This window comes from Mesoplodon mirus (assembly GCF_964341445.2).
Source record: "Mesoplodon mirus genome assembly, chromosome: 2".
Taxonomy (NCBI): domain Eukaryota; kingdom Metazoa; phylum Chordata; class Mammalia; order Artiodactyla; family Ziphiidae; genus Mesoplodon; species Mesoplodon mirus.
In genome coordinates, this window is record NC_138977.1 from 123738761 (window position 1) to 123799708 (window position 60948).

The window sequence follows — 60948 nt, forward strand, 5'->3', positions numbered from 1 at the left end:
TTGCGAGAGAACTCAGACTCGGCTCAGTTGCGGATTAGACTGGATCACCCTCCACACAAGTGCCTGGCCAAAGAGGGAGACTGCCCTTCTTTACTGTAAAATACACGTAACATAAACTTTACCATCTTCATCATTTTAAATGTACAGTTCAGTGGTAAGTGGTATTAAATACATTCTCAAAGTTGTGCTACCATGACCACCATCCATCTCCAGAAAGCTTTCATCTAGTAAAAGTGAAACTCTGTCCCATTAAACACTGGCTCCCTATCCCCCTCCCCCAGCCCCTGGCGCCCACCCTTCTACTTTCTGTCTCCATGATTCTGACAGCTCTCGAGACCTCATATAAGTGGAATCATGCAGTATCTGTCTTTTGTGACTGGCTTATTTCACTCAGCAGAATGTCCTCAAGGTTCATCCATGTCGTAGCAGGTGTCAAGATCTCCTTCCTGGTTAGGGCTGAATCATATTCCATTGCACGGATGGACCACATTTTGCTTATCCATTCATTTGTCAGGGGACACTTGGGTTGCTCATGCTTTAGCTGTTGTGGACATGCTGCTGTGAGTACAGGTGTGTAAGTACCTCTCTGAGATCCTGCTTTCAATTCATTTAAGGACATACCCAGAGGTGGGATTGCTGGATCATATGGTAGCTCTATTTTTAATTTTTTGAGGAACCTCCATAGTGTTTTCCATAGTAGCTGCACCAATTTACATTCCCACCAATAGTGCACAGGGTTCTAATTTCCCCACATCCCTGTCAACAAGGTTTTTTGATAGTAGTCATCCTAATGGGGGTGATGTGGTATCTAATGGTGGTTTTGCTTTGTGTTTCTCTAATAATTAGTGATGTATTAGCTATTCTTATATCTTCTTCAGAGAAATGTCTATTCAAGTTTTGCTCATTCTTGAATCAGGTTGTTTGTTTTTTTGTGGTTGAGTTTTAGGAGGACTCTGTATATTCTGGACATTAATCCTTTATCAGGTACATGGTTTGCAAATATTTTCTCCCATTGTGGGTTGCCTTTTTACTCTGTTGATAGTGTCTTTTGATGCACAAATTTAAAAAATTTTGATGAAGTCCAATTTGACTGTTTTTTGTTTTGTTGCCTGTGCCTTCGGTGTCATATCCAAAAAACTATGATGAATGTGTCAGACAATGTAGTAGAAAAGGTGGGTAGGGAATTCCCTGGTGGTTCAGTGGTTAGGATTCCGCGATTCCACTGTAGGGAGCATGGGTTCAATCCCTGGTTGGGGAACTAAGACACTGCGTGCTGCATAGCGCTGCCAAAAAAAAGAAAGAAAGAAAGAAAAGAAAAGGTGGACAGTACAGTACGCATCAACAGATGGGAAATTTCAGCTGAATAAGGACACTCAGGTAAGCGTTCATTCCCAGCTGACCTGCAGCACAGGAAATGCCATAAGGAGCTCTTCAGTGAAAGAAACTCAGTACTTGGAAGGCTGGACTCATATGAAGGGACGAGAGACTGAAAGGCCAAACATGTGGTGAATGTATAGTCATAACATCTTTCTCTACAGGTGGCGAGAGATTATGTCTATCTATCAAGAAAGATTTTTTTTCTCTGACAGCTTAGAGCAAAGGTAACAATGTTCTTTTGGGTTTAGAGTGTAATAAAATGGGGGAAAAAGGATGACAAGCATGAAGGGTGGGAGGGACTAAAGGCAACTTCCTCCATAAATTCTTGTTGTGTTATGTAGCATAAAGTGAGGTGAAAAGTGTGAATACTAAAACCCAAGCCAAACCCACCAGTTCCAGCACCCCCCGCCCCACGTCGTGTTTAATCTCAGGAAGTTTTGAGCTCTCAGTGGTGAGGTCCTGCACGTCTACTGTGATGGCATTTTAAAGTTTTTGGTCCCAGTACCTGTTGCTCAAATATAAGAAATACAGTCGATTTTCAAGTTCTGGCTATACTACAAATGGCCCCCAAACAGAGCACCGTTCTTCAGTTTCTGACACCCTGAGTAGAGAGATGTCAAGGCCAGGCCCAGGGTCGCTGTCCATGGCCAGGGCCCAGGTCCCAGGCAGAGCCTCTTCTTGGGGACGTGGGATAGGAGTTGGGGTCCCTTCCTACCACCCCCGGGTGTCTCAATGGGTCCGGAGCCCCCGTCGCCACACCAGTGGGTGCAGAGAACAGGAGCCACAGCCCAGGCCTCCCCCACTTTCTCCAGGACCCCCTCACCTGGGTGGGTGGAGGAGCCCGCTGTCACCCCTGCTGCCCCCTCTGCACCACCGCCCAGCTGGGCCCGCCCACCGCAGGAACCACCAGGATGGTGGGGAGGGAATTGGGATTCGACGCCGGGGGAGAAGCAGCCTGTTCTGTGGACAGTTTGACCACCAGCACGAGGAAGCCTGTCCCGTGAGCAATGGTCTGTGCATGCCCAGCCGTTTTCCAGGACGTCCTATGGCTAAAGGCACATCACCATGAACTCGGCAGGTAAACAGTTATGTTACTGCTGCAGGAACATCCAGGATCCCTCGTTTATTGTATTACAGAAACAAGGCCAGAAATTCAAACAAAAGAATTTCACTTTCGAATCCACCATCTCTTCTGAGCCAAGAAAGTAGAAGCTGATCTTTCAGAACCTCAGGGCTCAGCTCGTGCAGAATTCAGTCCGCCCTCGAGACGGCACACGCGGAACCCCAGCCAGTGAGCACGGAAACCGAGTTTGCTCAGACAGCCCTGCCTCACCCTTCCACCAGAAGGCAGGCGCTGCTCCCTGGCAGGTCTCCCCACTGGGGGCGCCCCTGCTGGGGGCCAGATGACCCCCTGTGAATTATTCCAGGACTGAAGGCACTTGTCTGCAAAGATGTTTCATTACAATTATTTACACGTTGAAACATGGTGAAGACCCCGTCGTTAACTGGCAGTTCCAGGTGTTTTCCTCTGTATTGCAAGACGCATGTTTCTGTGATGTCCAGGCTAAGATCTGTGCCACGAGGTGACCAAATGCCCGTGCCGGCCGACAACTGTGGCAAATGACATTCCTGGCATCTGTGGTGACGGGTGAGACGATGTACCAAATTAACAAAACAGAGCATACGTTTTTATTGGAGAAAAGTTTTGTGATAAGCAAGTAACGTGCAAGCCTCCAGGCGTAAGATGGAGCTGCCTGCTGAGCAGATCCGCCTTTGTGGTCAACTGCGAAATTGGGCTTTTTCCCCCTGGCGCCCGTGAAGGACCGCAAGGGCGGAGCGTCCCGAGCTTTAGAGCCACCAAGTAGTGGAGACGGCGGCGCGAATGGGATCTGTGGCTTCACCCAAACCCCCGCCTTCTTAGACTCTCTGTGGGCAAGAAGCGATTTTCACTAATGGGTCTGCTGCTCACACTGGAATCTCATCTTTATTATAATTCATATCATAGGGAATTATTACACAACAGTTAAACTCCCATTTTGACTTCCTGAAGATACATTATTGTGAGTTTAAGTACCTTTTTCTGTAGTATATTCAGAATTGGAAACGTTTTAACGTAGAGAATCCATATTTGTGAACCACATGCCGAATGTTTATTCATTTTTGCAGCGTATCCAAATGCACTGCCATTCCGAGCATCTAAGAGAGATTTGAGTGCTAGTCACTCAGGTCAGGACCTGTCCCCGCCGTTGTGCTAATCCAGGAGGCCACGGCCCGTGCCTTCCCTCCCTGGGGGCCTGGCGGCCCCTGGAGGCTGGGAGACACCAGCAACGCTGGGGACAAGACACCTGGGTGGCCGGTCCTTCTGACAGCCCTGGGGGCCCCGGGGAAAGGTGGACGCCAGCCCTCCCTTCCCAGCACAGCCTCAACGGTCCCTCGGGGTCAGAGCCAGCTAGGGATCTGGGTCACACAGGTAGACACGGGCTCCAGCAGGGAGGAGGGAGCCTGAGCCTCGACACCGGACACTGGGCAGGCGTCCCCACAGGCCCGTCCGAGGTGCACTTGCTTTAGAAGCAGCCTCTGCCCTTCCTCAGAGCCGGTCCGCACCTCCACTAGGGATGTGGCCTCGAGAGGAAGCGCTGTCCCCCAGCCCAGCCCCACCCCAGGATCCCTCACCCCGCTGCCCCCCCACCCCCCCGCCTCAAGTTCCCCTGATGGAGCCAGCGGGTCCCGCGGGCGGCCGTGAAACTACCACAGGTGTCACTGAACAGCGTCGCTCCCACCTCTGGGTTGTGTTTGCTGCAGACACGACGCTGTGCAGCCTTGGAGCCTCTCCAGGAGGACAGAGTTGCTGTTCAGGGGAGTCTTGCCAGGGGCGGGGTGCACGCTTGTCCTCTCTGCAGGTGATGTGCTAGCTTTCTGGGGCTGCCAGCAAAATACCACAAACTGGGGGGCTTAAACCCCAGCTCTGAGGGCCAGAAGCCTGCGAGCCAGGCGTCAGTGGGATTGGTTTCCTCTGGGTGCTGCGAGCCAGGAGTTGCTCCAGGCCTCAGATTCCAGGGTTGCCGGCCCTCCTTGGGGCTCCTTGGCTTGTAGGCGCATCACCCCATCCCTGCCTCTGTCTTCACACATGCGGGGCTGTGTCCCAATGTCCCCTTTATGAGGACACCGGCCGTAGTCGATGAGGGCCCACCCTGATGACTGCAACTTAACTGCTCATCAGCAAAGACTGTTTCCAAATCAGGTCATGTTACGAGGTACTTGGTGTTAGGACCCCAACAAGAGAGTTTTGGGAGGACAGAGTCCAACTCACAGCAGATGATGTAGGGCGAGGAAGTGAGGGTAGGGATTGGGAGCCTTGGTAAGAAACACGAGCTTCAGAGCAGAGACAAACTCACGGAGACCAGGGCCACCGTGTTGGAGGGGTCCCGGGGGCCCAGGGGCAAGCGGGGGTGTCCCCTTCAGAGAGAAGGAGTAACGTGCCCCTCATACTTCCCGCCCTGAGACAGGGGTGGCCTCCAGGCTTTGGGGGCAGCACGTCCTCAGACACCGGTCCACCCAGTCACCGAGGGGACCCCTGAGCCAGGCCAGGCCAAGGATAGCAGCCCTGCCCATCCCTCAGCGTCCCAGGCACCTAGAGGAAAATGATCCCGTGTAAAGGGTCTGGCGGCCCCGCGGGACGGTCAGAACTGCCCGCTTGGGCTCGGCCACAGAAGATGACCTGGTCAGCCGTCTGCGCTGCAGGCCTCTGACGGGGGACAGGGACATCGGGGACGTCTGCAGCCAGGCCCCCAGCCCCGAGCTGAGCCCCGCCCCAGCTCTCAGCACAGCCGGGACTGGCTGTGGCTCAGAGATTTGGCCCCATTTTCTGACTTTCTTCATCTCCCCGGGAGGGGTCTGTTGCCAAGTCTGCGTCTTTGTCCGGACTGGAAGGGAAAGTCTTCCCTTTTATTTCCCTTGGGTCGTTTTTCGCAAGAACTGCAGCTTCAGGCAACATCCTTCTTGGACTTGGCATGTCCTGGAGCTGAGTCATTATGAGAAGCACAGGCGGCGGGGAGGCCGTGTCCAGGAGCACTGACACTGTGACAGAGGCGCTGGGTCAGGTCCGTCCTGGCCCCGGGGAAGTAGCATCTTTCCAGCGGCGGCACCACCTCCGCATTACCTGCCGCGACCCCGGCTTTCCAGGGCCGCTGGCGTCTGCGAAGGACAGGACGGCGGGCAGAGGGCAGAGGGCAGAGGGACGGCCTTCTGGAGGGGAGTGGCCGCGAGGCCTGGGCCCGGCTCCCGCGTCCTGCGGGGGACGAGGCTTCCTGGCGTGTCGTCCCTGCCAGATGTCTCCGGGCACCCGCGCCCCGGGCCCACCTGCTTCTGCTGAGGCGGGGAGAAGCCCAGGTCCCCTCGCGAAGGAAGGGGCGCCCCTCCCCCTGCCTCCGGGGACCCCAGGCCACCCGCCACCCTGCCCTTCGCCCCGCTAGCAGTGGACGCCTTCCGGCAGGCTGGGTCTCTGAGCGCCCCTCGCCTGGTCCCACATCCTCCCAGCGGCCACCGCCGTGGTTATTCTCTGCTCTGAGCCCACACGTCATGAAGGGCGTGTCACTTCTGGCACCCCCAAGCCTGGGGTTCCTGCAGCCCGACCTCCCGGGCTCCGGCCACTCGCTTCCACCCTATTTCCAAGCAGGGCCGCGTCCACAGATGTAGGGGGTCCGGGCTGAACGAGTCCTTCTGGGGACCCGTTCAGCCCACTGCGCACACTAGGCAGAATGACAAGCACCTTCCTCCCACCTGCTAATATATTTTGGATAGTTTTTTGTGCCAGCACTTGCGTCTCTACCATGTTTCTCTGCAGGTTCTGACCACCACCCCCCAATTTGGGCACCCCCTTCACACGAGTGGCAGGGTGACTGGCGACCCCGCAGTCGGCGCTCTTGTCCACGTTTCTCTGTGAACCCGTGGGGCACAGCTGCGGAAAGAGCCTGAAAGTGTGTCCATGGGGCAAAGGGTATTGACGCCTACAGGTTCAGCCGTTATCGGTAAAGTAGGAAGGAATAGTTACTGTAGATAATATCCAATAGAGTAACTGCAAAGTGAAAAAGTAAAACTAAAGGCACCAGCCATGAAAGAAAGAATCGATGGTTGGACTTCATTAAAATCACACTTTTTTTTCTTTTGACCATTTTCACCTGCTTCCCCCATCTCCCCCCACCCCAACCTCTGGCATCCACCAATCTGTTCTGTTTCTATGAGTTCAGTGTTTTAGATTCCACACAGAAGTGAGATCACACAGCACTTGTCTTTCCCTGTCTGACTTATTTCCCTTTCGCATAATGCCCTCGAAGTCCATCCATGTTGCTGCAAACGGAAGGATTTCATTTTTCACGGCTGAATGATATTCCAGTGTGTGTGTGTGTGTGTGTGTGTGTGTGTGTGCGCGCGCACCACATGTTCTTTATCCATTTATCTATTGATGGGCATTTAGGTTGTTTCCATGTCTTGGCTATTATAAATAATGCTGCAGTGAACATAAGGATGCATGTGTCTTTTCAAATTATTGTTTTCATTTTCTACAGATAAATACCCAGAAGTAGAATTGCTAGATCATATGATAGTTCTATTTTTAATTTTTTGAGGAATCTCCATACTGTTCTCCATAGTGGCTGCACTAATTTACATTCACACCAATGGGGTACAAGGATTCCAATTTCTCCATATCCTCACCAATCCTTTTTTTTTGGGGGGGGCGTGCTGTGCAGCACATGGGGTCTTAGTTCCCCGACCAGGGATTGAATCCGTGTCCCCTACAGTGGAAGTGCAGAGTCTTAACCGCTGGACCACCAGGGAAGTCCCTCAATGTGGTTTTGATTTGCATTTCCCTGATGATCAGCGATGTTGAGCACCTTTTCATGTAACTGTTGACCATCTGTATATCTTCTTTAGAAAAATGTCTGTTCAGTTCCTCTGCACATTTTTAATCAGATTGCTTTTTTGAAAATTAAACATTTCATTTCTTTGAAAGACACTGTCAAGAGAATGAAAAGACAGGCTACAGACTGGGAGGAAATATTTGCAAATCACACATCTGATAAAGGACTGTTATCCAAAACACAGAAAGAACTCTTAAAACCCAACAATAAGAAACAACCCAATTTAAAAATGGGCCAAAGACCTTAACAGACACCTCACTGAAGAAGACATACAGATGGCAAATAAGCACATGAAAAGATGCTCCACATCATATGTCATCAGAAAAACGCAAATTAACACAAGATCCCACTCCACACCTGTCATGAAGGCCACAATCTAGGATACTGACAGCGCCATGTGCTGGCGAGGATGTAGAGCAGCAGGAACCCTCATCACTGCCAGTGGGAGTGCAGAGTGGTGCAGCCACATTGGAAGACAGGTTGGTGGTTTCTCACAAAAGTAAACATACTCTCACCATACAACCCAACAATCATGCTCCTTGGTAATTGTGCAAAGGAGTTTGAAACTTCTGTCCTGTGCACAGAGATTTAGAGCAACTTTATTCATAATTTCCAGAGCTTGGAAGCAACCAAGGTGTCCCTCAGAAAGTGAATGGATAAATAAACTGTGTACCTCCAGACAATGGAATATTACTCAGTCCTAAAAAGAAATGAGCTATCAAGCCATGAAAATACATGGAAGAACCTTAAATGCATATAACTGAGTGAAAGAGGCCGATTTGAAAAGGCTGCAGGTTGTGTGATTCCAACTACATGACATTCTGGAAAAGGAAAAACTATGGAGACAGAAAAAGATCAGTGGTTGGAGGGTAGGAAGGGATGAATAGGTGGAACACAGAGGATTGTTAGGGCAGCGAAACTACTCTGTGTTGACGCTATAATCAAGGACACGTCATCATACATTCATCCAGACCCACAGAATGTACAGCACCGAGAATGAACCGCAGTATAAACTTGGGGTGATGATGATGTGTCAGTGGAAGCTCATCAGTTGTAACAAACATACCCCCTGGTGCGGGGTATTGATGGTGGGGAAGACAGGGCATAGATGGAAGAGTCTCTTCCTTCCTCTCAATTTTGCTGTGAACCTAAAGCTGCTCTAAAAAAAAAAAAGAAAGTATTTTTTTTAAAGTAAGAGTGATGTTAGGTTGAACTCCCAAAGAAATTATTAATATTTTTCAATTTTTGATCTATAAAAGCAGTAGATTCATATAATTTAGCCGATTAAAATAGAGTTTGGTCTTTAAAAAAAATACACAAACTTCTGGCAAGTCTGTCCATTTTTGTTTGTTTGTCTTAATGAAAAACGCGAACAATAACTATTTGGATTGAGAAGGGCGTTAACAGTAGTTATGGATCGTGAGGGGTTCTGTGAGCACTCGTGTCCGCCTTGTTCTAGTAGCAGATTAAGGGAATGACTGTCTAGGAAAGCAGGCCTCTGGGATGGAGTGTGCCCAAGAGGCTCTGAGTCTCCACCTGGGCTGGGGACAGCAAGGCCACCCACCCCGGGGGAGCAAGATACCAGCAGGCCACGCGAAGGGGCAGGGATGATGTTCTGTGGCCCTGAGACGGACTGACCTGAGGCAGGAGTGGGAGGTCAGGAGATTTCTGGAGACGGATGTGGGACCCGGCCCCTTCCCCCCAACCCCGCCCCCACTGCCAGCCCAGGACACGAACATTGAGGCTATAGCACCCGCAAAACTTTGGAGAGAAATTAAAGAAGACCTGAAAATTGGGAAAGCTATATCATATTCATGGTTTAGAAGACTCGGTATTGTTACGATGTCAATTATCCCCCAAACTGTTCTATAAATTCAATGCAATCTAAATCACAATATGAACCATAAATGAACCATAAAAGAGAAGAAGCTTCCGGAAATGACCTTTTTTTTTTTTAGAAATTGACAAACTGGGGACTTCCCTGGTGGCACAGTGGATAGGACTCCGCACTCCTAATGCAGGGAGCCTGGGGTTCAATTCCTGGTCAGGGAACTAGATCCCACATGCATGCCGCAACTAAGGAGCCGGCGAGCGGCAACTAGGGAGCTCACCTTCTACAACTAAGGCCTGGCGCAACCAAATAAATAAATAAGTATTTAAAAAAAAAAAGAAATTGACAAACTGACTCTAAAATTTAAATGGAAACGAAAAGGATCTAAAATAGCCAAGAAAATCTTAAAGAAAAAAGGAGGAAAGTCGGAGGGCCTACACTCTGTGATTTCAGGACTTATTTATTATAAAGCTACAGAAATTAGGACAGTGTGGTTTGCTGTAGGGAACTCAATCAAGAGTCCAGAAATAGACCAACACAAAAGCAAATCAATTGATTTTACATAAGCTGCCAACGCAATTCAATGGGGAAAGGGAAACATTTTAAACACACAGTGCAGGACCTACCTGGATCTGTATGGAAATGAGCTCTGGCTGCTACCTCACAGTCTGCAAATTAATTCAAGGTGGAACATAGGCCTTGATGCCAAAACTAAAGTTATTGAACTTCCAGAGGGAGAGAGTTTTATCTCCTAGGTAGTCAAAGGTTTCTAAATAAGAAACAAAAACCATGCCCCATAATAGAAAAAAATGGATACATTAGACTTCATTAAAATTAGCATTATCTGCTCATTGAAAGGAAAATTCAGTAAATAAAAAGCTAAGCAAATTGGGAGGAGAATATCACAAACCATGTATCTGGGAAAAGATGTGTATCCAGAATATAGGAAGAGCTCAAAAGAACTTGTGAAATCAACGAGGAAAAGATGAACAGCACAATTTAAACAGAAGCAAACCATTTAAACAGACAATTCACAGAAGTACCTGTATGAATAACCAATCATCACATGGACAGATGCTCAATATCACTAGTCAGGTGAAATGTAAATTGAAACCACAGGCACTAAAACAGCTAAAATTGAAAAGGCAGGATGTTGGGAATGGGAACTGTCTCCAGCTGGTGGGAGTGGACGTCAGGACAGCCACGTTGGAAAGCAGTTTAGCAGTTTCAGATAAAGTTAAACACCCCCTGCCCCAGCCATCACCCAGCAGTTCCATCCTAGACACATTCCCAGAGAGAAGAGGGCTGGGCCACAGCAGTGCTCAGTAGGGATGTCCAACTGGGAACGGCCCAAACACCCGCCCTGCCAGGACGGATGGACAAACCAGGGCATCGGCACGAGCCTCCTGCTCGCAGTGGAAAAGAATGACGTGCTGACTGATAGACGGGGTGGACCGAACTGGCTTGTTTCATGGTAGAAGCTGGGTGAGAAAGTCCACATGTCGTGTGAGTCCATCTAATGGACTGACCAGGTACAAGGCAGGGCTCTGCTCATTTCCGGAAGCTTCTTCTCTTTTATGGTTCCTGCAGCTCCTTTTATTTCTTAACGGTTTTCCTTGTAATTGTAAATTACAATTAGTGGTTGTAATTTCTTACTTTCCATACTTCTGTCATCTTGCTTTTTAAGACAAAAATTGATCAGCTAGTGGGATTATCTATTTTATTTTTTGAACAACCATATTCTGCATTTATATATTTCTTCTACCATTGTAAAATTTTCTAACCTTTTAATTTTTTATTTTTATCTTTATTATTTCTTCTTTCTGCTTCCTTTTACAGTTATCTCTGTAACTTTAAAAAATAGCGTATGTAGGTTATTATTTCTTTCTTCTGTAATTAATGCAACTTTTTTATTGAATGAAAGATCCTTTAAATTCTATAGTACTTCACAATTTTCACAATTTCTCCACACATGATTTCATATAATCCCATAATAACCCTTTTTTCCCCTACCCTTATCTTGCCCCTCCCCCTTCCCTCTCCCCACTGGTAACAGCTAGTTTGTTCTCTATATGTGTGTGTCTGTTTCTGTTTTGTTATATATATTTGCTTGTTCTATTTTGTAGATTCAACATATAAGTGATATCATAGTATTTGTCTTTGTCTGACTTATCAGCATAATGCCCTCCAAGTCCATCCACGTTGCTGTAAACGGCAAAATTTCATTCTTTTTTATGGCTGAGTAATATTCCATTGTGTATATGTACCACATCTTCTTTATGTCTTCATCTGTTAATCAACACTTAGGTTGCTTCCATGCCTTGGCTATTGTGAATAATGCTGCTATGAACATTGGGGTGCACATATCTTTTTGACTTAGTGTGTTTGTTTTTTTCAGATATATACTCAGGAGTGGGATTGCTGGGTCATATGGTAGTTCTATTTTTAGTTTCTTAAGGACCCTCCATACTGTTTTCCACAGTAGCTGCACCAATTTACATTCCTACCAACAGTGCACAAGGGTTCCCTTTTCTCCACATCCTCACCAACGTTTGTGTTCTTTTTCGTAACAGCCATTCTGACAGGTGTGCTGTGATATCTCATTGTGGTTTTGATTTTAATGCAACTTTTTAAAGCTGTGAATTTTACTGCACTCTTCTATTTTTACTGTTCTCTAGAAATTGTGTGCTCTGTACCTAGCTTCTCTTTGGCTCCAGAGAGAGGCTTTGCCATTTCTGGGCGGAAACACTCTTTTCTCCTAGTTTGGGTGCAACGTGATCAAGAAAGTTGCTCGTCCTGTTTCTGCTCTGCAGTGCCGTGCTGTCTCCTTTGCAGCCTGCTGGGTGGGCCATTTTTAGCACCTCTCCTACAAGTGCCTGGATTATCTTCTGGGCTCGGTTGTTGAGAGTTAGGGACAGGGTGGGTCCATTTCACTAACGTGACCCCAAGTAAGAAGAAAACCCTTTACACCGCCTGGGCGGCCTCATGCCACAGACAATCTACTCTCCGCCCCGGTTACCGTCTTCTCCTTCCCAGCACCCATTTCGATAATTAAACCAGGGGGGTAGGGGTGTCTCCAGGCAGATCTCCCAAGACACCGATTGCGTCCTTTCAGGGGGGGCGGCTCACATTGGGGAGGAGGGGCCGTACACACACACACGTGCACACACGTACATGCACACGGGTGCCTGATTTCTTTAGCGAGAGTCACAGGGACACCTGGACCCAGGCGGCCGGCCCCTCTCCCTGTAGCTTCCTCAGCTCTTGAGTCCCTGCAGGGCTGCACCTCTACCAGCGACACACACCAGCTAGGTCTTAACTCTGTCCTGTGTCCCAGCCTTCTTATTTTCAGGCTCATAGCACCTTTCCAAAGGAACGCTTACAATGCTGGGCCCTGACAGGAGCACTCTTGAACACCGAGCACAAGTTTGAGCCCCACTCAGGACCAGGGAGGGCCCACTGCCTGGCCGCTCCCCTGGCCTCCAGCCTCACGGCCCTGGAGGCTGCCGCCTGGAGAGTTTGTTGGCGGGTGTTGTGAAAATGACAGTCATGTAGTCTGGGTGGATTCAATCTCTATGGCTGATCATAGAAACTAACTATAGGTTGTTTTACTAAATGATTTCAGGGGAAAACCAAAAAATGTGATTTTCTTACCAATAAGCCAGCTAACTGCGTGTAAAGTCTTATCTTATCATCCTGTGTGGGGCACGTGTTTTATTCAAGAATCAGTATTTTAAACAGAATTGGCAGGTGTCAGCCGCCTCCTGTGAGATCAAAATCACCGGAGGTCAGTTCTGGTTGGACAGCGGCCTGGGCAGCGTCCCTGAGCCCTGGGGGGTTATTGACGCCCTGGCTGTCCTGTGGGCGGCTGAGATGAAAGAAGGGCCCCCGGGGCCGGACAGGTCCCCATCCTGTACAAACAGCCTCCCACCCTCATCTGCACAGCCCCGCCGGGACGTCCTCCCACGGACCTGTCCGGGAGCCACCAGCTTCTCTTCTCTAGATCCCCCTGACCCACCGGGAAGGGGTCTTGGTACTTGCGCATGAGCCACCCTCTGCCCCCAGCACAGCTGATGAGTTTGGATCCTAAGATGCTGGAAGTTTGAATGGAGACGACCTGGCAGCTGGTGAGCCCTATGTGAGAACAAAACCAGACTTGGCCTTTGCCCCTCAAACTCCCGGGATTTCTTGGGTGATGAGTGTCTTCTGTGATTCATAACCAGCTCCTTCCAAGCACAGCTGAGTTTATGCCAATGAGGCGACGCCACTGGGGCCTGTGAGAGCGTCAGGACAGGGGTCGGTCATTAGAAAAGCCAAGTGACCAGGGTGGGAACCCTCAGCCCCCCACCCCCGGACCTCCGGGGTGGGGACGGGGCTGGAGACAGGGTCAGAGCTCTTGAATGGTGAGACTGGAGAGCACCAGGTTGGTGAACGCGAGGGGACGCTGGGAGGGTCACGGCCGAGAGTGAGTGGAAGGAAGCCCCTCCATCCCTCCCCGGCAACCCCCGCCCCATATTGGGCTCTTCCACTGGTCCTGAGCTGCGTCCTTTATCATTAACAAGTAAGTACATTTTCCTGAGATCTGTGAATCGGTGAACCAGAGGAAGGGTGGGAACCACCGAATTTGTCACTGCCAGGAAGAAGTCCCACGTGGTAGTGGGGGCCCACGTACAGGTGGCACTGGAGGGGGCAGCCCCGCGGGACTCAGCCCTACTGTGGGCGGCGCTGACTCGGGGGGAGGGGCATCCAGATGGTGGAGGACGCGCCGGGCACGTGGCTGGTGGGGTCCCGGAGGGAAGCCCGGCTTCCGGGAGCCCCTGGTCTCCCCCAAGCGATGCTCAGCCTCCACGCCCCGTCTCCACTTCTCTCTGTGTCTCTCTCAGCCTCTTTCCATCTCTATCTCTGTGTCTCTGTGCCTCTCCCTCTCTCCTGTCTCTCCATTTCACAGGGGGCTTGAATTAACTCTTACTCAGGACTAGGGTCCTTTTTACCCCTCTGCTCTGGAGCTCAAGCACATCTTGCTTTGCGGCTTGGTCAGGCCCCAGCCTGCCCCGCCCCCAGAGCCCCCTCCCCGTGCCCGGTCCTGTGCCAGGCCCTGCCGACGGTGCCCTCAGGAGCTGCAGAGTGAGGGGACCGGCAGGCAGCCCCCCACAGGCAGGAGGGACCCTGGGTGCGGCCCTTGGGCCAGCAGCCCGAGGCGTTTCCAGGATGCGAAGGTGTGACTCACCTGAGCCGGAGGACCCGTCCCCCAGCCCCGCCCTCCCACAGCGCGCGGGCATCCGCGGAAAATACTGCTCCGGAGGTTTGTCCTAAATGTGCTTCCAGAACACAGAGGGGGCGGTGGCTTTGCATGGCCCGAAAGGAAGCGTCAGAGAGAAAACTGGGCGTGCGAACGCTGCTCCCACATCAACGAAGGTTAAGTGTACAAACACATAGATTTTAATAAGAGGTGTAAAATACAGAAAGATACACGTCGTGTGAAGACCTCTTCAGCCACACGTGCCCACGGGTTCCCACAGGCTCTGCTCCGAGAGCGTCTAGTGAACACAGATGGGCCAGAGACAAGCCGCCTCCCCCGAGACGGTTCTGTGACCTGTGATCCCGGAGGCCCGAGCACCTCCGCGTGGCTGGGCCCTCGGGTCACTTGACGCCAGGGCCACGCGGGGACCCGGCAGGAGGAGGGGACGGGGTGCAGTGGCGGCCGGGAATCCACTCACCTCTGTGTCCAGGGCCCAGATGCCGAGTCTTGCTGGCTCATAGCATCTGGATTAGCGGAAAAGTGCGGCCTTTCAGCTTGACCTTAATTCTGCCAAGATCAGACACCCTCCTCACTCTGGACCCCAGTGCAACCCCGCAGGGTGAGCCAGGCTCGCCCGCAGACAACGGTCCCCCCCTCACCCAGCCACCGCCTGTGACACAGCCCTTCCCCCACCCCTTTTTTTTTTTTTTTTGCGGTACGTGGGCCTCTCGCTGCTGTGGCCTCTCCCGTTGCGGAGCACAGGCTCCGGACGCGCAGGCTCAGCAGCCATGGCTCACGGGCCCAGCCGAGCGGCATGTGGGATCTTCCCGGGCCGGGGCATGAACCCGTGTTCCCTGCATCGGCAGGCGGACTCTCAACCACTGCGCCACCAGGGAAGCCCCAGACTTTCCCCTTTTATTCTACTTTTGTTGAGGCTAAACCTTCCAGAACCAATTTCCAAAAGCATGGCTGTGCCCCCGAGTCAGGGGAGCCACGGGCGGGACACTGTGGGCTGTGTGCTGTGGGCCCCCCGGGTGCCGGGCACAGCCGGCGTCCCAGAGGGAAGATCTGCCGGGGAAGCTGCATCCGAGGGCAACACAGCGACGCCTGGTCCTGGGGCAAGTACAGAGGAGGCTCCCCCCAGCCCCCCAGCCCTGACGTCTGTGTTACATGAGCACCACACACTCTGCTAAAGCGACAGGGGTAATAACGTCCCTCAAGTCCAGGGCGGTCACAAAACAGACGATAATTGAAAAGCGTTTAAAAGAGGCAGTATCTTGGTTGCCTCAAAGAATGGGGTTGTGCAGCCCTGGGGCCCTCAGAGATGAAGGGGTGGCCATTCCCACGGAGCTGACTGGCCAGAGCACCAGCCACAAGGCCTGGCCAACCATCCACACGGCCACGTGACCAACGTGGTTCCAGAAGTTGGGGTTGGGGCATGATTCATCTTTATGGCAAGGGACACAAAGTAAATAACGTTTTTATACTAATGAAGGTTATTCAGAAAGGACCAAGTAATTCAAATGCAGTTTTATCTTCAAATACGTGGATTCCAAGAATGAATGCCGCAGATGAACTGCGAGGGTTTACGCACTTCTGTGACATGCAAAACTGTGGGCTGAGTGTTTGCATCCCCAAACTCTTATGTTGACATCCTACCTCCTGTATTTGGAGGTAATTGGAAGTGGGGCCCCTGGGAAGGGCTTGGGTGCTGCCGGCAGCACCCCCAAGACCAGACCAGTGCCGTCTCAAGAAGAGGGAGCGAGTTGGGACTTCCCTGGGGGTCCAGTGGCTAAGATGCCGCAGGGGGCCCGGGTTCAATGCCTGGTTGGGGTACTAAGATCCCACAAGCTGAAAAAAAAAAAAGAAAGGAGGGAACGAGCATGGGAGGAAGTCTATTCACATTATCGTGGCAAAATGTAAGGTCAGGTCTGTGCAAGTCCACTTCCATGAAGCTTGAGGAAGCTGATTTATGGGGTGAAGGGTCGGGAGGGCAGCCCTCGGGGGCACAGACGGGGAGGGGCAGGGAGCCAGTACTCCCTGTGTGCCCGGTGTGTGCCCAGTGAGCACTGGGTACTGGTCTGTAGTTTCCTTGTAGTGTCTTTGTGCGGCTTTGGTTTAGGGTAATGCTGGCCTTAAAGAATGAGTTAGGAAGTGTTCCCCCCTCTTAAATTTTTTTGAAAAGTTTGAGAAGGATTTGTATTAGTTCCTCTTTAAATGCTTGGTAGAATTCACCAGTGAAGCCATCAGGTCCAGTTTCTTTGTTGAGAGGTTTATTATTGTTGTTATTACCGATTCAATCTCCTTACTAGTCATATTTCTATTCTTATTTTCTATTTCTTCATGATCCAGTCCTGGCAGGTATTGTATTTCCAGGAATTTGTCCATTTCACCTAAATTATCTAATTTGTTGGTGTACAGTTGTTCATAGTGCTCTCTTACAATCCTTTTTATTTCTGTAGCATTAGTTTTAATGTTTCCACTTTCATTTCTGATTTTAGTAATTTGAGCTATTTTTCTTTGTCCATCTAGATAAATTATGTTGATCTTTCCAAATAACCAACTTTTGGCTTTACTGATTTTCTCTATTGTTTTCCTATTCCTTATTTCATTTATTTCTGCTCTAATCTTTTTTTATATATAAATTTATTTATTTATTTATTTTTGGCTGAGTTGGGTCTTTGTTGCCGGGCATGGCCTTTCTCTAGTTGCGGTGAGTGGGGGCCACTCTTCGTTGCAGTGCGTGGGCTTCTCATTGCGGTGGCTTCTCTTATTGCAGAGCACAGGCTCTGGGTGTCTGGGCTTCAGCAGTTGTGGCTCGCGGGCTCTTGAGCGCAGGCTCAGTAGTTGTGGAGCACGGGCTTAGTTGCTCCACGGCATGTGGGATCTTCCCGGACCAGGGCTCGAACCTATGTCCCCTGCACTGGCAGGCAGATTCTTAACCACTGCACCACCAGGGAAGCCCTAATCTTTTTTCTTCCCTTCTGCTAGCTTTGGTCTAATTTGTTCTTCTTTCTCTAGTTCCTTAAGTTAGCGTGTGGATTTGAGATTTTTCTTGTTTTTTTTTTTTTTTTTTTTTTTTTTTTTTGCTGTACGCGGGCCTCTCACTGCTGTGGCCTCTCCCGTTGCGGAGCACAGGCTCCGGACGCACAGGCTCAGCGGCCATGGCTCACGGGCCCAGCCACTCCGCGGCATGTGGGATCCTCCCAGACCGGGGCACGAACCCGTATCCCCTGCATCGGCAGGCGGACTCTCAACCACTGCGCCACCAGGGAGGCCCTTTCTTGTTTTTTAATGTGTTTATAGCTATACATTTCCCCTAAACACCACTGTTGATGACTCTATTACTTTTGGTAAGTAGTGTTTTCTTTTTTACTCATTTCGAGTTATTTTCTAATTTCCCTTTTTTTTTTTTTTTTTTTTTTTTGCGGTACGCGGGCTTCTCACTGTTGTGGCCTCTCCCGTTGCGGCGCACAGGCTCCGGACGCGCAGGCTCAGCGGCCATGGCTCACGGGCGCAGCCGCTCCGCAGCATGTGGGATCCTCCCAGACTGGGGCACGAACCCGTGTCCCCTGCATCGGCAGGCGGACTCTCAACCACTTGCGCCACCAGGGAAGCCCTCTAATTTCCCTTTTGATTTATTCTTTGATCCATTGGTTCTTTAATTTCCACAAATTTAGGAATATTCCAATTTTCCTTGTGTTATTGATTTCTAACATCATCTTGTTGTGGTTGGAGGAGATACTTTTTTATGGTATCTAGCTTTTTAAATCTATTGAAACTTAATTTGTGGCTTAACATATGATCTATCCTGGAAAGTGTCTCATGTGCACTTGAGAAGGATATGTATGTTGTTGTCATTGGGTGGGGTGTTCTGTGCACATCTGTTAGATCTGGTTGGTTTACTGTATTGCTTATGTCCTCTATTTCCTTATGTATCTTCTGTCTGGTTGTTCTATCCAATATTATGAGTGGGGTTCTACAACTATTGTTTTAGAACTCTCTATTTCTCTCTTCAATTTTGTCAGTTTTTGCCTCATATTTTTTTTATTGGAGTATAATTGCTTTACAATGTTGTGTTCATTTCTGCTGTACATAGAAGTGAATCAGCTATATGTATACCTATATCCTCTCCCTCCCACCCCCCACCCCACGCATCTACGTTGCCACAGAGCACCGAGCTGAGCTTCCTGTGCTTTATAGCATATTCTTGCTAGCTATCTATTTTACGCATGGTAGTGTATATATGTCAATCCTAATCTCCCAATTCGTCCCACCCTCCCCTTCCCCCCGTGTCCACATGCCCATTCTCTACATCTCTATTCCTGCCCTGCAAATAAGTTCATCTGTACCATTTTTCTAGATGCCACATATATGCATTAATATATGATATTTGTTTTTCTCTTTCTGGCTTACTTCACTCTGTATGACAGACTTTAGTCCCATCCACATCTCTACAAATGACCCAATTTCATTCATTTTTATGGCTGAGTAATATTCCATTGTATATATGTACCACATCTTCTTTATCCATTCATCTGTTGTTGGACATTTAGGTTGTTTCCATGTCCTGGCTATTGTAAATAGTGCTGCAGTGAACATTGGGGTACATGTGTAATTTTGAATTATGGCTTTCTCAAGGTATATGCCCAGTAGTGGGATTGCTGGGTCATATGGTAGCTCTATTTTTAGTTTTGTAAGGAACCTCCATACTGTTCTCTACAGTGGCTATATCAGTTTACATTCCCACCAACTGTACAAAAGGGTTCCCTTCTCTCCACACCCTCTCCAGCATTTATTGTTTGTAGATTTTTTGATGATGGCCACTCTGGTGTGAGGTGACGCCTTATTATAGTTTTGATTTGCATTTCTGTAATAATTAGTGATGTTGAGCATCTTTTCCTGTGCCTCTTGACCATCTGTATGTCTTCTTTGGTGAAATGTCTATTTAGGTCTTCCTCCCATTTTTTTATTGGGTTGTTTGTTTTTTTGATATTGAGCTCCATGAGCTGTTTATATATTTTAGATTAATCCTTTGTCAGTTGCTTCATTTGCAAATATTTTCTCCCATTCTGAGGGTTGTCTTTTTCTCTTGTTTATGGTTTCCTTTGTTGTGCAAAAGCTTTTTGTTTAATTAGGTCACATTTGTTTATTTTTGTTTTTATTTCCATTACTCTAGGAGGTGGGTCAAAAAAGATCTTGCTGTGGTTTATGTCAAAGAGTGTTTTTTCTATGTTTACCTCTAAGAATTTTATAGCGTCCAGTCTTACATTTAGGTCCTTAATCCATTTTGAGTTTATTTTTGTGTATGGTGTTAGGTAGTGTTCTAATTTCATTCTTTTACATGTAGTTGTCCAGTTTTTGCCTCATATAGTTTGATGTTCTGTCATTAGGTGTGTTAAGTGTTTATATTTGTTATAAGTTCTTGTTGTATTGATCCTTTTATTAATATTTAATGTCCTTTTTGATTTAAAGTCTATTTTTTTCTGATATTAATATAGCCATCCCAGCTCTTTTTTGGTTACTGTTTGCAAGGAATATCTTTTCTATCTTTTCAATTTCAATCTAGTTGAGTCTTTGGATTTAAAGCAAGTCTCTTGCAGACAGTGTATAGTTGGAGTATGTGTTTTTATCCATTCTGCCAATCTGTCTTTTTATTAGAAAAATTAATTCATTTACATATAAAGTAATTACTGATAGGGAGGGACTTACATCTGTCATTGTGCTATTTGTTTTCTTATAGCTTTCCCTCCTCATTTCGTGCATCACTGTCTTTTTTTGTGTTTAGTTGATTTTTTTGTAGTGAAATGTTTAAATTCCATTCTCATTTCCTTTTGTATATATTCTATAGCTGTTTTATTTGTGGTTCCCATGGGGGTTACATTTAATACCCTAAAGCTATAACACTCTAATTTGAATTTCTACCAGGTTAACTTCAAGGACAACAAGACCGCTGCTCCTTTACAGCTCCATATCCACCCCTTTTGGTTGTTGATGTCACAAAATGACATCTTTGCACATTGTGTGCACAAAACATAAATTAAACATTCTTTTAAATGCATCATTCTCTTAAATTATGTAGAAAACAAGATTTGGAATTATAAATCAAAATTACAATAATACTAGTCTTTAAACTAATAATTTTTAAAATGTATTCATGTCAAATAATATAGAAAACAAACAGTGCAATAACAAGCCATTGTTTCAATAACACTAGCTTTTATAATTGCCCATGTATTTACCTTTCTGGAGATCTTTATTTCTCCATATGTTTTTTGTTTAGTGTCCTTTCATTTCACTTGCATGACTCCATTGAACATTTCTAGTGGTCATGACCTTCCACAGCTTGTTCATCTGGGAAGGTCTTATTTCTCCCTCACTTTTGAAGGAGTTTTGGCAGGTATAGTGTTCTTGATTGGTTTTTTTTTCCTTTAGCACTTTTAACATGTCAGCCCACTGCTTTCTGGCCTCTAATTTCTTTCTTTTTTTTTTCAATTTACACACAAATGTTTATTTCTTCACATTTACTTTTTTAATTGAAGTATAGTTGATTTAAAATGTTGTGTTAGTTTCTGGTGTACAGCAAAGTGAGTCAGTTATATGTATATACATACTCCTTTTCATATTCATTTTCATTATAGTTTATTACAGGATATTGAATATAGTTCCCTATGCTATACAGTAGGTCCTTGTTGTTTACCTATTGTATATATAGTAGTTTGTATCTGCTAATCCTAAACTCCTAATTTATCCCTCCCTCACTGCCTTTCCCATTTCGTAACCATAAGTTTGTTTTCTATATCTGTGAGTCTGTTTCTGTTTCCTAAATAAGTTCATTTGTGTCATATTTTAGATTCCACATATAAGTGATATCATATGGCGTTTGTCTTTCTCTTTCCAACTTACGTCACTTAGTATGATAATCTGAGTCCAACCATGCTGCTGCAAATGGCATTATTTCATTCTTTTTTTATCACTGAGTAGTAGTCCGTTGTGTATATATACACCACATCTTCTTTATCCATTCATCTGTAGATAGACATTTAAGTTGTTTCCATATCTTGGCTACTGTAAATAGCACTGCTATGAACACTGGGGTCCATGTATCTTTTCAAGTTATAGTTTTCTCTGGATACATGCCCAGGAGTGGGATTGCTGGATCATATGGCAACTCTACTTTTAGCTTTTAAGGAACTTCCATACTGTTTTCCATAGTGACTGCACCAATTTACTTTCCCACAAATAGTGGAGGAGGGTTCCCTTTTCTCCACACCCTCTCCAGCATTTATTATTTGTAGACTTTTTGAGGATGGCCATTCTGACTGTGAGGTGTGAGGTGATACCTCATGGTAGTTTTGATTTGCATTTCTCTGATAATTAGCAGTGTTGAGCATCATTTCATGTGCCTGTTGGCCATCTGTATATCTTTTTTGGAGAAATGTCTATTTAGGTCTTATGCCCATTTTTTGATTGGGTTGTTTGGCTTTTTGTTATTGAGTTGTATGAGCTGTTTGTATATTTTGGAAATTAAGCCCTTATTGGTTGCATCCTTTGCAAATATTTTCTCCCATTCTGTAGGTTGCCTTTTCAGTTTGTTTATGGTTTCCTTTGCTGTGCAAATGCTTCTAGGTTTGATTAGGTCCCATTTGTTATTTTTGCTTTTATTTCTATTGCCTTGGGAGAGTGACCTAAGGAAACATAAATTCTCTGATTTATGTTAGAGAATGTTTTCTGGCGTCTAAAATTTCTGATAAGAAATCTGTTGATAATCTCATTCAGGATTGTGTATGATGATTTGCTTCTCACTTGGTGCTTCCAAGATTCTCTGTCTTTGTCTTTTGAAAGTTTGATTATAGTGTGTCTCAGTGTGGGTTTCTTTGAGTTCATCTTACTTGGATTTTGTTGAGCTTCTTGGATATTTATATTCATGTCTTTAATCAAATTTGGGAAGTGTTCAGCCATTATTTCTTCAAATATTCTCCCTGCCCTTTTTTCTCTCTCTTCTCCTCCTGGGACTCCCACAGTGTGAATGTTGCTCTGTTTGATGGTGTCCCACATGTCCCTTAGGCTCTGTTCACTTTTCTTCAATCTTTTTCTTTCTGTCCCCCAGACTCACTAATTTCCATTGTCTTATCTTCAAGTTCACTGATTCTTTCTTCTGCCAGCTCAAATCTGCCTTTGAATCCATGTGTTGAATTTTTATTTTAGTTATTGTATTTTTCAGCTCCAGAATATCTTTTTGGTTTCTTTTTTAGGTTTTCTATGTCTTTATTCATATTTCTATTTTATTTGTACATTGCTGTCTTGACTTTCTCCACAGCTTCTTTCAGTTCTTTGAGGATCTTTAAGGTGGTTGTTTTAAAGTCTTCGTCTAGAAGATCTACCGTCAGGTCTTTTCATTGGTAGTTTATGTTGATTTATTTTTTCCTTTGAATAAGCAATACTTTCCTGTTTCTCTGTGTGCCTTGTGATTTGTTGTTGTTGTTGAACACTTAACACTGGACATTTGAATCTAATAATGTGATAACTCTGGAAATCAGATTATCCCCCTTCCCTTGGGTTTGCTGCTTTGTGTTATTGTTGTTGTTTATCATTATAGGCTGTCTCTGTGCTGAGGATAAGCCTAAGGTATAAACTTAAGGTCTTCTCAGATCATTTCTGAGCCTTTCCCTGGGCATGCATGGTCACTTTCTGATTTTCCCCATATATGCATTTGTTTTTGAATGTCTGGCTCCCAAAAAAGGAAAAAGAAAAAAGTGAACAGGGATGAAGGCTGCCAGCCTTTTAAAGCCCCTGGAAGTCACTTCAGCTGGAGGGGGAGGGTCTTGCAACAATGAGGGAGGTGCAACAAGGGCCACCAGCCTGTTCATCTGCACCTCTGTGATCAGAAACAGCAATCAGTGATCAGAGCACAGATCCCCAATATCTGCACAGGGTCTTTTTTCCCCACCCTAGTTTCCCCAAGCTGTGTGTAGGCTGCTCCAGAAACACATGCACAGCTGTCTTCCATGAGCATAGGGGGTCCAGTGTAGGTAGCTGCTACTGTGTTAAGAACTAAAATTGACCAAGATTAACCACAATTTACCATCCAAGGCTTTTCCTGGATATTTCAAGCCTTCAACAGACTCCAGAGTACCCAGACGGTTACGGGGAAGATTCTGCCCCTGAATTTATTGTCCAGGTGGGAGATGGAGTCTCACCTCGCAGGTGCTTCCTACTCTGCCATCTTCCCTGAATCCTCTCTTTAAAAAGTACTTGTTATAAGGACCCTATAAATAACATGAACACCCACTAAAATGTGGGATGTGTCACACCTCTGTGTGTGTGTGTGTGTATATTTAAAAGAATTATTTCTTATTGATCACACGGTAGTTACAAGAATGTCAGACATAATGACTTATGCCATCTAAACAAGACAGACCAATTAAAATTTTCCATAGTGGGAAAATATACATATTGAAACTTAGCCATGTGTGTAGACAGATGCCTGCAGCAAGAGTAGGTGACGGGAGGTTAGGGTTGAAGGACCGTGTGCAGTAAGATTGCTTCCCCTCCATCATAGTAAATACCTTCTGTTAACACATAGATATTCCACAAACATCTGAATACACAGGAGTAAAGTATGACCTGTCACATGTGCAAAGTGTTCTCACTATGCTGTTTCTGTGATACTCCCACAAAAATAGTAAATAGTGAACCCCGTGCAGGTAGGAGGAAGCATCAATCATTTATCCCAGGTTGGACTTGGAGGGTGTTTAACTGAACATTAATATTTGTAAAGAGCCTATTTCTCCTTTTGCTCTGTCTTTTTCACTATTGACATGCACAATTGACAACCAGTTGATGGTTGTTTGACCTAAAGGTGATAACTGAAATACTCTTAAAAACATAAGAATTTTTTTTTTTTTTTTTGCAGTATGCGGGCCTCTCACTGTTGTGGCCTCTCCCACTGTGGAGCACAGGCTCTGGACGCGCAGGCTCAGCGGCCATGGCTCACAGGCCCAGCAGCTCCGCGGCATGTGGGATCCTCCCGGACCGGGGCACGAACCCATGTCCCCTGCATTGGCAGGCGGACCCCCAACCACCGCGCCACCAGGGAAGCCCAAAACATAAGAATTTTAATAACATATTTTAGTCACCCAGTTAACAAAAAACGTGGATCATCTATAGCTTTAGATCAAAAGGTAGTGGGAGTGCATCTGAACATCAGTGCTTTTAGGTTCAGTGTTCTGTAGTTCCTACCATTGTCCTAATGAATGAAACTAACACAACTTTATCAAAGCAGGAACTAGTTTGAACTCTTAGATAAGAGAAAATCCAAAACAGAAGAAATGTCACTCAATTTTTTCTCTGGGCCTTTTAAGAAAGCAGGCCAATTTATAAATTATTCAAGGTTCCTGATGAGCAGTGGCGTTTTTCTGTGTGTAACTGTCTAGAGAACAAACCCCAAAGAACCCCCTAATGTTGTGACAGTGTTGACCCGGCCTTCACTCATTAGGAATAAGGAACCTTGAAGAGCAGTTCAAAGTGTTCTCATACACCCCCATTCACCCTGCTTTTTTGCCAGCTATTATGGCCAATGTGTTTGGGGGCAGGCATGTTCAACAAATTAGGCTTAAAGACCTTCTCTGGTTGAGTAGAAACCCTTCTAGAAAGAGTTGGCCATGATTTGAAGCTATACTATAAAGCTATAGTAATTAAAACAACATGGTCCTGGCATAAAAATAGACACATAGACCAATGGAACAGAATAGAGAGCCCAGAATTAAACCCCTGCATATACAGTCAACTAATATTTGATAAGGAGCCAGGAACATCCAGTGGGGAAAGGATAGTCTCCTCAACAAACAGTGCTGGGAAAACTGGAAAACCACATGCAGACCATGATATTGGACTCCTGTCTTACACCACTCAAAAATGTTAACTCAAAATGCATCAGATGTAAATGTAAGACCCAAAACCCTAAAATTCTTAGTAGAAAACATAGGGAAGAAACTCCTTGACATTGGTTTGGGCAATGATTTTTTTTTTTTTTTTTGGTATGGCACCAGAACCACAGACAACAGTGGAAAAAAACCAACAAGTGGGACTATATCAAACTTAAAGTTTCTGCACAGCAAAGGAAGCATAAACAAAATGAAAAGGCAACCTATGGACTGGGAGGAAATATTTGCAAAACATAGATAAGGGGTTAATATCCAAAATCTATTAAAAAAATTAATACCACTCAATAACAAAACAAAAAACCCATTTAAATTGGACAAGAAAGACTAAACAGGCATTTTTGCAAAGAAGACACCCAAATGACCAACAGATACATGAAAAGATGCTCAACATCACTAATTATCATGGAAATGCAAATCAAAAGCACAATTAGATATCACCTCACACCTGTTAGAATGGCTCTTATGAAAAAGATAAAAGATCACAAGTGTTGGTGAGGATGTGGAGAAAAGGGAAACCTTGTGCAACAGGCTTTCTCTAGTTGCATCGAGCAGGGGCTACTCTTTGTTGTGGTGTGTGGGTTTCTCATTGCAGTGGCTTCTCTTGTTGCAGAGCATGGGCTCTAGGGGCGTGGGCTTCTGTAGTTGTGGCACATGGGCTCTAGAGCGCAGGCTCAGTAGTTGTGGTTCATGGGCTTAGCTGCTCTGCGGCATGTGGGATCTTCCCAGACCAGGGATCGAACCTGTATCCCCTTCATTGGCAGGCGGATTCTTAACCACAGTGCCACCAGGGAAGTCCCCAGAGTATTTTATTTTTATACTTCTGAAATTTGTAAACAAGTCAGCCTAGGTTAAACAATACAGTTTTCCAAAGCTGCATGTGCTCATTTCATAATGTTGAAGTGAAGAGTTTTTCTGCTTGAAGTACAAAAACAATTTCCTAAAGCTCCTAAGCAGGAACACTACTGTTCTTATGATCTGTGATTAGATGAACTGATCAATTTCAGTTGGTAACATCCCTTTTTTCCCTTGGCAAGTGTTTAACAAATTCTAGAACAGATGCATTTTTCCAGGCTTACACCAACAATTTCATTCCAAATGTCTCCTGAGGGGCATGTACCATACACAGGAATCCATCCCTATCCTTCTCACTTTCATACACTCCAGAAATTAGCGTGGACAAGCTCACCATTCTGTGTCTGTTCACCAGCAGGAACAGGGTGTCAGAAGTGGGATCTGAAGGCATCAAATCCCGAGAGGCAATGGCCCCCAGAATTGAACAAGGTACTCACACTGAGCCCCTTGTGCTCATCACTTCCATGAATTGCCACCTGCTTTCATTTTGGTGAATCTCTTCTTAGACTTCAAGCTTTGCTCTTTTTGTGTTTTGAGCTCTCCAACTTCATTTGGGATCTGGAAAGTCTTTGTCATTTCAGGGGGAAAGTTTTGTCCATTCCAGTTCAAGACTTTATCTTTGGTGAGTACTCAGTTGTTGTCTGGAGCATGGAGTGACAAGATTCTTTCTGGGGGATTGAGCTGTGATCTAGGAATTCGTTTTATTCCTTTTGGAGTCTGGGCTAGGACTCTAGCAACTTTATTGGGTTTCCAGGAGAACTAAGGGAAATGGGATCCCAGTCACCTAAATGTTTTGAGGGCAGCCCTCCTTCAGGGACTCCAGCCAGTTTCATGTTTAAAAACTATGGATCCGGGCTTCCCTCATGGCACAGTGGTTAAGAATTCACCTGCCAATGCAGGGGACATGGGTTCGAGCCCTGGTCTAGGAAGATCCCACATGCCATGGAGCAACTAAGCCCATGCGTCACAACTACTGAGCCTGCGCTCTACAGCCAGCGAGCCACAACCACTGAGCCCACATGCCACAACTACTGAAGCCCACGTGTCCTAGAGCCCGTGCTTCACAACAAGAGAAGCCACCACAATGAGAAGCCCGTGCACCACAACGAAGAGTAGCCCCTGCTCCCTGCAACTAGAGAAAGCCCGCATGCAGCAACAAAGACCCAACGCAGCCAAAAATTAATTAATTAATTAATAATTTAAAAAATACTATGGATCCCCCACATGCACATTTTTAGCTAAGTGGACTGAACAAACCAAAAGTAATCTGGAATTACAGTGGCCATTATGGGGAACGTTCAATCTCCCTAAACTTGTTTTTCTTAAGATTAAATTGGAGGACCGTGGTTCTAAAATTAAACAAAATGAATGGCATATTTGTTTTCACTGGTAACTGGAAGCTTCCAAACATGCACAAAACTGTAAAATTGCCTCTTTGCAAGATACCATTTCTAAAAAAAAAAAAAAAGTAAAGAAAAAAAGGAGAACCAAATGGCTTACAAAGTCTTGTGCTTCTTGTGTCCCTGCCCTGCCCCTAATTTGTTTGTCTCAGGTAGGGTCTTGTGTGTCTTCCCACTCCCTTTGCCTCAGACTCTGCCCCTAGAAACCATCTTGTGCTCAGGCCCTGCCCCCAACACCACCTTCCTCTCTCCTCCTCCATGAAAACCTGCCTCTTTAAAATGAGAGCCTCTGAAGATCCAAATGCTAACCCTAATTACTGGTTTTAGGTTAACTGGGGCAAACCACTAGGTGAGGAGATCCTGACTCTTGATCAGTGATGCTTTCAAGGAAAGATCTTGAGCAAAAGGGGAAAATGTAGAATTAATTAAGGAGCATTCCTCTAACCTTTGGAGTCAGGACAGGTCCGAAGAGGATGCTCTCACACCCACCATGCATGTCAATTATCCCAAACAGGAAGATGCCTCTGCCTACTATCCAGCAGGAAGAAGAAAACTTCCCTTCAACCCCACCCCCCAGCAGCCCAGCCAATCAGAGACTGCAGTAGTTCAGCCAATGGGAAGCCTCCATGCTTTGCCCCGCCCCCAGCTCTTCCAATGGACTCTTCCGTTATCACAGCCCCTCCCAACTCCTCGTTTTCCCTGTAAAAGCAAGTCCCCATTTCTTGTTCTCTGGGTTTGCCTGTGGTCTGTCCTTGTCTGCATATTCCGAATCGAAGTTCCTCCACTATTCCTGAGTAAACTCACTTTTGTTGGTGAAATAACTGGCTGTCATATTATTACAGTTGACAGAGGCTTGAGCTTAGCCTTGAGCTGCACAGGCTCTGATTGCCTTGATGCTGTTACTCTGGTTGATGTGATCAGGTTCCAGGAACTTGGTTTTATCCAGGACAGGAAGCTTCTCATCCTCCCGTGGTTCTGTTATTGCCATGATTCTGCTAGAATGCTGCAGGGCATGGGGGCTGGTGGAGGTGAGGGTAGAGTCCGAGTGGCTCCCATTGCGACAGTGGCTTTCTTGTGTCACCTTAGGTGATTTTTTCAATGCTCAACTTAATATTTCTTTTAAAAATCGTTTCAGAAATGAGTGTGAGATGTGGCTTAATTTGAAAGTCTTCTCTTAACTAGTGAAACCTAATTTAATTTCTATTTTTAAAAGGAATAAAAGGGAATAAGAATGTGAAGTGGTTGAAAGGAAACTAGAGTCGGTGCGGATGCCAGGGATGCTGGATGCTCTCCCCGCACCGGGTCCTTGTTACACTGTGGGAGCCTCTTTCCTTAACCAGTTCAGTTCTCCTCCTCCCCAGCGGGAACCTGCGGCTCCGTGTCAGGCTCCAGACGCATTCCTCTGCGGAGAGGGGCCCATGGAAAGTAGCCGGCTGACAGGCACCTGTGGCCTGCAGAGATTCTGGCCACGACTACCACGCGGGGTCACTGCAAGGAGGGGTCCTAATCAGGAGGGAGGGGTCACTGCCTCCAGGGGCCGCCCCACGCGAGCCCAGTCACCCCCATAGCCGCGCTCCTCGCAGAACCCCGGCCCTCGACCCCCGGGGGAGCTCTGGGAAGGCAGCACTGGGGCTAGTGCAGCAAGCGAGCGACGGGTGGAGAGAAGCCGCCCCGCCCCGCCTCAAGTTCAAGGGGAGACCACGCCCAGCCATGCTTCCCTCTGATTGGCTGAACGAGAGAAAGGCCGGCGATGATTGGGTGGAGCGGACGCCTCTCGGCGCCCATTCTCCGCCACGGGGCGGGGGCGGACGTGACTGGTGCAGGCATCGGCCCGCCCCGCCCCGCGACGTCACTACCCGGCGTGCCGCGCGCCGCGCTTCCGCTCCGCCCGCTAATGTTTTGGCCGGTCCAAGATGGCGGTGCAAGAGTCCGCGGCTCAGCTCTCCATGACCCTGAAGGTGCAGGAGTACCCGACCCTCAAGGTGGGGTCTGCGGCCGGGGAACGCCCGCGCCTGGCCGGGCGGGCTCTGGGGGGAGGGGGAGGGGCGGGGCGAAGGCCGGGGCGCGGCATGGGGCGCCGGGCGGAGGCCGGGGGTCTGGGGGCCGGACTTCCCCGGGGCCGGGGGTCTGGGGGCTGGGCTCCCCGGGGGCCGGAGTCTGGCGGCCGGGCTCCCCAGGGGCTGGGGGCCCGTCTCTCTGGGGTCCGGGGCTGGCGGCCGGGCTCCCCGGGGGCAGGGGACCTGAGGGCCGGGCGGGTGTGGCGTGTGGCTATCCATGCTCCCGCCTGCCTTCGTGACAGGGCGGGGAGCGCGTCTGCCTGGCGCCCCGCTTCTCCCTCCGGAGCCCGATTGTGGCCCGTTCGTCCTATAATACCGTGAACTGCATCAGCGACAGTCCTGGTCGTAGACAGGCTGGTGACTTTGGAGGCTGGGGTTTCAGGGCTGTGGGGTCGCGGGCGCCCAGCCAGAGTGCCCACCGTGACTGGCGGTTGGTGTCCAGCTATCCTCCCGGAAGCTCGTGTCAGACGGTGTTGATGGATGGCTTCCAGCCTCTAATTAGGGAACCTGTGAGGAGAGACCTCACGACCCAATGGGAACCCATTTGCGGGGCGTCACCAAACCTGAAATACAGCCTTTGCCACTCGGTCGCCAGTTGGGTGACCTTGGATGGTCACTGAGGCAAGTCGACTTACGCTGGGATGAAATCGGTGTTCCCGGGAGAGGGGTCGGTGCTAGTTCTTGCCTAGTTAGTAGAGGATTCAATGGTGATTGACTACAGTGAAGCACCTGGGAATAAATTCCTTCAACGCTCAAGGTTATAACATTCCCAGGAGAGCTGCGGCCGAGCCTACGTGCGTCTGAATTCCTTTCCCGGGGGCCAGGTCGCATCTCTCCTCCCGGAGGACCCAGCATCCCTGTCCACGTCAGTGGTGACAGAGGGTGGGTGCGGTGTGGCCAGGTTGCTGTGAGCTCTGTGTTCACTTCCTGGGAGACCTCGGGAGGGTCCTCAACGCCTCTGAGGTTGTTTACTCCTGTCAGACGAGCGCGCCTGGGTGGGCTCAGGGTGAAGAGAGGGCTCTGGCTGTGGGAAGGTAGCTGAAGGGAAGGCAGGGAAGTGCTGCTGGCCTGAGCCAGATGCCTGTTTGCTGGACCGCAGGTGTAGGGCGTGCTGTTTTGACACTCCACTCCCGCAAGACCCTGCGGCTCATAGGCCACGATTCTCTGCTGCCCGAGGCACCCGACCAAAACAAAGGGGCGTGAGTGGGAACCGCTGACTGTGAGCTTTGGTCTCAGCCCCTGCCAGGCCTGCCGCTTGACGGACAGACAAGAAGGTTCAGAGATGAAAACTGTGGTGGTGAATGTGGGGAACACCAGACAGGCAGGATCCCTCCTGCGAGTCCTCCTCTCTCGTTTCATAATCGCGAACGGAGTCTGAGTTGCAGACTTATCAAACAGGCTTTGATTAATGTAGTTAGGCAGATACTCCTAGAGGTAAAGGATTTTGTTTTTGTTTTTGTTTTTTGTTTTGGCTGCATTGGGTCTTCGTTGCTGCGCGTGCGCTTTCTCTAGTTGCAGCGAGTGGGGGCTACTCTTTATTGCGGTGGCTTCTCTTGTTGCACAGCACGGGCTCCAGGCACGCGGGCTCAGTAGTTGTGGCTCGCAGGCTCAGTAGTTGTGGCTCATGGACTTAGTTGCTCCGCAGCATGTGGGATCTTCCCGGACCAGGGCTCGAACCCGTGTCCCCTGGGTTGGCAGGCGGATTCTTAACCACTGCATCACCAGGGAAGTCCCAAGAAATATTATAGTATCATTTCAAGTGAGCTTGCCAAATAAAGACATTTTACTTCTTTTCTGGAATGATTTTAAAAAGTAGAATTTTTGCAAGGTACTCTCTCCGTTTTCCTTTCCAGATTATTTAGATTCCACAGGATAATCCCTCTGTTCTCTTGACACGTGTGTCACTGCTGAGTTAACATTTTTATCAGGAGTAATTCCTACTGGATAATGAGGAAGTTTCACCAGGAACATGGGAAGAGCTGTTGGCTCTGTGAGCTGTGCTCTTCATGGTCTGGAGGGAGTCCAGAGGCAGGGGGTGTGGGGAGAGGGGGCGGGGGGACAGGGCCGGGGGCAGGGGGTGAGGGCTGAGGGTGGGCGTTCTGGAAGGCATAGGTTGTGCTTCTCTAGTCTGAAGGCAGCTTCTCCTGCAGGGTAGCAGGGACGAGCATGCAGCGGGCAAGTCCCCTTCACACAGGATGGGGACTCCTCCCTGTTGGAGGGCTGGGCAGCCTCATCACAGCCTCAGGGCTGGTAAGCTCTTCTGCTCTTCTCTCCTGGCAGAGTGGCCAGAGGGTGGAGCGGCCCTCAGCTGCGGCTCCCGGTGCGCTCTGACTGGGCCTTCTCCTCCCGGAGCCCCTGCTCCCCCCGGGGCGGGGCGGGGCGGGATGGGGACTGGCCCAAGCCTGTGGACGTTTGGATGCGTCTTGGCGACGGGAGCTGTAGGATGCTGAGCAGCAGCCCCGGCCTCGGCCCCCAGATGCTAGGAGCACGCCTCTGGTGCCTCTAGCTTTGCCGCTTGTCCTGGGCCCGGGGCGCAGGTGGTCCCCATGAGAACCACTGGTCTGCACCTTGCTGTGGGGAACTCGTTCTTACCGCACCGGGCGTGTCCAGGCGCCTTGTGCTCCGGCCCTAGCTGGCACCTTTCCCTGCAGTGTGTTGGGTTGTGGGTCGTGCCCCTCAGGCCTCAGGGAAGGAGAAGTGGAAACTCGAGTGCATGACCCACCATCGTCAACCGGAAACCCTGTTCTAAGTATGTTTTTAGAAGTTTTTTCTCATTATAAAAGCAATTTGTGTTTATTCTCCAAATTACTTTGCTAATTATCCCATTAGTTTTTGGAGTTTTTACTTCTGTTTTTTTCCTTTGGACAGCTGAAGGAAAATCATATTTTGGAGGCCTTCTTTTCACCGTCCAGATCAGGTGGGAGTTCGCTCAGCCCAGGGGAGGGACCTGGCATTGTAGCTGGAAACCTGCTTTGGACCCTGACTCCTCCCCCTGAGCTCACCTGGGCCCACCTCTGGGAGCCTCATCCTGGCTCCCCAGCCCCTCTCCCAGCTGTCCCCTCCTCGTCACATGTGACAGGCTGGGAGTGTGGCCGTTGCTCCCAGCTGGGCCTGGAGGCAGATTCTCCTGTGTCTTTGAAAAAATCTGCTGCTTTTAATGTGGTGACGGTCTTGTAGACCAAGTACTGCCCTGCAATTTCAAATCCTGGCTTTGTACTTGTAGAGAGTTTGTGTGCCAGTTACATGCTAAAGTTATAACTTTCAGTGCGGTTTTACAAACTTGGTCTCAGCTGGGCTTGGGGGATCACGTGTTCTCAAGTTTGAGAAACGCTGGTAGCATAAAGTGTTTGGGCTTTTGAGACAAGTATCTGATTATGCTGTGTCCCAGGTGGTGGCCGTGGCTGGGGCCTAACCTCTTTTTACTTTAGGTTTTGTGATTTCCCGAGTGAGCCACTCCCTCCCTCAGACGCTGGCCATCTCTGGTCCGCAGCTGCATGCATCATGATTGCCTTCTTCTCAGGCTGCAACCTCATCACACCTTCAGGGCAGTGTTTGTTCTCAGCTGAAGGAGCCCGCACGTGGCCTTGGCTTCCAGAGCCCCACACACCCAGAGCTCGGCTGCGTGCCCCTCTCTGAAGTGTGTGCCTGCCCCGCGCGTCCTCCTGGCTTCGCGCTCCCCTCTCTCTCACTGTCGCTGGAGGGATGTTCGACCACACAAAGGCAACCTGGTGGCGTGTCCTGTCCTTGCATCCTCTGCGCCGGGCCCTCCCAGAGAGACGTGGGTTGACGTGAGGGGTCCCTGCTCGCTGCTTGTGTTTTTAAGTATTGTTAGTGTTTTAAACAGATTTTAAGTCTGGAAAAGAAAGGGCTTTCTAATCTCCATTTCTCTGTAAGGGGTGGGCTGTTGGAGCCGGCGCTGACCCCCAGCCCTGGGCGGGTGGTGGCAGAGCTGGTGGGGGAGCCGTGTGGCTGCCACACACGCCTCGGGCCCCTGGCTTCCGGCCGGGTCTGTAACAACCATGATCACTGAGCACGTGACAACTGCGCTCTTGGAACTCTCAGAACAAACCCAGGAGAGGGGGTCCCCGATGGTGCACGACAGCGGGGCGGCCTGATGGAGAGACGGGTGAGGCCCCGTCCTGGTCACACGCTTGGTGGCAGGAGGCATTAAACGAGGGACACAGGGTTTCAGCGCACTGGTTCGGGGGTGGCCAGGGAGGCGTGTTTCGGGGAGGAGCCATGTGGGCTGAGTTTTAAGTCTTGGCAACCCTGACACGGAAGGCTCACGCTCCCACTGGAGCGAGGCAGCTTGGACGTCCCCAGAGCCCTGCAAAGAGGGCAGGGGCCACTGAGTGCCCAGCTGGCGACACGGGCCGGTAGGGCGGGGCGGGAAGATGGGCCGGGAAGAGGCCTCAGGCAGGCTGAGGTGGGATGTTTGATGCTGACCTGAACCTGGCCAAACAGTTTCCGCCGGGGTAACAGTTGGTTATTTTCAGGTGTACGTTTTTTACAACCTTTTGAAAACTAGAATTATTCACTGTTTCAATCACTACTAACCAATAGTTAACAACTAAATATTGCTGAGTAGTTTGATAACTGGACTAGCGTGCAGAATGTGGCCGAGGGGAGAAAACCCCCAGCTGGGTCGATGGCCTCACTGTCCACAGAGCCAGCCTTCCCCTGCCACCACATGCAGCCCCTGGGGCCTGGCCTCGTCCCCTTTCCCATCATGACAGCGGCCTCCCTGCCCTGCCCCATCTGAGCCAGACCTCCCCCGGCTCCCCGCCCCATCCTGTGTCCCTCCCAGGTCTCTGCACATGGGAGCCGGCATCCTAGCGCTCCACCAGCTGGCTGGGCCAGGGCACTGCTGATGTGTCGTTGCCCATGTGGCCCCAGGCCACCGCCCTGAGCCGGATCCGGCCCTGTGGCCCCTGCGCTCTGGCCCTCGCCCTGGTGTTTTCTTTCTGGCTTCGGTCACCCTCTGGCGCTTTTTCTGTCAGATGCCCCCTTGGGACGCTGGTCCTCAGTGAGGGGCCGTGTCTGGGTGGTTGTTGCCCTCCCAGCGCCTGGAAGAGCTGGCCCGTGGCGGGCACTGGCGGTAGCTGTTGGCCGAGCAAGCGTCTCCTCTGTCTGGGGGGAAATCCCTTAAACATTCACATCCGGGTGTGGCAGCCTTCGGAGTTTCCTTTCTCACCCCCCCACCCCGGCCCGCACCCCTCTCTCCTTCCTTCGCGGCTCAGCTGCTGGGGAGGAGTGTCTGCACCCTGCCCCTCTGTCCACTCATGGTGTGCATGCCGTGACCTTCTAGGTGACAACTGGACAGCACCCTCGGGGCACCCCCTTTGAGATGGCCACCTCCCGGTCTCATGAGCGGTCTCCAGGCTGGTTTTGCCCCATCACTCCCTGGCAGGCTTCTGGCCAGGGTCTCCAGGTGACCCCATGGTGCTGCCTGAGCCCCTGACAGCGTCTGGTGCCCGCCCCCACCTCTTACCACGTGTGCCACAGGCTGCCCTTCCTTCCCGGCGTAGGGTCCCAGGTGGCTCCCGTGACGCCACCCACGCCTGGCTCCTCGCAGGCTCACAGCCGCCCCTCATCCTCCTTGTTGGGACTGCTCGCTGCCTTGGTGACCTTGTTTGAGGACCCCCGTGTGTACCGATGACTCCCAGCTGGATCCCCTCGCCAGCACCAGAGCCTTGGACCCGGGAGCCTGTCAGACGTCCCCTCTTAGGTCTGTAAGGTGTCTCAGCATGTGGAAGTCTGAACTCGTTGTCTTACCCAACTCCTCCGCAAACCCGCTCCCCCATCTTCCAGGTCTCAGTGGGGGACAGCGCTTCCATCCCATTTGGCTCAGGCTGGAACCTTGGAGCCAGCCTTGACCCCTCCGTTCTCAGAGCTCACATCCAGCCTGTCCTCACATCCTTTTCACTCTGCCACCGTGGCCTAAACCAGTCCCTCTCCGGGTTGTTGAAGGAGCCCCCAGCTGTCCCTAGCACTGCCCGTGCTTCTTCCTGGCAGCCTCCCGTCTTACTCGGGGTAAAGTCCAAGGTTATTAGAGTGGCCCTCCAGGGCCTCATAACTTGGCCCCCTCTTCCTTCTCCCCCACGACCTCCTCCCCCACGTCGTCCTCCTCCCCCTCCCCCTCCTCCCACCTCCTTCCCTCCCCCTCCCCCTCCTCCCCTCCCCCACCTCCTTGCCTCCCCCCTCCCCCCGCCACCTCCTCCCCCTCCCCCACCTCCACTCCTTTGGACACTGAGCCACAGTGGCCTCCCCGCTGCTACAGGATGTGCCAGCATGGGGGGCCTCAGAGTCTTTGCTCTTGTTTACTTTGTCCAGAATCCTTTCCGCCAGATGTCAGTCTGGCTTATTCCCTCACCTTCCCCTGTCTCTGCTCAGGTATCACCTTCTCAGTGCGACCACCTTACTGAGACTGGGAGTCCCACCATCCCCTCTTCTGCTCTGTTTTTCTCCTTAGCTGCCACTGCCATTTGACTTAACTATGTTTTGCTTCTTTGTTTCTAACCACTGGGATTATAAGCTCTTTGGAGGGCATAGAAGAAATAACTCCTCAAATAACAGATGAATTATTAAATATTATTTTGGCAGTTCTATCCAAAGAAGATTGAAACAAGTAAATGTAACTATTAGAGCGAATGAGACAGAATATGTTTATGTACCCAGAAACACAAGCAAACTAACCAGAAAATGACTGCAATTAATTGGAAAGGTCAACACAGTAACTGGGTACATGAAAAATAGACAAAAGTCAGTCACTTTTCTGCATCCCAGCAATAACCAGCAGAACATCTCCCGGGAAAATGCCAGGAAGAGTAAAACGTTAGGGTGACTGCAGCACACCAGCAGTGGGCGCCAGTGGAGGTGCCATGGCTGGCAGCAGCAGAGGGTGCTGGGTTTCTGTTTGAAGATGCTAACAGTAGCTGTAAAGATACCATCTGACTTCTCTGTGTGCTTGATCAGACCTTTCTTATTTATCATGAGGGAAGCTCCAAGAAGGGTGTCTCTGCTGGACACCAGGGTCTGGTATGAAACTGCGAAAGTAACAGCCTTGTTGCAGAATTGCTGGCTTTGGTTATGTGTTGTATGGAAAAGGTGAGACAGTGTTTCCCTGGTGTTATGCATACAGTCGGCACTGGTGCCTGCTCGGGCTCTGTGTGTCGTGTTTGGTCAGTGAGCCGTCCCGGGCCTGGAGACGCTCACGTGGAGGCCTGGTGCCAGGATGCCTTGTGTGCACGACGGCTAACTCAGCATTTGCAGCGTGTTCTGTTTTACCTGTACTGCCCTTGCTGAGATGGACCAGTGGCATGAAAAGATGCCTGTGAGTAACCAGCAGTCGCGGATGAGCGGACCCTGCCCCCAGGAGGGAGAATATGGAGGTGCTGACAGTGCCCTTCCCGCCTCCAGCTTTGTCAGCACTCCATGGAGTGAAAAGTCCATCTCATCACATCCCCTTAGAGGTGGACCAGCAACATGTCACTTTTCAAGAAGCCTATTTGAAAGAGGGGGTTTGAAGCACTCCTGCCCTTCGTGAGCCTCCCTCAGCTGTGTGCTGTGGCCAGGGAGGTCAGCCCAGGAGAGCGTGGAGCCACTGTGATTTGTGAGACTCCCATGCCACATGCCGGAACACGAGGCACAGCTCTCCAGGCCAGGCAGGGGCGTCTGCTGCCATTCAGGGCTCAGTCCAACACTTTACAAGATGTTGTTAGCTTTGTGATAAATATTTAGAAACCTCTTCTGAGGTTTCTTAATTGTGAAAAATAAAAGGCCTCATGCCATTGGGGAAATACTTCCTTCCTGTGCTGGTAAAAATGGCTGAAAACATTATGAGAACAAACTAAAATGCATCTCTTTGTCAGCAAATACTGTGAGAAAACCCACAGCAAACACTGGAGAAGGTTTGAAGAAACACGTACCAAAGCAAATGGCACAGTGTGGGAAGGCTGCTGTGGAGCTGGATGAGAGTACAGATGTTTCATACAGGTCTCGATTAGGGTGTTTGCCAGATTCTGTTTCAGTTATGAAAACAGGAAGGATTACTTTTTGCGAGTCACTTTTTGCGAGTCACTGAAGGGGAAAGAGGTTCTGGAGGAAACATAATTTAACATTCAACTAATTAAATGGAGAAATTCTATGATCTTAAAAGCTGGAGTGAAACAAATTACCAAGGAAACATTAAGTAGATTTGGTTAATACAAATTTAATTTTTTGGTATAACCAGATAAGATAAAACCAGAATTTAAAAGCAAGTAACAAACCTTTAACAAATCCACTAAATGTGAACCATAAAAAGCTGGTTCAAATTGATGAGAAAGCTCCAATACCCTCTTCCTTGTTGAGTATTGGGTGAGGAATACAAACAGAAAATATGTAGAAGGAAAAATGTGTTGAGTTGAACCGCATAAAATCACCCTTTTGTAAAAATGATGGCTGAATAGCATATACCATGTAAAAAGATTAAAAAAAAAAAAAAACTTCCCATAAAGAAAAACCCCAGGACATGATGGCTTCACTGGTGAATTCTATTAAATGTTTAAAAAAGAGTTAACATTGCTCCCTCACAAACAGCCAGAAAATGGAAGCGGAAGGAAGTTTCCCAGCTTGTTCTGTGAGGTCAGTTCTACCCTGATACCAAAACCAGACAAACAATACCACAAGAAAACTACACATCAGTCCTTATGAATGAATATAGGTGCTAAAATCCTCAACAGCATGCCAGCAAACTGAATCTGACAACATATAAAAAGGATTATGTACCATGACTAAGTGGGATTTACCCCAGGAATGCAAGGTTGGTTCAACATGTAAAAGTCAATGCCATACTAATAGTATAAAGGACAAAAACCACATGATCACCTCAATAGACACAGATAAAAACACTTGACAAAATCCATCACCCTTTCATGATAAAAACACTCAACAAACTAGGAATAGGAGAGAACTTCCTCTACCTGATAAAGGGCATCTCTGAGAAAACCACAGCCGACATCATGCTTAGTGGTGAAACACCAAAAACTTTCCCCTAAGATCAGCAAAAAGACAAGGATGTCCACTCACCATTTCCATTCAGCATTGTCCTGGAGGTTCCAATTGGGCCATTTGGGCAAGAAAAATAAATAGCAGGCATTCAAATTGGAAAGGAATAAGTAAAACTCAATTTGCAGATGAAATCATCTTGTGTATGGAAAGTCCTAAGGAATACACACGTACACAACACACACACACACACATACAAACCTGTTAGAACCAATAATCTGGTTCGGCAAGGTTGCAGGATACAAGATCAGTTTATATAATAGAAATAATTTGTATTTCTGTATCCTAGAAATGAACAGTGAAAAGGGAAATGAAGAAAAAAGTTTTATTTACAATAACACTGATAAATTGGATTTCATTAAAGGGAAGAAGCTTGTGTTTCAAAGGTATGCTGTTAAGAAAGTGAAAAGACTACTCACAACAGAAAATATTTGCAGTTTTTTTTTTTTTTTTTTTTTTTTGCGGTATGCGGGCCTCTCACTGTTGTGGCCTCTCCCGTTGCGGAGCACAGGCTCCGGACGCGCAGGCTCAGCGGCCATGGCTCACGGTCCTAGCCGCTCCGCGGCATGTAGGATCTTCCCGGACCGGGGCACAAACCCGCATCGCCTGCATTGGCAGGCGGACTCTCAACCACTGTGCCACCTGGGAAGCCCTGCAGATCACTTTTGATAAGGATCTAGGATCCAGAATATGTAAAGAACTCTTACAGTTCAATAATATAAAGACAAATAACCAGATGTAAAAACAAGCAAATGGTTTGAGGAGACTCCTCTGAAGAAGAGATACAAATGGCTAATGAGCATAAGAGGAGATGCACGACATCATTCATCATTAGTGAAATAATGAAACCATGATGAGGCACTGCTTTTACCCATGGGAATGACTGTGATCAGAAAGATGGACAGTAACAAGTGTTGGATGAGGGTGTGGAGAAACTAAAGTCCTGATAGACTCTGAGGAATGTAAAATGGTGCAGCCACTGCGGAAAGCAGTCTGGTAGTTCTTCAGAAAGTTACACAGAGTTACCATATGGCCTAGCAGTTCCACTCCTAGATAATCTACCCAGGAGAAGTGAAAACATGCCCATACAAAAACCTGTGCAGGAATTTATAGGCTTATTATTCATAATAGATCCAAAGTGGAAGCAACTAAAATGTCCATCAACTTACGAGTGTATAAACAAATGTGGTATCGCATAATGGAATACTATTCAGCCATAAAAAGGAATGAAGTACATGCTACATCATGGATGAGTCTTGGAAGCATTATGCTAAGTTTTAAAAAAAAAGCCAGACACAAAAGGCCACAGAATGTATGATTCCATTGATACGAAATGTCCAGAATAGGCAGGTCCATTCAAGTAGACAGTAGATTAGTGGCTGGTTGCCTGGCTATGGGGAGTAATTCTGTAGGCAGCAGGTTTCTTTTTGGGGTGATGAAAATGTTCTGGAAGTAGATGATGCTGATGGTTGCACAACCTTGTGATGATACTAAACACCACTAAGTTGTATACTTGAATTAAAAGGGTGAATTTTATAGTATCTGAATTATATCTCAATTAGAAATTGGTAAAATAAAAAGTGATGCAGGAGGACTTCCCTGGTGGCACAGTGCTTAAGAATCCGCCTGTCAATGCAGGGGACGCGGGTTCGAGCCCTGGTCTGGGAATATCCCACATGCCACGGAGCAACTAAGCTTGTGTGCCACAACTACTGAGCCTGCACTCCAGAGCCTGCGAGCCACAGCTACTGAAGCCCATGTGCCTAGAGCCCGTGCTCCGCAACAAGAGAAGCCACCTCAGTGAGAAGCCTGCGCACCGCCACAAAGAGTAGCCCCCGCTCGCCGCAACTAGAGAAAGCCCGCACGCAGAAACGAAGACCCAATGCAGCCAAAAATAACTTACAAAGGGGGGGGGGGTTTAAAAAATAAGTGGTGCAGCTTACCTTAAATTATCTTTCAAAGGGCGAAAGTTTTAGTTTTGGTAAAGACTAATTTACTGATTCCTCTTTTACAGTTAGTGCATTCTGTATACCTGCAAGAAATCTTTGCCTATTTCAAGGTTGTGAAGATTTTCTTCTATGTTTACGTCGAGGATTTTTACAGTTTCAGCTTTTATGTTTAGGTCTGTGGTCCATGTCAAGGGAATATGTGCAGATTGTATGAGGCACAGGTTGAGGTTTGTCCTTTTCCCACGTAGGGTCCAGTCCCGGCACCTCTGTTGCGGAGACAGCCTGTCTTCTCTGCCCTGAATTACCCTGTCTCTTTGGTTGGCCACACGGACTGTGCACGTGGGTCCACCCCCCGGGTCTCCCACCCTCCTTGGTCTCCGTTCCGTCCTGGACCAGTGCTTTGAATCAGGCACCATTGCCCGTATGTCACCAAAATCATTCAGGATATTTTTTTATCCAGGTAGAAAACAAATGAACCGTCTCCATCATTTCTAAGTGTCTAGCAGTGCTGTATCACGCTCAGATCTCTAGGACTCTCTAAGTCAGCTTGGGCCACGCTGACAGAACGCCCCACAGCACACACTGTTCCTTCGGGTCCTGGAGGTGGAGTCCCAGAGTAGGGGCCGGCACCCCCAGGCACAGCTGCTTCCTGTTCCCGCTGGGAGCGTCCCGAGGTGCGCGCTGCTCTCCTCGTGGTGTGACTGGCGTTTCCCCGAGTGTTAGTGGTGCTGAGCGCCTCCCACACGTGTTGGGGCCGCGTCTCTCTTCTTCGGAGAAATGTCAGTTCAAGTCCATGGCCCATTTCTCAGTTGGGTTGTCTCTCTGTCATGGAGCTGTCGGGGTTCCTTATGAAGCCTGGATAGTAACCCTTATCAGGTGTGTGGTTTGCAAACGTCTCTTCCCGTTCCCGTGTTTGCCGTTGCACTCTGATGATTGTTTCCTTTGCTTTGCAGAAGTTTTAAAGTTTAGTGTAGTCCCATTTGTTACCCTTGTTTTTATTGCCTGTGCTCTTAGGAATGTATTTTTTCTCTTGGTCTGGCTCTTTGTTGGTTTCCCACCTCACTGACATTTCTCATGTCTCTGTGATTTTGTTGTCTCACTGAGGACTGTCTGAGTAATTTTCCTCCCAGAAGGGGTTTGGCTGCTAAGGGGTTTGGAGCCTTGCCTATCAGAAAGCATCTCAATTTTGCCTCGTTCTCAGTGATACTTTGGCATGGTTTAGAGTCTTCAGCATTTCTGAAATTCCACCCCTTCTTTTGGCAAAAGCCCCTTGGGAAGGAGCCTGTGGAGCTGTTGGTGACAGAACAGCAGGGGACAGTTGGGGAAAGGCGGGAGAGGCAAGGCCTGGGCGGCCCAGTGTCCCCAGGAAGGACATTGATTCCAGGTGCTCGTGCAGGGGGGTGGGTGGCCGAGCTCAGGGTGGGCGGCATGGGCAGCAGAGGGTGGGACCCGAAAGCTCAGCCCTGCAGAGCGCGTGGCCCAGCTGGCGTGGCCCCCGAGCATGTGGGCCGGTGGTCTGGGGCGTGGGAGGATGGCCAGGGCCAGGAGAGGCGTGGGGCTGGTGCAGGTGCAGGGGAGGCCTCTGGGGGACGGGAGTGTCCGGAGCCGTCAGGGGCTTGGGTGGGGCGGGGTGTGGGCCACGTGCGGGGGCGGCACCCTCGCTGCCACCACCACCGGCCGGGCTGTGCCATGGTTCCATTCCCGCACCGTGGACGTATGCCAGATCCTGAGTCGGCTTCTTTCCTCGGAAGAGAAATAAGTAAGCTTGACTATTACCTTACAGTATAAATTGTTGGGACTGGATCCTAACGGTGGACTGAGGATGAATGTGAGAGCATCACCGGCATCTTTTTTGGGTAAGAGTTAAAAGTCGGATCCCCAGCCCACGGAGCTTTCTTTGGAATCACCCTGCCTCGGTGACGTGCATGGGTGTACCGGTGTGTGCCCAGCCCGTGCAGGCTCTCTGGCCCGGGACAGGGACCCGCGGACTCCTGGCCCATGATCGCACCTGTGCCTGTGCAGGCATGTGACTCTTTTCTCCTGTGTCATGGTTGTTTTGATTATATTTATTGGAATAGAATTTTAACGTCTGGATGTGATAATAAAAAACAACTTAGGAGCTTTTGTTTGTTGTGCATCGTGGGATTTGTTCAACTTGTTTTCTAGTAATTCCACTTTGTTTTCTTTTATGAATTCATCGGTCCAGCTCAGATTACAAATACAGAATGTGTTCACGCAGACGGCCTGTGGGACCCGGGCAGGCTGCCTCCGCTCCTGGCCCCGGGTCCTGAGGGCACAGCCGGTGACCCACTTCCCAGTCGTTCTGGAACTGAGTGCTCACTCTTTCAAGCAGTAAAATTAACGCCTACACTCACTTGGGTTTAACAAACAGCTTGGAAGGGAGTTTGCGGTCATCAGTGACACCCCACCAGCCCTGACTCAGCCCACTGCGGGTGTCTCTCCCTGTCTGCGCACCATGGAGGCTGCCTGGGGAGGGTCGTCGGGTCAGGACGGTGGCGTTGGGGGGCAAACCGAAGGCAGCTGAGTACCCTGGGGCATCTTCCCCGGTGCCGGTGTCACACAATCTTGGGGTTGCTCTACGTGCCGCTCCCATTGCAGAGACCCATCCCCCCCAGTCCTGGTCGTGGAGACCATGGGTGGTGGTTGAAGGCTGGGTTGTGCCTCCACCCTCCAGAAATCCCATCCTGTGGCAGGACACACCCTCCACAGGAGCTGGGGGGATCCTTCACCACACGTGGTTTGCTGTCTGCCATGAGCCTGGCACCATGTTGGGTGCTGTACGCAGTGGTCACTTTCTGACCAAGTGGACACCGAAGGAGCCCCTCCGTTTTTTCTTACAGGAAGTACTGAGTCCAGAGGAGGCGGCCAGTGTGGGGGGTGGACCACAGAGACCAGTCTGGTGGCCCATGCAGGGGGACCCACGCCACCCACCAGCAGCAGGTGGCCCCGAACATCCTTGTGAGGCCGTCTCCCGTATCCTGCTGGGCTTGGTCTCTTAGCTCGGTTGTGCTTTGATAGCCACCCCACAGCAGGTCATCAGCGAGCCCGAGTCCCAGCGGGCTGACCACCCCTTGCCTAGCCCACCCCGTCACACATGGCAGATGTGGCTCGGCTCGTGGCATTCTGCCCCTCAGACTACTGATGAGACAGACCCAAGGCGTGAACAGGCATGTTTACGCACTGCTGAATGGGAGTGGTAGCTGACGGCAAGGACAGTGCTGGCCTTGCTGGGTCTCTGGCAAAGAGTCCTGCTGTGGTGGCCCCTCTGTGGCTAGAGCCTGGCCCTGCCCGTCTCTGCCATCACCCCAGGGTCTCTGCTGCTGGGAAGCCCAGGCTCTGAGCCAGGCCTAGGTCTCCTCCCTGCCAGGCACAGTACCTGGCACACGGCTGGTGCCTAGCAGGTGTTGGTGGAGCCAGCAGTGCCCCGGGAGTGGGTGCTTCCCTGCTGGACAGGCCTGAAGACGAAGCGCTCACAGGGCCGGTTTGTGGCAGCCATCGCAGAATTCCACGGAGACCCGCCATGTGAACGGGGAGTGCTGGCAGGGAGTCCCTGTCTTCGGTGGGTTTCCCTAGGGGTCCCCGGGGTGCGGTGCTGGACCCTGCCTGCTGCGCTGTGATGACCGTGGGGGCCGAAGGGTGTGTGAACAGCAGTTCTTCAGACTTTTCAGTGATGCTTCGTGGGTTTTCTATCTTCCCGTGCTCTGGAGGGAATGGGTGTTCTTTTAATAACTCAGGGGAATGGGCGTCCTCTCATTGAGATCAGTTAAATGTGTGCCTGTGATCTCCCATGGGTGCTGATGCCGTCACTTTCCTAACCCTGAGGTGCTGCTTTCTGTCCGGCCTCAACCTGGTGCCCGCCAGGCTCATCAGCATCTCTGCTGCACATTGTGGGCTTCCATGTCCAATCAATTAAAGCCCCCAGTACTGCTCTCCTTTTTGGTCATTTCCTTAACTGTGTTATTCTAGATGAATTTGGTGATCTTTCTGTCTGCCTACTTATGGAGGTTTCTGGGAAGAGTGGAGGCTGCACTACATCTTAGATGTGGGTCAGGGTGCATCTCAGCCTTTGTGTCCTTGTCTAGGAACACAGGTGACCCTCGCTCACACGGGCCTTTTGTGGGCCTCGGGCAGGTTTTAGAGGAGATGCATTTTTAGAGAATGAGAAGCTGAAGCCTCTTGCCTCAAAAAGTGCCACGAAGGAGGCCCGCACATCCCACGTGGACGATGGGTGGTGCCCACCCGCCGACAGTGTGGACTAAGTGGCCTTCTGTCTTCTTCAGGTGCCCTATGAAACACTGAACAAGCGCTTCCGTGCTGCACAGAAGAACATTGACCGGGAGACGAGCCACGTCACCATGGTAGTGGCTGAGCTGGAGAAGACCCTGAGCAGCTGTCCAGCCGTGGACTCTGTGGTCAGCCTCCTGGATGGTGTGGTGGAGAAGCTCAGTGTCCTCAAGAGGAAGGTCAGTGCTGCTTCCAGGCCATGCTGCCTGCCCTGCCCCCAGGCTGCACGCACCCTATGGGCGCACCCTTCACCCAGTTGTCCTGAGAAGGGGCCACCTCCTGGGGGAGCTGCAGTGGTGGGGGAGCTGCGGTGGAGGGCCCCCCCTCCCCTGCTGTCCGCGCTCTGGAGTCTGTCAGCTGTAAGGCCGGCTTCCCGACCCACATTCCTGTTCCTGTAGGGCCAGGTTATCCTGACTCCAGATGTCCCAGGGAGCCCAGGTTGGGGAGGCCAGGATGGGTAGTAGATTGATTTATTATTTTCACAATTTCACCTCAAAACAGCACATAGGGTATCTTGTTTCTGGGAATGGTAGGTATGCCCACTGGTAGGCCCTAAAAAGTGAGATAAGATATTTGAAAACATTTTATTCACCAGAATTGGAGAGCAGGGTGTCAGGTGGGCTAGAAGGCGAGGGACCCCTGCTGCCTAGAGAGAGCCCCCAGCGAGGGCCTCGCTGGTCAGTGACTCAGGGCCATTAGAGTTGGGGGCCTGATGGTAGGACCCAGCAGCACTACACCTCAGGTGAGGGTGCCCAGAAGTGGACTTGACAGGAGAAGCACTGCCGCCCACCCCCTCCTTCAACCTGGTCTGAGTGGTCCCAGCGGGTGCTGCCTCCAGGCTCCAGGTAGAGTAAATGCAGTTCTCTTGAGTGGAGGATGCCTTCCATCTGAGCATCAGATTGTTCAACTACAGTAACCAGGACAGGTACACAAGACACCATGACTGCGACACAGCAGGAATAGAAAGAGATCTGCACAGACTTCAGGTACAGAAACTATCAAATACCATACTTTACTGTGCTTAAAGGATGAAAAAATAGCTTGAAAATATCTGCAGGGAATAGAAAATATGTCATTTAAAGTTAAAAAGAACCAAGTAAAAATACAAGAAGTGAAAAATAGCAAATGAAAAACTCAAATGTTTGCTTACAACAAACATTTTAACACTTAACAATCAGACCAAGCTAAAGAGAGAGTTAGTGAGCTGGAAGGTGGGTCTGAGGAAATTACCTAGAATACAGCACAGGGATGAAAAGATGAGAGCACACGAGAGGGTGAGAGATTAGGGAACAGAGCAGGGACTATGCAGTGGGCCAGAGTCCAGGAGAGGCGGGCGGGAGCAGAGATATGCGGGGAGAATGACAGGGAGACCTAAACAGGTTAAATAAAAGTAAACGTAACTAGGATTTTCACATAGTGAGACTGAAGAAAAGAGAGACAGAAAAATCTTAAAAGCAGGTAGAGGAAAATCTGCTTGTCAAGGAGCAGCAAATATCCTGATAGCTGACTTCTTGATGGCAGTTGGAAGCCAAACCATAGTGGAATGTGCTGGAAGGAAACAAGGGCTGACCAGAATTCTGGACCTGCTGTCCAGTGCCTAGCCACCAGCCACCTGTGCCCACTAACATTTAAATGGAATAAAATCAAGAATTCACTGCTGGGGGCTTCCCTGGTGGCACAGTGGTTGAGAGTTCGCCTGCCGATGCAGGGGACACGGGTTCATGCCCCGGTCCGGGAAGATCCCACATGCTGCGGAGCGGCTGGGCCTGTGAGCCATGACCGCTGAGCCTGCGCGTCCGGAGCCTGTGCTCCACAATGGGAGAGGCCACAACAGTGAGAGGCCCACGTACCGCAAAAAAAAAAAAAAAAAAAAGAATTCACTGCTGGGGTTGCATGAGCTACACTTCAGGTGGTTGACAGTGGCTGCTATGTGACGCGCAGGCGTAGAACACTTCCACCTGGCTGTCTTAATTTTGAGCAAAATTGCCTTTAAGGGAAAGTATTATAAAAGAAAGTCATGTTATAATGACAAGTAGTTTCATTAACCAGGAAGCTATGCCAAATTTTAAGTTCTACGCCTCTGGCAGCATAGCCCCAGCGTATGTAAAGCAGTAACATCCCTGAGGAGGTGGACAGACCCTGCCGTCCCCTCGGTAGCAGCAGCCCCGCACACTCTTGCTGCTTGTGGCCCTGGGCCCCAGCTCCCCTGACCTCCCTGCCTCCTGGTCCTCGGCGGTCGGGTTGGGGTGCCTGGTCTCTGCCCATCCTGAGCGCCCCCTCTGTTCGCGTGTCACAGGCGGTGGAGTCCATCCAGGCAGAGGATGAGAGCGCCAAGCTGTGCAAGCGCAGGATCGAGCACCTCAAGGAGCACAGCAGTGACCAGCCAGCAGCGGCCAGCGTGTGGAAGAGGAAGCGCATGGACCGCATGATGGTGGAGCACCTGCTGCGCTGCGGCTACTACAACACGGCTGTGAAGCTGGCGCGCCAGAGTGGCATCGAGGTGGGCGCGGGGCTGCGGGTTCCCAGGGCAACGGGCTTCCCAGCCCTTCGTGGAGGCTCCACTCGGCCATTCGTGCGTCCTGAGCTGGGAGGTCCCCTCCCACTCGTGACGGCTCTAGGGGTGCGTTGCACCTGCCGCAATGGTTTACACATGTTCCGAGGAGCTAGAGTGTGGACAGGGATCCCTCCCCGCACCGCTGCCCGCTTTCCTGCTGCCAGGTGCGTCCTGTGACCGTTCTCCTGGGGGTGACGCCTTTCTCTGGGGTCAGGCACGTTTTCCATCTGTCCGTGTGTGGTGGCCCTGGGGGTGCAGGTGTGGAAGTACTTGATACCCTAGGCTGCTGGCCGGTGGTGAAGGGGGCTGTCACCACCACCCCCGCCGGGCCTCTGCAGGTCGGCCTGCACCTTTCTCTGGCCTTCGGGGCGGTGTGGCTGGGGGCAGTGGTACCCTGGTGTCCCAAGGGCAGCCTTCACTGGGGGGCGGGGGGGCAAGGAACAGTTGCTCGGGCTGCTCAGACCAGAGTGCGTGGCCACCCGACCCTGTCCGCATCCTGTGTTGACTGGAGCCTCTGGCGGCAGAATCCGTGTGGACGGCAGTGTCTCCCTCGTCTCCACGTGGGGTCCCGTCTCAGCCTGCTCCTCTGCCACACACTCGGGACCCACTGGTTCTGCCCCGCCTCACTCTTAAGTTCTCAGTCTGAGCACTGCTGGCCGCCTGGGGCCCACCTGCCCCCCACCCCACCCCCCGCCGCGAGTCCCATCCCCTGGCATGGTTTAAATGTCACCCGTGTGTGCGTGGCTCCCACCCTGGGTTGAGGGGCTCAGCCCTAGTGGCTCGAAACCCCAGCATGAGACCCTGCCCCCTGTCCCGGCAGGTGGCCTTGGGTCCCTGACAGCATCGTGCTGTCACCCCCACACCGGCATCTGCAGGTCCTCGCTGTGCGCCCTGGCCCCACTTCCTGCTGTGTCCATGTCCCTGTCTAGTTCCAGCCCTAGGCCTTTCCTTCGATGTGGCTGACACACTTGTGCAGTGGGGCTGGGGACGGGGGGCTCCTAACTCTTGCACCCCAGCCCCGGGCAGCTCCCTGGAGCTGCGTGTGCCGCGTGCCCAGGCTCCTGCTGTGGACAGCAGGGCCACCAGTCTAAGCTCGGTGCCCAGTGGTCCCTGGTGCCTGCTCTCCTCACCCCTCCCTCCCCTGCCCAGCACGGCCAGCTTCTGACCAACGGGCTCTCCTAGCCTCAGTGAGATTCCTGGCACAGCCTGTCCATCTGCAGTGGGCGTCAGGCTTCACTGCCGCGTGCCCCCCCCAACCCCCCTGCACCTGCGAGGGTGCGGCCATGCACACCTGCGGTGGCTGGTGGGGCACGAGCTCCCCACGCCTCCTGGCCCCCAAACGTGCACCTTGTAGAGGGGAGAAGCACGAAGCCAGATGAGATTTGGTGAAGGTGACGTGTCTGCAGAAGTGCCAAGAGGGACCGGAGGGTGGCGGGGGAGGGGCTGGCGGTTCTCAGAAGGAGGTCACAGCCCGAGAAGGTTGGCATGCACCTCGTCGAGGAGACAGTCATGGAAGGGGGTTTCCACAGGAGCCCCCAGCTTCACACAGAGCGCAGAAATCCAAGTCTCTTTCAGAAGCAGATGCAGGAGGACATCCTCTTGGCCTTGGGGTGGGCGAGGCCTCCCAGGAAGAGGCTGCAGCTGGAGCTCCTTCATGTCAAGAACTTCTTTTCATCAAAGGACACCACGAGGAGGGGGAGTGCGGGCTATGCAGATGGCCAAGAAGGGAGGAACGCCCGGTGGAGTCCGCTGTGGTCCCTGCGTTAGCAGCTTCCATGCTTGCGCCTCCCGGGAGCGGACTGTGGTTGGCGCTCACTCTGGCCCACCTCCCACTGGCTAGTTTAACATCTTCACTGTGGCTCCCATAACTGAGGGTCCGAGGATGTCAGAGGACCGTCAGCAGGAAAGGAAAGACCTGGAAAGACCCGGGATGCTGGGGGGTGCAGGCAGGAGAGGCCACCTCTTGGATTTTGAGCAGAACTGGAAAAGATGGGAAATGGGAGAAGAAAGACTAGAATGTCGTCTGGGGGCCTGGCCTTTGCCCAGTGGGAAGGGTTCAGGAGAAAGAAGACAGTGGAGAAATGGCCAAGGAAGCGACATGAGAAAGCAGCCCACCTCTGCAGTGAGGGCGGTGAGCAGAGAACTGGATTAGTGAGTCCTGGTTACGGCAGCCACGGGGCACCTCGTCGTCAGAGCTCCCCTCGGGAGGGCAACGCCAGGTAGCAGCCGGGAGGAGCAGTGGCCGTGGCGCTCGGCCCGCCACACTCCCAGCCCTGTCTGACTGGGTCCTGTTCCGTAATCGGCAGTCAGGACGGGGAGGTTGGGGGCGCTTCCTGTGGGCCCAGCCGCCGTCCCTACTGAGGACGTGGGTAGAGCCGCCCTTGCTTGGCCACCCTGACCTGCCCGCTGTCTGGAGCGGCCGTGCAGGAGCTGGAAAGCTGACAGGGCATCTCCAGTGTGCCCCCCCCCCAACAGGAGCACACCCCGGGCCCTCTGGTCAGCTGCTCTTCTGCCCTTGACCCATTTGGTTCCGCAGGAGATGCTTCAGGAGCTAGCGGTCCATGGGTGCCGCCTTGTTGCCAAGTAACTGTACTCGATTATTTCTTCCTGTTAATTTTGCTGTAAGTGCCTGGTTTTCACTGCAGCATCATTAGCTATATGCATTCAGTGACTTTCTCTTGAAATAGAATAGGTGTCTCTTACTTAAAAGCTTGCACCTTAACACTGCATCCACCAGTAGGACTCTGTGTCCTTCTGCAGCACAGCTCCTGCAGGGAGCTTGACGTGGCCCTGGTGCCTGGGTACAGAAGTTCGGTGGCGAGCTCCTGGCTTGCTTTGCCGTGGCAGACCTTGGTTGAGAGAGTGTGGGCAAGAAAGCTCTCTTGTCCTGTGCTCTGCAGTGCCCAGCAGCCCATGAGGCCTGAGTGGGGACTCTGGAGACACGGGGTTCCAGGGATGTTTGTGTTGGGTGTTCCACCTGGTAACTGAGAAAACGATCTTCACTAACGTTTTCTGCTCGAGTCTGTTCCAGATGGAAGAGAAGTTTACCTTTTGAAATTTTCGTTTTCTTCTAATGACCCCCCTCCTTTTGTGATGTCTGAGCATTCTTCACCTTGCCGTGTGCGACCAGGGAGGTCCTTCTCGCTGGCTGTAACCCAACCTCTTGCTGGGGGCCTTGCACTTCCTGGCACCACACAGAGCCCCCTTGACTGCAGCAGGTGTGCACTTGAGTTGGTGGGTTCGTTACTGTGGGTCCCTGGCCCTACTGGGATCCTCCAGCCCAGCAGATGCAGCTGCACTTGGCCTGCCCTCCCAGATTGCCAGGCCTCAGGGATGGAGAGAGGGGAGCAGACAACGGAGGGCAGAGAGTTGCAGCCCCTAACCACCCTGCTGCCCCGTCTCAAAAATCTAAACTTTAAATCAATCTGCAGAGCAAAACACAGAAAATGAGAGTATGAACTGCTGGGTCTCCGTGGCTGCCCTGAGAGGTGATGGCGGGCAGACCTCTGCCCTTCAGGGCCCCAGGTTCTGGCAGGGCCTGGGCTCTCAGGGGGCCTGGGACCCAGCTTCTAACTGGGGCGCAGGCCTGTCTGCTGTGCAGACCCGGCCCACGGAGGGGCTGCCCCGGCAGGGGGCGGGGGTGCTCCTATAAGATGAGACTGCTGGGCACCGGGTGCTGTGTGGGGCCGGCCTTAGGCGGGTCCGGGGTCCCGTTCTCTGAGCCGGTACTTCCTTCCCTGCAGGACTTAGTGAACATCGAGATGTTCCTGACAGCCAAAGAGGTGGAGGAGTCCCTGGAGAGGCGAGAAACGGCCACCTGCCTGGCCTGGTGCCACGACAACAAGTCCCGGCTGCGCAAGATGAAGGTGTGCGGGGCTGCGCCTGGGCCGGGCTCCTGGGGGCGGGGCTGCGCCTGGGCGGGGCTCCTGGAGGGGCGGGACTACACCTGACAGGGCTCTTGGAGGGGGCAGGACGCGCCTGGGCAGAGCTTGCAGGGTGGGGAGGCAGCTTTGCCACCTGCAGTAGAGCCGAAGTGCTTTCACCTGTTGGTTCAGAGTTCTGGGGTTCTGATTCATAGTGGAGGGTTATTGGGTTTGGTGTGGGTTTTGGGGTTTTATTGGGGGTGGCGTTTGGGTTTTAGGTAAAATCCCTGAAAAGTGCACCCCCTCTACATTATGGTTTGGACAGAAGTTCTGAGCATGAGGTTCTGAAGGCACGAGGTGTTGACCGGGCTTGCGCTGCGCGTGGCCGCTGCGGGGGGTTGGCGCCGGGTCGGCCCCCACACACGTGTGGAAGCCAGTGGGAGCGGGTGCCCGCCTGCCAGGGTGCAGAGTTCCAGGCTGGGATATTCTCCAATACAGCCTTTCTTGAGACCCACAAGCAGCTTAAAAAGTAGGCACTTAAACATAAATTGCAGAATTTAAACATGCTTACTGAAAGGTGTCATTTGCCTTAGGGCTTGCAGAAATGCTTGATTGTATTAACCTTTCCTGCCTCTGTCAGAAAAACTTTGTCTTCTGTGTCCTAAACTGAGTGCCTCTAACCCCGCCCCGTTGAGCTTGTCGTGTGCACATAGTCACCAGCCAAGGGTGACACTCTCTGCCACTCAGGGCCGCCAAAGCGAGCACGACGCGAAGACGGGACGGAAAAGTAGAGTGGCCAGTGGCTCCCCTAAAGAGAGTGAGGATCTTGGTATGGAAACCATAAAAGGAAAGCCAGAATTGGTATGTAACACGCGCCCGCTCTCCTGCTCCACCCCCACGGCTGTGCGCTCGGTGGGGACCAGGGCAGAAGGAAAATAGGCCTCCGGTCGCGACAGGCGGTTTCTGCAAGCCCTGTTCCCTCCCAGAGAACACCGCTGCTTGGCCAGGGCACACCACGTGGGCCGGGTCAAAGCGGGGGCCTTGCAGCTACCAGGGGGTGGGCTGGCAGGGACCGACCGAATCCACGGATGGCACATTGCTGTGACCTCGCCATGTAACTTGAAGGAGCATAAATAGTCATCCAGAAGCGCACTTGGAGGACAACCTGACGACACCGGAACGTGCTCAGTACAAAATAGCGTCTGAACACAAGTCAGCACGCAGTCACTGTACAGTTCGTACATGTGTGGGCACACATGAGCTCCCGCACTATATCACACTCGCAGGCCAGGGAGGGGAGGGAGCTGGGGCGGGGGGTCACGGGTGCCCGTGCCAAATGCCAGGGATCCCTCAGATCAGTGATGAGATTCTAGACGAGAAAAGCAACTCTGAGACCCACGTTTCCCGCAGTTGAGAAATACTTCCAAGGATAGGCGCAGCAAGGAAAGTCTCCGGAGTTGACCTGGGTCTCCGGACACGTCAGGCTAACAGAGGCAGCAGCGTGTGTGCTGCGTGTCTGCAAACTCGGAAGGGGTCATAAATGGGAGAACACCACGCCTTTCTCAGACAGCACAGGGCGTGTTCAGCCAGCAGCACGTGACGTCACCCAGATCGTAGCCGTCCACGTGGAGTGTGACCGCCTGCGTGTGTGCTTCCCTCTCAGCAGACTGTTTGAAGGTTAACCTGGAGAGCAAAGAACCACCGCAAATAACGCCAACACATTTCCACGTGTCAGTTGTGTAAAGCTGTGGCCCAGCGTTTACCTGTGACGCTCCTCGGCTGCACATCCACCGGCGGCCCCAAGCAGCAGCAGTCACGGGGCCCCCGGAGGCAGGCGGGGCCTCTCCCCGCTGCTCCCCCTCTCGGCCCTGCTGGTCTGGCCTCTGAAGGGGGCGTGTCCTCTTCACTGGTTTGTGCGGCACCTGCCAGGCGGCCCACGTCCTGCCCCACCCAGTCGGGGGTCAGGACAGACTGCTGCCCAGGGCTTAGTCCCCCGTGCAGAGGGCAGGGAGGGGGGCTCGGGCTGGGAGACCGCCTTCCCTGAGCACCTGTGGGGTGGATGTGTGGGCACCAGGTAAGTGGCTCTCTGCATCTCTGCCGTGCCTTGGACGCCCTGGACAGCACGGTCCGGCGGTCAAGTCAGCCTGGCCTCACCCCGTGTCCCTGGGGCGGGTCTGGGGGCTTTGTGGAGGGTGTCCTCCCAGGGTCCGGCCCAGGCGCTTCCCCAGAATGCAGTGTGCACGCCGGGGCTTGGGTGGGGAGCTGCGGGGTTGGCAAACTTGAGTTGAAGCGTCAGGCGTAGAGCACCGTTCACACCATCTTGCGACCTGGGCGCTGTGACAGTGACAGTGAGGTTTGCGTCCTGTTCTGTTAATTCCATGTATTCTGTCTCTGGTGGAAACCATGTTCAAGATGTGATCATCTAAATTACTTCTTTTGTAAAATAATCCAGGTTTTTCACCTTAGGTCACGCAAGTTCGTTTTGCCTGCTTGCCCTCTACCCCCAACCGCAGGGGTTTTAGCCCCAATTGGATTGATATCGCTAAGATTTCACAGTTAGTTTGGGCTTCCATACAAGCGACCCCACTGGCTGGGGCCCCGTTAGCCGCCCGCAGAGTCTCCCGTGGAGCTTTGGGACTGACGCCTCCCAGGTGACGCCTTTGGGAGACAGCCACCTCATGGCACAGCAGCCCCAGCCCCCCTGCACCCTCGGCAAATCCTGGGGCTCCCGCCTCTTCCAGGAACCAGCCCCTGACCGGCTCTCACTACCTCTGCCTCCTTCACCTGGTCCTGGCCAAGTGCCCCAGGCCCCGCCCCCCCAGGGCCTCTGAACTGGCTCATCCCTCTGCCTGGAGCATTCTCCCGGAGTTCTCACGGCCCCCACCCTGAGGGTCCTCGCCCAGCGCTCCCTCCCACCCACCGGGTGCCCAGGCCTCAACATGGCCTGGCTCCAGAGCCGCCTGGCGGTGGAAGGCGCCCCGTGTGGCTGAGGGCTGCCGGCCGGCGGGGCTGGAGGTAGAGGAGGGTGTGCGCTTGCTGACTTACAGGAACTGGGCCGCTGTGTCTGTGCGGTTACCCGCCGCCCTCTGCGCTGCCGAAGGCTCACTCTGCTTCTCGCCCCCGGCGCCGCCTGCCGGCCCTCCCTGCCCTCCCCTGCCTGGCCCGAGGGACGCACTCGGGGGCACACTTGGCCGAGGCTGCACTGGGAGGGGCCGGGCCCCAGCCCGTCAGAGCCCAGAAAGCCACGACTGTGGATTGAGATCACGGTTTCAGTGGCAGCCCTGCCTCCCTGGCTACTCGGAGCGGCTGTCGCTGTGCGCGTGGCCTCGAGCTGGCACGTGGCTCCGGTGACCCCGTCTAAGCTGCCCATTGTCTTGTCTTCACCCTCAGAGCTGCCTGGAGTTCAGCCTCAGGATCCAGGAGTTCATAGAGCTCATCCGGCAGAACAAGAGGCTGGATGCTGTGAGGTAGGCCTTTCTCCTGACTCTCGGGGCGGGCGTTTTGGGTCCCCTCCTGGTCTGGGTTGGGGGCAGGCAGGGCGGGTGTCTGGCAGGTCTTCTCTGGCTGGCTGGGCCCTGCCCAGGGACGCACGGCCGCTTCTCTCCCATTGCTGAGCAGGGGTGAGGCCGCGGGCGCCCCCGACAGGGCCAGGCCTCCGCCGCACTCTTCCCGTCGTGGTCCCTGGAGCAAATGGCCGTCCCAGTTCAGGCTGTAGGCAGCGGGGAGCACAGTGTCCCCAGGGCAAGAGAGCCCTGGGCAGCTCTGTCGGTCCTCCCGCTGCTGCAGCTTCAGCCTCGCGCCCTGAGCTCCGTCTCCTGGAGGCATGGGGCGCCGGGCTGGGGGGCTCCCAGCCCAGGATGTGGTGGTTAGAGGGTGTGCGGGGCCAGTATTGCTCTCCACAGGGAGCCTCAGGGAAGGAAGCTGGAGTGCAGGCGTGGCGGCAGGGGTCCCCGCCCCCTCCTGCTGTTTCCACCTGCACAGACAGGGCTCAGCGCCCGGGGTCTGATCGATCGGTGGATGTGAGTGAGGCTGTTCTGGGGGTCACTGCAGAGCCGGAAGGCTGGACTCTCTCTGGGGCCCCAGGGGCTGTGCAGGAGGAGGGACAGGTCGGATCCGGGTGCCACGGATGTCGTTGGGCCAGGTTCCTGGCACCCAGGGTCACCTGGAAGGGCTCGGGCAGGTACCGTTTGCGTTCAGGCACTGCCTCTGGGTGTCCTCTGGGTGGGATTCTGTACTTGGTGCCTCGCAGCCCGTCCCCATCCCCTTGAGGAGGGGGGGCCTGAGTACCGAGGCTTTGTGCATGTCTGGGTGGGGGCGGGGCCCAGGATCCCGCAGCTGCCGTGGAGCCGAGCTCAGCTTCCCGGCGCTGGGAGTGCAGACTTCAACAGGCCGCGCTGTCCTTTTCCAGACACGCGAGAAAGCACTTCAGTCAGGCCGAAGGGAGCCAGCTGGACGAGGTCCGCCAGGTCATGGGCATGCTGGCGTTCCCGCCGGACACGCACATCTCCCCCTACAAGGTAGGGTGCGCCTGGGGGCCCTGGGCGCTCGTAAGGTCTGGTCTGTAGTCACTGCCACAGTCGAGCGTGGCCCACGCACGACTTGTTCCTTTCCCGTCTTGGGCCTGATTCGTGGGACCCAGGGTCACTTTTCCCATCTTGTTCCCATTATGCTGGTAAAAAAAACTTAAATCAGAAAACCTCCCGAAGCGCATCAGCTGCAAAGTGCAGTTCCAAGTGCCTGACCGCTCCCTTTCTCTCCCCAGGGGCGCCTCTCTCTCTGGAGTGCCTGGTCAGGGCTGGACAGGCTGGGGCCTCTGCACGGCTCTGCCAATGTCTTTCCCGACCTCGCTTGTTCCTGATTTGCTTTCTCTTCCCTGCACCAGGATCACTGGGCACATCTGCCCTCGGTCCCTCCCCCTTGGGTGGCTCTCCTTGACCTTGAGGGTCCATGTGGGTCTGGGCAGGGGCATACCCCCCACAGCTGGGGGCCGCCCTAATGACCTTTGAACCTTCTCTTGGAAAAACACCGCAAGTCCCGTCCTGTAAAACCTAAGAGGTCTGACAGCCCCCCCTTCATTCCTTCCCTTCTCCTTCCCCTGAGGTTCAAACTGGCTGTTTTCCCTGGGGTGGCCCATTGAGTCCTGGGTGCCGCCCACCACTGGTCTCCTCTCCTCAACAGCCTTTCTCAGTGTTTACAATGTGAACAGGGTTTCCCAAATGCTGAAGTTGTGCTTCCTTTTGATGAACGATTCTGTCTTTAAGTCATTCCTCTCTTCTTGGTTTTTGTTATAAACACTCAAGAGAAGCCCAGCTACATCTTCAGCACTTTGCTCAGAGACAGCTCATCACCCACAGCTCCCTGTCCACGAATACAGCTCGGCCAGGCTCGGCACGCCTCGTAACAAGGAGCCCTCCCTCCAGTCCCAGTAACACAATCCTCGTTCCATCTGAGGCCTCATCACAGTGGCCTTGACAGTCCACAGCTCCTAGGTTTCTCTGCGGAGCCTGGGGCACTCCCTGCCGCTCTCCCTTCCTCCTCCTGGGCCCACCTTTTAATGGTCCGTTCTGTGTGGCGTCACCTCCAAGTTTCTAGCTGCTGCCCATTGCCCAGTTCCAAAGCCACACCCCCATGTTTAGGTATTTGTTACCTAAAGCATCCACTTCCGGTAGCCGGTTTCTGTCTTAGTCCCTTCTGGAGTCTGCGACAACACACCACAGATGGCTTGTGAACAGCAGAATGTTAGCAAACGGTTCTGGAGGCTAGAAGTCCAAGATCAGGTGCCAGCGGGGTCTGGTGAGGCCCTCATCCGAGTCGCAGACTTCTGCTGTGTCCTCCCGTGGCGGAAGGGTTGGGAGCCCTCTGGAAGCTCTTCTTAGACGGGCCCTAATCCCATTCATGAGGCTCCACCGTCGTGACCCCATTCCCTCCCAGAGGGCCTCCCTGTCCATTGCCTTGGGCCTCGGCATTTCCTCGTGTGCAGGGAGAGGGTAAAACCCCTTCTTTGTGTGGTGAACCAGCCCTGTGCTCCAGGCCTTGAAGCTGGTCTCCGTCCAAGGCCCTGAGTGTTTGCCCTGCAGCCCCACCTGCCCCGCAGAGTTCTGTGGGGCCTCTGGCAGACCCGGCCCCTGCCGCCCAGGGCGTGTGGCGCAGGCCTTCGGGAGGTGGCTGGAAGCTTCTCGCCCTGACTGAACTCACACCTTCTGTAGTGTTTGGGAATATAAGTCCGCAGGTCACAGAGATCTTCAGGTCTAAACTCAGGTTTTAACTCACAGCATTTGGTCTTCCTGCTCTGGAGATTTGTTAGAAGTGCAAGAAAGGCCGGCCTGCCCTTGGGGCCAGATGTCCAGCTCAGGAGGGCATGGAGCGTGTCCCTTCCTTCCCCGGTGCGGCCTTGCAGGGGCTGTAAAGAGCCAGGCAAGTGCTGCCATCATGGCTTTGCGGACAAGAGGGGCCGAGCCTCAGAATGGGCTCCGGGCCAGGGCGGAAGCCACAGCCGCCAGGGCAGGCGACCCTTTCCCGGGGCAGAGCTCTCCACACAGCCTCCCACCTATGAAGGTTGGTCAGACAGATTGAGCAGCACAAAAGAGAAGACCAAGATGACACAGGAGAACCTCGGCTCAGAGCAAGTGGGGGATCTAGGGTGCGGGAAACTCAGAAACGGAGTTGGGACAGTGGAGTGTACTGGAAGCAGGAGCAGGGGGCCAGATACTCCTGAAACGTGCTGGAGCAGACTGGTTAAGAGAGCGAAACCCTTGTCCCTCGTGGTGGCAAGTCACAGGCGTGTCCCGACAGGTCACAGCGGGAACGGGACGAAGTGCTTTGTTTTGAGAGGCTGCGCAGGGCCTCGGAGTCGGCACTGGGCAGTGCCAGCCCCAGGGTGTGGACCTCATTCTCCGTGGGCTTGGATAAAAGAACCATTAAAAGCATTTCTTAAACGTTGGAGTGCGACGTGTACCGTACGCCAGGACTCTTGAGGAGCTCACACAGAACCTCTGACTGCTTGTGTGTGTGTCTCCCCCTCCTTCCCTGCGCTCTCTTCTTGAGTCTAAACCTGGGCGGTTTTAGGCATGGACATGATTTAATCTTCTCTTCTAATAAGTGGTTTCCTGGAATAAGGCTTCTCCTTTCAGACCTTAATGCTCTTAGCAAGAGGCTCTGGAGCTCGCTCCGTGCCGAGCTGTCCTTGCAGCCCCAAGTCCTTGACTTGCCTCGAGGCCGCAGGACACATGCTCCAGAGCAGCCGAGTCCCCGCCCAAGTCGGTGTCCCAGAAAGCGAGTCAGCAGTGGGCTCGCCGCGGGCCGAAGTCAAGGCTGCCCTTTAGCCGCCCGCCTGCGGGTTAGTGGGGTGACTTCCTCCAGTCACCTCTCATCTGCAGGGAAGAAGATTTCGCGTTTGTTTGCTGTTGTCACCCCAACTCTGCCCCGCTTCTTCCAGGACCTGCTGGACCCGGCCCGGTGGCGGATGCTGATCCAGCAGTTCCGGTACGACAACTACCGGCTGCACCAGCTGGGGAACAACTCCGTGTTCACCCTCACCCTGCAGGCCGGCCTCTCGGCCATAAAGACACCGTATCCTTCGCGCTGGGAGTGGCTCCCCGTGTGCCCCCCTTAGTGTGGGGCTGGGGTCCAAGACCCCGCTCCTTAGCGCCCTCGTCCTCCACCTTGAAACGGGCGCTGCATCCCCCGACTTCAGACCCGTGCCTTAGTTGGGCTGCAGCCCCACGGTGTTGAGACTGGGGGAGGGGGTGCCCAGTGGAAACCTGCCCTGAGCCGGGCCGCCTCCAGGTCCTGCCCAAACTCCATGGATCGAGCCATTCGGAAAGCCTCCCCCGAGGTGCCCGGGGGACCCCCTAGAACCTCGGCCGGCCCCCGCCCTCCTTAACCCGCGCACAGGCAGTGCTACAAGGAGGACGGCAGCTCGCGGAGCCCCGACTGCCCAGTGTGCAGCCGCTCCCTGAACAAGCTGGCGCAGCCCCTGCCCATGGCGCACTGCGCCAACTCGCGTCTGGTCTGCAAGATCTCGGGGGACGTCATGAACGAGAACAACCCGCCCATGATGCTGCCCAACGGCTACGTCTACGGCTACAACGTGAGGGCGGGGCCTGGGCTGCGGAGGGAGGGGCGAGGCCTGTAGGAAGAGTGGGCGGGGTCAGATGGTGGGCGGGGCTAGCAGGGCTGGGCCCTGAAGGCTTAGGGCAGGGGTACCTCCCCGAAGTAACTTTTCCGAAATGCAGTGACTTGTTTCCCGAGACTTGGTTCTGTGCGTTTCTCATAGAAACGTTGATTTAAACCATATTGGCTCTTCTTAATGCGCTTGGTCTTTCTTTTCAGTCCCTGCTCTCTATCCGGCAGGATGATAAAGTCATCTGCCCGAGAACCAAAGAGGTCTTCCACTTCTCCCAGGCCGAGAAGGTGTACATCATGTAGGCGGGTCGCCGCACCCAGGGCGGCTGCAGGCCCCTGCCTGCCTGCCTTTCTGTTTCTTGCGACCAAAGATCAGTGAGCAACGACAAACACTCTTGGGAAGAGAAGAAGTAAGATTTAACAAGCTCGTACTTGATTTTGTAACAAGTCAGCTCTTCGACGCTTCTGAAGCGCTTTCACCTTTCAGAGAAACTTCTTTAAAGACTGACCACGCGGAGGGAGGCCAGAACCTTTCACCATAGGAACTGATCCCTTCCCCGTGTTCTCACAGTTCCCTCCCTTTTGCTAACAAGGAACCCCGGGGGACAGGCTAGTCCTCGGCCGTGGCCCGGGAGCGTTGGTGGCCGTGCCAGACCTGTGGCGACTCGGTGCCACGAGGGACCCTGTCACTTCTCTGTAGAGCTGCTGCCAAAACGCCAGCACCGCGGGTGGGGCCGGCCTCCAGGACCGCCGCCTGCCTGCAGCCGCACCCACGGGGCTGTGTTAGGATGTGTGTAGGCTCAGTGTCATGTCACTCATGCCGCCTTATCTCCTGCCTGAGAATGTATCCGTGGAAATCCACTGGACCGGGGTCTGCAGAGGCCTTGCCGACGGCTCCGTAACTTTAGCTCTAAACACTATTCATTACAGAAGCCAATAGTTCAGTTGAAGTAACCACCGATGACTTTTCAAATCAAATGAACCATTGTAGTTTACACGAAACCGTATTGTAGAGGTTTGTATTCAACGCTTATTTTTGCATGTTGATGTTGATTAGCTAATAAAATGTAAATGTAAGACACGGGAATAAAAGGGTTTCTACTTCTTGTTCCGCGCGCACATCCCACCCCACCGGTGGTGTCTGCCACCTGGCTGCTGGTCCAGGGTGGGGCCTGGGTTGGCGGAGAGCTGCTCCCACGTGAGCTCCATCCCAGAGTCCTGCCCCAGGGCCCCTTCAGCCTCACTGCTGCCCCCCGAGCAGCACCTGGTAACTGGGGGTCCCTCTGGGGTCATTTGAGGCACCTGAAGCAGAGCGTGTCTCCTGCTGAGAAGGTGCCAGGCTGGGAGGAGGGGCCACTGCTCAGATCTCCCTGCTGAACTTCGGCAGGGATGGCGCGGCAAGGGGGCTCAGGGTTAGGATGCGGGCGACCACATGAGCCCCTCTGCCTAGCAGGTCGTGCCTCGGTGGAGGGGCCTCCCCCTGCC

At 51.9% G+C, this 60948-nt stretch overlaps 1 protein-coding gene across 3 annotated transcripts; it reads left to right on the forward strand.

Annotated features, from left to right (window-relative positions):
- Positions 1-29433: 29433 nt before the first annotated feature.
- On the forward strand, positions 29434-60555 carry MAEA (macrophage erythroblast attacher, E3 ubiquitin ligase). Of its 3 annotated transcripts, XM_082629690.1 has the most exons (10): positions 29434-29545; positions 44919-45101; positions 47219-47422; positions 51220-51342; positions 52087-52200; positions 54730-54806; positions 55748-55856; positions 58775-58908; positions 59233-59428; positions 59671-60555. In XM_082629690.1, the coding sequence occupies exons 1-10, from the start codon at positions 29477-29479 to the stop codon at positions 59764-59766; spliced, it is 1305 nt and encodes a 434-aa protein (XP_082485816.1). In that variant the 5' UTR covers positions 29434-29476; the 3' UTR covers positions 59767-60555. The 3 variants fall into 3 exon arrangements, with proteins under 3 accessions (XP_082485816.1, XP_082485817.1, XP_082485818.1); XM_082629691.1 differs by lacking the exon at positions 52087-52200; XM_082629692.1 differs by lacking the exons at positions 51220-51342; positions 52087-52200; positions 54730-54806 and having other exon boundaries at positions 59237-59428.
- The last annotated feature ends 393 nt before the right edge of the window (positions 60556-60948 follow it).

Bases quoted from the DNA above. Each gene is read 5' to 3' on its own strand.
- MAEA (XM_082629690.1), top strand. From the start codon at position 29,477: ATGGCGGTGCAAGAGTCCGCGGCTCAGCTCTCCATGACCCTGAAGGTG. The intron at 52,201-54,729 runs GTATGTAACACG...CTTCACCCTCAG, and splicing joins TAAAAGGAAAGCCAGAATTG to AGCTGCCTGGAGTTCAGCCT. The intron at 55,857-58,774 runs GTAGGGTGCGCC...CGCTTCTTCCAG, and splicing joins CGCACATCTCCCCCTACAAG to GACCTGCTGGACCCGGCCCG.